At 42.8% G+C, this 72089-nt stretch overlaps 1 protein-coding gene across 1 annotated transcript; it reads right to left on the reverse strand.

The window, feature by feature from the left end:
• Window positions 1-24856: 24856 nt before the first annotated feature.
• Window positions 24857-57563, reverse strand: LOC126412853 (muscle-specific protein 20). Its single transcript, XM_050082712.1, has 4 exons — window positions 57383-57563; window positions 46990-47201; window positions 36439-36559; window positions 24857-26020 (listed from the first exon to the last, which is right to left on the reverse strand). The coding sequence occupies exons 1-4, from the start codon at window positions 57410-57412 to the stop codon at window positions 25829-25831; spliced, it is 555 nt and encodes a 184-aa protein (XP_049938669.1). The 5' UTR covers window positions 57413-57563; the 3' UTR covers window positions 24857-25828.
• Between the last annotated feature and the right edge of the window lie 14526 nt (window positions 57564-72089).

Genomic DNA, 72089 nt, shown 5'->3' on the forward strand with positions numbered 1-72089 from the left:
CACCACCACCACCACCACGAAGAAAAGGTTCCACTATGCGTGGAAGGGCAGAAGAATTTATCGTATTAAGCGGTAGAACTTTACCTTCCGAGTACTGCAGCCAACAATGCCATACGACTTTACTTCTTCTATAACTATAGCCTTATGCTCTTTTCGCCTTTTTCTTTAGAGAGTTTTTACAGACACCTTATTCCGTAAGGGGTTCCTGCCGTGGGTCCAGAAGCAGAAAAAGTGCCGCAGCGCTGCTGACAAATCTCAAATTTTGAGAAATGCTTGGTATTCATCAGTCGCCTTTCCTGTGGGTGGACCTGGGCCTTGGTTTTGGATGGGTGCTGCACTCCGTTTACTTCCTGACACTCTCATCTGCTTCTTCATCAAACTAAAAAGCGAACGCTAGCGTACCTTCTCCTGTGTCAAGGCATGTGCTACTTTCTCGTCTAGAAAAATCAGTAAGCTGCACTGCATTTTATTTTAATTGAGACTTTTGAACTTTAGGTATACACATGCATCTCAGATGAAAATCGGAAAACATTTGACTAATTTCGTCTTCTGCATGATAAGGCATAAATTGTCTCTGTTGACTTTACAGTTTTGTGTAGCAGTTGTTCCGTATACCAAGTTTATGAATTCCTTCTGGTTGACTTTTCGTTGATATTTGTACTTAACTCCAACGTTAATTAACCTCAGATTGTTAAGGCTAAGGGCAACACCAAATCAGTCATTATGAGTATAAGGAAAGTGACTGGTAAGTCAAAGAACGTCGTATGCAAATGAAACAGTGCATGACTTCCTCATAACCGTCATCAGAGTACGACAACGGTTACGAGGCATTCTGAAAACCATTCACCAAGGCAATCAGGTAGGTACAGTATCTCTACACTACCAAAACTCAGTTGATTCAGTACCACGTCAACGCTTACTAACGAAAAAGAGAGTGCATGGTCCATCTAAATATACAATAAATTAATAGATGTGTTGCAAGACGATGCATGAGTATGCTTGCAAGAGACTCTATTATTCCACTGTCTAACAACAGTCACAGAACAAGAAAAGAGAGAAACACGACTCCCGTGTTGAAAGTGGGAAACACAGACCGACAGCAGCGCCTCAAGTGGTATGGAGATGAACTAAAATATTAAAAACATTGCGGGTTGCATCCCCCCCCCTTAGGTTTTTAGTGCTCTTTTAATTCTATTACCTTATTTTTTTGGGCGTGCTATGTAATTATTTTGGCTGGCATCATAATAAAATAATTGAAACACAGCTATAGCACACTGCACTACAGCAGAGAAAAACCTATTCAGTATTATTTTCAGTCTATTTTTGACGTTTGCGTCTGACAGACAAGAAAACATGATAGGCGTAGCGACTGTCAGGCGCAAACGTCAAAAATAGACTTTTAAATTGACCTGTTTATATTGTTATCTATCAACATGTAAAAGCTCCAGCATGTTTTATGGTTCATAAGAACTAGATGCAACACTTGAAACTGAGAGTAAGTCAAAACAAGCTTGTAGTGTAAATAACTGAAGCAAATGAAAAATAACATTATAGCAGCTAAACTGGACTACAAATATTCCTGAATAATGTCATAATTTTTACGTCATACAAGCTGCTGGATGAATGGATAAAAAAAGTCTATTATTAAGAGAATAAGCAGCAGTTAAAGAGGTTCAATTAAGAAATATTTATCACAGTATTAATTAATGAAAAATTCGAAAATTAGTTACTACTATGTTTCAGGACTATAAATTCTGAGTAACTGCCCAGCAAACTTGCACTACTGACCATTAATTTCTTAAAAAAGGTTCCTACATCTTACTACTCTAAATACTTCAACACAAAAAAGAAAACATCAATATCAAGTGCCAAAAGCAGGAAAGTTGGATAAAAAGAGTGAAATGAAAACAGTGAATAGAAAACAAAACTTACTTTTTATTTCTCAAGCACACAAGACCAGTTTTCTTTTTACTGTTATAAAGCTTTAAACCGTTTACTGAATTTGTCTTTAAGAATATCAAGTCTTTTATTACTGATGGTGTGTTTCCAGTCTTTCACATACTTGTAAAGCAATAGAGGTACACATTGTCTTAAAATATACTGTTCAGAAAAATGGGCCTTGCAAAATGTTATTTCCTCTGGAAACTTAAACAATGAATAGAATGTATTCTCCAATTGTTCCTGGTGTCCACATTTATATAAGAATGCATACAACTGACTATGAACATTTGCTACAAAGGGCATTACACTGTCACTAGCATACAATAATTTTGGGTTTAAAGCATCATATTCTTTGAAACTTGTAAATAAATGATGATCTCTGGGTGTTGGTGAGAACAGAGTTGTTTTACAGTCACTACAGTTGGTTTCAGGTGTTACCCCCATCTTTTGTAGAATGTAACCAGCTACATATGCTAGTGCTTGTCTGTCATTTCTTACATCAGCCCCACCACTTCCAGTAGCAGCTTCATTATCAGCAAGGGCACAATATAAAGCACTTTGATCCATAGGGGAATGGTCTGTTGTGGAGTCAAGAAAGTTGTCATCACTAGCTCCCAAAAATTGCCTTAAATTGCTTAATGTCGTGCATCTATCATCCTCACAATTACCTAGTGAATTTGTAGGCAAGGACATGTTATTGACTATAACTGTTTTCAATGCTGCTTTGAACTGAAAGCAAATTGGGTTGATGTTTGCAACACCATGGTGCCTCACACAACAAAATAACAAAATACATTCTCCACTGGGTCGTGATTGAAAGCCCTCATGCTTAAAAAATTAAAGCCATTTTTTTAATCTGTTCCAAATGAACATCAGTGATCTTATTGTAGTTTGCCACACACTTATGAAACTGAATATATTTGTCTTATCTCTGCCTGTGCCTAGCTCCAACACTTTCAAATTTTCCATTTCCTTTAACAGACTGTACCACATTTCAGTATGCGGGGACTCTGCAGAGAGGGCACACTTATAAGACTTGCCATCTTGTGGATAACAATAGAGCTACCTTGACTTTCATTTTAGTAAAATAATCCTTTAACTCAAAATGATTCCTATGTAGTTTTGGCAATGTCTTAAACATCTTCTGCTGATCCAGAAGAAAAGCCCTGTGAATATATTCAGAACTGGCCTCTTTTTTTAAACCCAAACTGTGTTTTATTTCCCAGCAGAGTATTTCTAGTATTTTTTATAGATGTGGGACATCATAAATGACTGCAATAGGTTCACCTATGACTACAAAATGAAATGGACTGGACTCAGTAGATTTCTCACAGCAGAGTTCCTTCAGTGCTCTCTGGTTGGTTGCACCCTGGTCACAAACTGTACAAACTACCTTTAGCCCTGTTTCTTGCAATTGCCTTATGACACAGGTAAAAAGACTTTTTAAAGTGATACTTGAAACTGGGTTGTGAGTGAAATAATAAGCAACAACCTGCTTCCAGCTTTTATGTATGCCTCTAACCATGGAAACTAATGCGTGATTTACATGAACATTTGACCTCCCTAAATGCCCTAAATCTTGAAACCCTGAAATTTATTGTTTAATTGCATTATAATACAAACCTCTTTCTAAAGACATTCCATCAAACAACAAAGCACAATATTTGTGTTCATTGCTTCAACTTCTGCTTTCATTACATTCATGACCGAAGTATTCAATCCTGGTTCAAAAGGTATAGAAGACAACAGACAATTCAGATACCTCACAGAAGGAAGATAAAAATGAACTGACAAATATTTGTATAGGAGGGGACTTTGTATAAGGATAAAGCAAATACTTTGTCCTCGGGTGTCCATTGCCTTGCATTTGCTGATCGATGAGCATTTTGTAATTGGCTGTTTATGAAATCTTTGGCAACAGAGTTTAAATTACATTCTATGAAAGAGTGAGTATTGCTGTCATATAAATCTGTAAGTGCCTTCAGTTCTGATTTTTCATGGTGTAGCTTTGCTTCCAGTTTTGATAGCCTTGTTAGAGTATTCCTAAGAATCTTGTACATTTTTTATTTGTTGGAGTCAAGTCTGCTTTTGAAACCCCTGTACCTAAAACCCCACTTTCCTCATTACAAAATGTTTCAGATAAGAATATGTACTCACTATCTGCAGATTCATTTTGAGGGGAGATAAAAAGTTTAAGAGGTGCATCACTGAATGAATTACTCTGCTCAGCACAACTAGTGCTAGGTAATTCTGTAACACCAGTTTCACCTATGGTATTGGCACCTGTATAATAAAGATTTTCCATGGTTCCACTAGTACTTGGTAAGTCTAATTCACTATTAACACCAGTTTCACGTGATCCACTTCTGGCACAAACACCTACATGAGAGCTGCTTGCCACAGCACAACTAAGGCTTTGCAGTTCATTAACTCCAGCTTCACTTCTGGTATTAGCAGCTGTAAAATGAACAGTTGCCACAGCACCACTAGTGCTTGGTAGGCCCAATTCACTATTAACAACAGTGTCACGTGATTCACTACCGATTTTGGCAATTTCACAAGGAACACCTGTCACATGTTTTGGAAACACACCCCTGTTTAGCCTATGCCTACTTTTATTCATAAAATCTTCTTCGAAAAAATGATCTTCACAAACAAAACAAGAAGCACAGTTCACATCTGGTGACAGTTTACAAACACTCTTCCACTTTAGAAGCAACTCTTGAGGTTGTTTTGGAAACCTGTAGAAATGCTTGTCACAAATTTCCTCTGTTGAACCCACGTAATAGCCAGATGAACAGCCGGGGAACTTGCAGGAGTATTTCAACGTCAATCTGTTGTGTTGAATATTCTGAAAAAAAAAAAACAACGTAAAAGTCTTCATTAAATAAAACTACTACAGACATATCAAAATTATTTAAATAAACAAACGGAAACCACACTGCTTAATTCACGATAGAAGAGAATACATTTCATTTACAGGCTACGAGATTATTTAATGAAAAATTAAATGTCTTACCATACAATTAATTGTGGACATTTTTCAGCAGGAAATCTCTTCAGTTCCGCTCTGAACTTTATGAATTTAAAGTAAAAAATCTGTTTATAATGAAGATGAGTAGTATGTAAATATGAAACAAATACAAAGACGACTGTAACCGAGGACCACAGACTTCAGTGTAGAGCAAGACGATAGAATATTTCAAAACAACAACCACTGGAGTTTAGACAGCTCTCATTGGTCAATTCCAGCTTCGTTTGACCCCTAGCGCCTCTAGTGGTCTGGAATGGAACTACGTGGCTTGTTGCCTCTTCGCCCATATAGCTTTCACCCCCGTGACTACAGTGCCCCCTTTCTCAGTCCATAGCGCAAGCAACAAATTCAGTGCTGCCAACAGAGGCACAAGTAGAAATCCGCAGATGTGGGTCCCATTTGCACATGTGGTAAAGGGTGTGCTCCAATTTACAAGTCTCAGGTAAGTCATTGACATTCAACCTCATGTCATTCCTCAGCAGTTTCATCAACATTCGTTCAGTATTGATAAAAACTAATTGTAGAATACGTGAGTATTTATTTAGCCTCATCGTTTCCGTCATGTTCTTTTCTGTCGGGGCAACACAATCTAATGATCGTCAGATTTCCTTTTAACCATGTGGATTTTCTCTTTTTATGCACATTGATTCATCTGGTGATGGTCACAAATAATGCATAGGCCTATCACTGAAGTTATTCTTGTATTTACGCCTGTCTTACCTTAGAAAACTACACTACCGTTGTCTTTTACTGTTCCCATTTATTGTGAATAATTTATAGAGCTTATTTGTTTTTAAGTGAAAGGGGAAACTGCAAAAAGCAAGTAACCTGATGCAAGACGGTATTTATACGTCACAGTTCTTCACTGAAAACGTATTGACACTGCATACAATATCGTTGGTTGAGTGTCAATTGTTAGCTTATTATGATTTGTATTAGAAAATGTGTTGCAGAACAACGCAGGATTAGTGCTTCGTTAGAGATTATTAACAAGGCTGTGTTCTCATCTACAGGTAACATGAAAGTTATTGTAAGCGGTATTCTCCTTACGAATGATTATTAATATAGTTCCAAAGCTAGATTTGATGCGAGTTTAACTGACGAACATTCGCAAATTCTGTTATTATTGTTTCCAGTTTGGGCGTCTTCAACGTTTTGTGATGTGATCTGTAGCTCACGATGACTGTTTTTGAGCTGATAACTGAAGCATGAACGACGGCTGAAAATGTAACTCATTTACGCCCACGTTTATCGGGTTCAGTGGTTATCAACTATCACGGGCACTACACTGTTTTTTTTCGGTAAGTAACTATAGTCACATCTGTATTTGCTTTTCAGGTAGTAAATTACAGTTTGTTTAGTTACATATTCATTCACGCAAGCACGGATTTAGGTGATTTAATACTTATAATTCAATAGAACGTTTACAAATTCGTAAATATGTTACATAAGTCTGTGTAAGATATTCCAGTTCGCAGTCTCTGTGAAGAAAGCTAGCAGGTTTCCGTGGATGTATCGATCCTTTTTCCTGTGAAACTTTTCTAAGATCCTTGTTATTTTGTACATTGCTGTTCACATCGAAGGTTGTGTGTTCCGCTAGAATGCAGTTAGCAACTACTAGAGGCGCAAATTCCGTAATGCACACAGAAAGCTTTCCTTTGAAGAAACACATGCTGTACCCTTTCATTGATCTTCTGATCCCTGTAGTTCTTGTCAGCTTCAAGTTTCAGCCTAACAGTTCATTCATTTCGGTCGGTTTTGTAGGTTAAGTTTAAGGAAGCCCATAATCGTAGACATTTCAACAAGGCTAAATTCTAACAATGTTTTTAAGTAAATTTGACCCTTTTATACGATGCAGTATTTTATCGTATGATTAGAGACATTAACTTCACCCTCTCAAAAGTACAATATCAAATTCGTTTCGTAGTTGCTTCTACCCGTACTTTTCTACGTCTGCGTTTCCTGAGAAGTTTTGGAACATCAAGGATTTGTTTATGTAATCTGTTATTTTGAATTTTTTATCTATGATTAACAGCCGTGTGGATATTCCACATTTTCCTTTAAACGCTTTCCTGTACTCAGGAACATCTGACGCTGCTAGAAACACTAGTTGCATATCATGTTGTGCATTTCGTTGCATGTCTTTCAGTGAAATTTATAGCTTTCGTTACTGGGTCAAGGAACGACTTTTTTTCTTAGTATTCCATCTTTAATTTCGTTTTTGTAATTAAGAAGACTTTTTGATCCATGAAACATCCCGTTTTATTAAAGTAAATGTTCAAACGTTTGTTTTACCGTATGTGAACAAAAATTTCGAATTGGTAACCAAGATCTCTATAGGATCATATTCGGAGCTGAAAAACAGATCATGGTTCTTGATGAAGCTACTGAATTTTGTCCCGTTTTGCTGTTGTCATTTTGGCAGTAAGCAAGTCTGATTTCTCTTCAGCAGGATAGCAACTTAGGTGTCTAGTGTCACCTTAACTGGTGAAGGCATAGTGTATAATCAACAGGAGGTCTGAGGTACCGACATTTGCCGTAATAACAAATATTTGCTCAGCCATCACTAATTTTTCGTAGCGCAGTTTCTGGTTACTTTTTACACTATAGCCTCAAAGGTTCGAGAAATTGTTACCTCTCACAATGACCATCGGCGCAAAAAGAAAGACTCAAAGAGATTGCGAAGTTCAGAGGCTAAGAATTATGACATTATGTAACTTGTTCCTGTAGTGGACTCAAAGGCACGGTAAGGTTTTATTATTTCGGCAGTCCATTCTGTGTAGAGGAGATTAAGCAATCTGTTAATTTTTAATGACAATAGACTTTCCCGGTGTATTTTGCTAACGAAATGTTCCTGAGATTTTCTGACGCGTAAAACCACTGACATTCTGTGACGTTTCTGTTTCTCTTTATTTGTGATTTGACAACCACTTTGGTATTTTGTTTTGACTTTACATTTGAAAACACTGTCTCTGTAATTCTGACTTTCGTTCGCCAGTGTGTGCTCCATGTATACAAGTTGCAATTTTCTCATCGGTATACATTGTGGAGGAAAATCTCTTAATTGGCTAAAAGTTATATTTAAATTAAACCTACACATACGACGTGTGGAGTCACATATGTGTCCTATGTGCATCGTATGTGCCCTGCATGGCTGAATTTAAATCATATCTTAAACAGCGGAAAAGATTACCATGCTCAGATCCTAGATTTTATGAAACGTGCAAAGCTCCCGCACACTTTTTGATTAACTCTTGTATTAACTATTCTCTGATATTACGGAGAAAAAATGAGATTAATGTAAGTGGAGAAAGGAATAGTTTTCCCGTTGCGGATCAAAACAGTATTTCTGAAGCAACCCATAAAGCTAACTGTTCTCAATATGTATGTTTCTTGCGAGTAGACAGATCACCATACCTCGAGAAATGGCCCTGAACTACGATGTAGCATGTGTCTTTGAGTAACAGGTGACACTGGTAGCAATGGTGCGTGGTGACTGATAGCGAATAACAACAATACGAGCTGTAGAGCTACCAGATGCGTGGCTACAACGACTCTTGCGAACTTTAGCCATTATGAAATTCGAACCTAAAGGATGGCACTGCATCTAACGAGGAGAGATCCCCAGCCGTGGGATCATCATCTTGAAACCATGTGTACGGTTTTGTGGGTTTAGACATACTGCAGCCATTCATCCTGATGGGCCCTCGTTTTCGGGTAATTGACGAAAAAATTTTGAGATTTTGTATGGCACTCCATAGGGTTAATAAAAATTATATTATGTGATCTCGTTGCGTGGTGTTATGTATAGAATAGGCCTAATAGCTTCACGTGCTGTAGGTTCGAATGTTGTTGGATGCAGTAATTTTCTTTTCATCTTTAAATCTTTACCGAAATGACTTTGATCGTCATTTTTCAAAAATGTTCAAATATGTGGGAAATCTTATGGGACTTAACTGCTAAGGTCATCAGTCCCTAAGCTTACACACTACTTAACCTAAATTATCCTAAGGACAAACACACACACCCATGCCCGAGGGAGGACTCGAACCTCCGCCGGGACCAGCCGTACAGCGTCATTTTTATTCAGGTAACTGATTTTAATATAATTTTTTTATTTCCATTCGTTTGTCACATAATCTTAAACATTATATCAACTTCTTCGTTTGCTCTCATTTTTCTTCCCGTCATTCTTCTTCCAATTGAAATCTCTGTTCATGTGGTTTTAATTAATTTTATGTATCAAATTTCAAATGGCTCCAAGCACTGTGGGACTTAACATATGAGGTCATCAGTCCCTTAGACTTAGAACTACTTAAACCTAACTAACCTAAGGACATCACACACATCCATGCCCAAGGCAGGATTCGAACCTGCGACCGTAACAGCAGCGCGGTTCCGGACTGAAGCGCCTAGAACCGCTCGGCCATAAAGGCAGGCTTTATGTATCAATTTCGAATTAATTTATTTTGTATTATCATTCTGTTTTTTCCTCCACATTATTGCGTTATTTTATTACTTTCTCATTGTGGTGTCACCGCCAGACACCACACTTGCTAGGTGGTAGCCTTTAAATCGGCCGCGGTCCATTAGTATACGTCGGACCTGCGTGTCGCCACTGTCAGTGATAGCAGACCGAGCGCACCACACGGCAGGTCTAGAGACACGTACTAGCACTCGCCCCAGTTGTACAGCCGACTTTGCTAGCGATGCCACACTGACAAATACGCTCTCATTTGCCGAGACGATAGTTAGCATAGCCTTCAGCTAAGTCAATTGCTACGACCTAGCAAGGCGCCATCACCAAGTTATATTGAGATGATAATACTGTATCAACAACACCAATGTTCACCAATTGTGGATTAAAGTTAAGTATTCCAGCAGCTACGCACTTTTCTTTACAGCATTCATTACGTATCCTGTTTCAGACCTCACGCCAGCCTGCGTGAGTTTAAGCGCGTGCCTTTCAGCTTCCTCTCATTGTGCCTAGGCTGTCTTGTCTAGACACAACATTTTTGGCGACGAGTCTCAAAAGAGGATTTAGCGTTCGTATTGCCCTAATTTACTTGTGTCATGGCTTCGCCACAATCTCCAGATGTACTGTCCGAATTTTATCGCTTGCAGAATCAGCAGACGCAGGCCTTATTGGATGCCCTTGGACAGCTCGTCCAGGGTCAACATGCAATGCAAAACGATGCGGCCGCCGCCGCTCCACCGCTACCGCAGCCACAACACGCAGTTGCACCACCTTTTCGTCAATTTGATGCGGCAATGGAAAGCTGGACGGAGTGGTCACGCCAATTTGGATTCCATCTCGCCGCCTACAGAATTCAAGGTAATGAGCGGCAGCCTCACTTATTGTTATGTGTCGGCGTCCAGACGTACCGTGTGATAGTGAAATTGTTTCCCCGCCACGACTTAGCAACTCTGTCCTACGAAGAAATTTTGTCCGCATTGGATGCATATTTCAAGGAATCCGTCAATGTAGTTGCAAAAAGGTATACGTTCTTTCGTACAAAACGTACGGCCGGTCAAACTAATCGGGAGTGGGTTGCAACTTTGCAAGGCCTTACTAGTGATTGTGCTTTTGAGTGTGAATGTGGATTCCCTTATTCAGATACTATGGTGCATGATGCAATTGCACAGAACGTTTCTGATGTTCGTATACGGGAGCAACTTTTGAAACTAGTCAATCCCTCCCTTCAACAAGTGATAGACATATTGGATAGGCAAGACACACTTGACTTTGCTCAGGCATCGTTTGAACCTTCGCCAGCTGTGTGTCACATTAACTGGCCCACCGGACGAGCTGCACGGAACAGTAAACAGCCCTCGCGCCCGTCCGCGCAGCTGCGTGTGCCGCCCAAGCAGGCAAATGCAGTGCTAAAATCATGCCCGCGGTGTGCAACCAGACATTCGCGTGAGCATTGCCCATCACGCCAAGCTATTTGCTTTTTCTGTAATAAAAAAGGACATGTTCAGAGTGTTTAAAAGAAAAAGCTCAGAACGGACACTCCCAACCATTCCAGGACCTTCACTTCGCGCGGAATCGAACCAAGAATACTCAGGCTCGTGAACCTTCACCCATGGACATTCATGTAGTTCATTCCACTCCGCCCAGTGCCACTCTCTCTAAAAGTGACTGTGTGCGTCCCACAAAAAGTGTGCGTCGACGTCGCCGGAAATCACGTCAATTAGCAAGTGATTCTGTACCAGTGTCTGTTCAAATTGCACGAGACAGTCGCTCTTATCGTCAGCAGGACAATAAACTTTTTGTAGACTTGGACATTCATGGCAACGTGATCCCATTCCAGCTCGATACCGGAGCTGCACTTTCACTAATAAATCACGACACGTACAAACAACTGGGCACACCTCCGTTGCGTGCCGCAAATGTTAAGTTAAATAGTTATTCAGGTCAGAATATCCCTGTGTTAGGACAGTGCAGCCTTCTTGCAACATACAAGGGACAAACAAAACTTGTGTCATTTTACGTCCTTCGTTCTTCTGCTGCAGTGAACTTGTTTGGTTTAGATTTATTTCAGTTGTTTAACTTGTCTATAGTAAATCAGGTACTATCAGTGAATCAGACTGTGCCTTCAGCCAGTGTTTCTCGTCTATGTGAAGAGTTTGCAGACATTTTTGCTCCGGGCCTTGGTTGCGCTAAGAACTATGAAGCACATTTGGAACTGAAAGTAAACGCGCAACCGAAATTTTTCAGAGCGCGCAATGTTCCTCACGCATTGCGTGATGAGGTCGCAAGAACATTAAACGATTTAGAATCACAAGGTGTAATTGAACGTGTGCAGGTTTCTCTCTGGGCATCACCCTTAGTAATTTTGCCAAAACCTTCCGGTAAATTGAGACTTTGTGTGGACTTAAAGGCAACGGTGAACCCACAAGTAGTGATTGCAACTTTTCCTTTACCCCGCCCGGAAGACCTTTTTGACAAACTGTGCCCGGGTAAATATTTTTCGAAGTTGGACCTAGCAGATGCGTACTTGCAAATACCAGTAGATGACGAATCCCAACGCGTCTTGGTGGTTAACACGCATCTTGGTTCGTATCGATTCAAAAGACTGCCGTTCGGGTGTGCGTCCGCACCTGCATTGTTTCAGCAGTATCTACGAACTGTTTGTGCCTCGGTCCCTACTGCAGCGAACTATCTGGACGATATTGTGATCTCCTCAAAGACGGAAGAAGAACATTTAGCCAATCTCAGGACATTATTTCAGGTCTTGCGACAAAATGGTCTTCGCTTGCGGAAGGACAAATGTGTGTTTTTTGCTCGTGATTTACCATAACTGGGACATGTAATCAATGCCCAAGGCATACATCCTAGTCCAGAGCACATCCGTGCCATACAAGACTTGCCTTCGCCACAGAATTTGAAGCAGCTACAGAGTGTGCTGGGAAAAATTAATTATTATAAAAAATTTGTGCCGCACGCTTCTTCCATTTCAGCTCCACTTCATCGCTTACGCCGTAAAGGTGTTCCGTTCATCTGGACGACGGAATGCGAACGCGCCTTTCGCCAGTTGAAATCGGCGTTGCTTTCAAATACTTGCCTTACGCCATTCGATCCCCGGAAACCACTTTTGTTGATGGTAGATGCATCGGATTTCGAGATCGGTGCTGTGCCTGCGCACAAAGATGGATCGCATGATCGCCCTATTGCCTTTGCGTCCAAATTGCTCTCGTCTGCGCAAAGAAATTATTCACAGATAGAGAAAGGCTCCATGGCTCTCGTATTTGGTGTTACTAAGTTTCACGATTTCTTGTATGGTCGTCACTTTACCATCATCACAGACCACAAACGTTTGACATCGCTTTTTCATCCGAACAAGCCTGTACCTCCACGTACAGCGCAGAAATTCATTCGCTGGTCTATTTTCCTCTCGCAGTACCGCTACGATATCTTGTATCAGTCCACTGCTAAGCACGGAAACGCCGATGCGTTGTCCCGTTTGCCTGTTGCTGAGGATAGAGCATTCGATTCTTCCAAACTTGCTTGCATGTTCATTGATTCGGAAATCGATGACGTGGTCGAATCGTTTCCGATTGATTTTCGTCGTGTAGCTACAGCCACAGCTGCTGACCCTGTCCTTGCTACCGTTTTGCATTTTGTTGCTACACAATGGCCCTTTTCAAAGTCACGGATCGAGGATCCGTTGGTTCGCCGATTTTTTGCTTACAAGGAGAGACTTTTTGTACGACGTGGTGTATTTCTGTTGCGTTCTGATAATGATGTCTCGGGTCGTGGTCCCATGTTCGTTACAGTCCTCTGTCTTACGGCTTCTCCACCAAGGACATTGGGGTATAGTGCGAACGAAACAACTTGCTCGTCAGCACTGTACTTGGTTCGCAATCGATGCTGCGATTACGAATATGTGCTCTTCTTGCAAGGCGTGTGCCGAACAACAATCCGCACCGCCACGGAAATTCTTTGCATGGCCGAAAGCCACTTCCCCTTGGCAACGTTTACACGTCGATTTTGCTGGTCCATTCTGGAATGCTCGATGATTGATTCTGGTCGATTCATTCAGTAATTTTTCTTTTGTTGTACGGATGTCTTCCACGACATTATCTGCCACCATCCAAGCGTTATCCGCTATCTTTTGCATTGAAGGTCTTCCACAGACTATTGTTTCCGTTAATGGCCCACAATTCATGTCCGCAGAATTTCAGTCATTCTGCAAGGCCAATGGTATTCAACATCTGACATCTGCGCCGTTTTCGCCTCAGTCAAACGGTGCCGCTGAACGATTGGTCCGGACTTTCAAGTCACAGATGTTGAAGTTGAAAGAGTCGCATTCTCGGGAGGACGCGTTATTGCTCTTCTTGTCCTCGAATCGCTCTCAGCCCCGAGATGGTCGCTCGCCGGCTGAGTTGCTCCACGGTCGTCCTCATCGAACCTTTATGTCTTTGCTGCATCCGCCGCATCAGGTTCCTGTGCAGCGGCAGACGCCTGCTTTTGATCCAGGCGACGTTGTATACTATCGCAACTATCGAGGTTCACGGCGTTGGCTCGCAGGGCGCATTCGTCGCTGCCTCGGCCGCGCTATGTATCTGGTTTCGGGGGCCTCTGGTGTGGTGCGTCGGCATCTCAATCAGCTGCGCCTCTGTCGTCGCACGGGTTCTGCCGCTCCCCGTCTGCTTTCAGCGACGGTGCCGTCCGGTCAGCGCCCTGGGGACCCATCTACTGGCTCGCCTCATCCCCAGGTGTTACCGACGCTGCCTTCCATTTTGCCCCATGGCGACGCGGCGCCGCCGCCGCCTGTTCTTCCGCCGGCGCCGCCCGCAGTGGCCGCGTCGCTGCAGCCGCCTGGCGCCTCCCTGAGACACGCGCCGGCGATAGCTTCCCGTGACCAGCTGTCCTCCGACATGGACCTCTTGCCCGCTCCGGACCAGATGTCGTCTTCGCCCGTCGGGTGCCCCGACGCGATGGAGGTCGAATCTTCGGCCCCTCCTGTCTCTTTAAGGGCGCATACACCGCATGCTGGCGTGCACCCTGGACTAGGTTTTCAGGCGTTTCCTAGCTCCCCTCGGACCGAATGGCAGGGTGCGGGTGGCACAGCCTCGCCTGTTGTTAGGCTCCCCACCTCGTCGCATACGTCAACATGGGGTCCTCCCCACGGCGGGCGGAAGCCTTATCACACAACCGTACGCCGATTTGCGGGGGAGGAATGTGGTGCCACCGCCAGACACCACTCTTGCTAGGTGGTAGCCTTTAAATCGGCCGCGGTCCATTAGTATACGTCGGACCCGTGTGTCGCCACTGTCAGTGATAGCAGACCGAGCGCCACCACACGGCAGGTCTAGAGACATGTACTAGCACTCGCCCCAGTTGTACAGCCGACTTTGCTAGCGATGCCACACTGACAAATACGCTCTCATTTGCCGAGACGATAGTTAGCATAGCCTTCAGCTAAGTAAATTGCTACGACCTAGCAAGGCGCCATCACCAAGTTATATTGAGATGATAATACTGTATCAACAAGACCAATGTTCACCAATTGTGGATTAAAGTTAAGTATTCCGGCAGCTACGCACTTTTCTTTACAGCATTCATTACGTATCCTGTTTCAGACCTCACGCCAGCCTGCGTGAGTTTAAGCGCGTGCCTTTCGGCTTCCTCTCATTGTGTCTAGGCTGTCTTGTCTAGACACAACACTCATATTGCTGGAATTTTGTTTTACTTGTAAACCCTTCTTTCATTTAAATCTTCATCTGCGTTATTTTGTCCATAGTGCCGTAGGTATTTGGGTTACGTTTTAAATGTTACTGTGGTGATTACTGCGCAAAAAAATTGCACATCTGGTAACGAAAAATACATTTTTCGCACCATTGCGCAGTCAGTATAAATAGATTATTTCTTCTTTTATTTTTTAACTAACAGATCAGAATTTTCAAAAAACTGAATATAATAACAGATAAATATATTAAATTCATATTAAAAAAAAATCTGATTCGAAAAATAATGAAATAAAGAAAAAAATGAAATAAATGTAAACGTTCATACAGTGATTAAATGATGTGATGGAGGAATAGAAATAAAAAATTACATATAAACCAATTAACTGCATAAAAATGCTGACCAAAGTCATTTCGATAAAGATTTAGAAAGAAAAAAAATTACCACACCTGAAAAAATGCGAACACGCAACCTACTGCGCATGTAGCTGCTATGGCGTCCACTACCCCACGCAGCCAGCTTACGTATTTGACCTGAATTAATGTTATTCAGCGTCACGGAAATTCCGAATTTTTTTAAAGTTAATTACTCGCAAACGAGGGCCCACCAGGGTGAATGGCTGCAGGGTAAGATATCTGGGATCTCAACCTACTGTATGTCCCCGTATATTTGATTTCAAAAACTCGATACCACCGCTGGGAACTTCTGCTTGTAAGCCGACAAGATGCAGTGGCTGGAATGTTGTCCATATAGATAATAGGATCGGGAATAGATGCTGAGAATCGATTGTTGGGGAGCATTCTCTACAGAGTCCCATGTCTTCTCGTACGAATGTGTTGAACCGTGGTTTAGCAGACGATAGGCTGCATAGTAGAGAACAAGTACTACAGTCTTTTCTGGAGTGATACCGAAGCCGGCTGCAGCTTAACGTCATAACAAATATTTTGTTTCCATGACGTATGATCTTTCGCCCATATTGCGCAAAGCTAAGTAGCGCAGCAGCTAAAACAGCGGATAAGTATTCTTGAGAAGTAGGGATCATATGCGTAATCAGCCAACCAGTTTCTTTGACGATCATTTCCCAGCTCCATCCCTACCCTTCAGAACTTCTCAGTAACAGCTTCGGTGTTGCTGTCAACGTTAAAGCTCTGTTTAATGCTGTCGTGTGAAAGCCATGAGCGGCAGGTTCAGTGATTGCGCAGTACTTACCCAGCAAATCGACCTGAGCGCCTAGCTAGTGTGGCAGCCGCGCCGTCTTTCCAGGGAGGGGAGGCAGTTAACGGCATACACTCCAGTGTAGCGCTGTCGCACACTACACTTGCAGACGTAATATCCGGCACAGCACAACAATTAAACATTGATCGGCACATTTCTTTCAAAATATTCCTCGCACGCTATCAGCGTGACAGCATTTATTCATAATATAATGTGTGCGACCACACATTTTGCTTGAATAAACCGTAGGCAAGTTGAACTCTGATGCTCATTATTTCGTAAAAATCTAATGTAGTATACCTATTTTGAAACAATGTCGACTTGCTCATGACGACTTGTTTATTCTACCACCTTTCAAAAATCAAATCCCATAGACACAACAAATTTTTCTGGGAGTTTCTTTGTTAGCCATGAAGTGCAGTGCTGCGCAGTAAAATTTGTTTTCGCAAAGTTGATATTTCATTGCATTGTTCATAACATTGCAGTAGCTGCTGCACAGTGACACATTTATGTGTATTGTCAATGAGATACTTATTTTTGTGTACTCTTCTCAGCATCGTATGCCTCTTGGGGTACAGTCTGCGCAGAATACTGTGACCGGTGGGTAGTTGCCCCGAAGGCAGAGCACGCGTGGAGCGAGCTGTAGTGGTGGAGGTTACGGGCAGACGCTGGAGGGGAAGCGCCATTCTAAACTGAACCCTACACTCACATTTTTTATTTTCATGCCCACGCTTGTATGGTGACCATTTAAAAGCACCTGTCACCTCTGCTTTCGTTAGTGTCTAAAAATAATTCCGCAGAAAATGCAGCGATTTATTTTCTCCTGGCTTTGAACCATTTGCAACTTTCAGAAAAGTGTCACAAGTGGCGAATTCCGAGTAAAACCTACATATTTCTCTTGTTACTAAGTTACAGTTTGCTTCTTTTCCCAAAACACAGCAGAATTTACAGGGTCCCACGTCACTAACATGTTGTACAGACACAGTTGTCAGAGAATCAGAAACAGTGGTTTATTAAGTTTATTAAGTGAGGAACTAAGGAAAAGTAAAGTCAATATTTTATACAAAAGCACATTCAAGGTACAAAATAAGCATGTAATGTCTGCACTTACGTTGTTCCAAAATCCATTTCTCGTTTCACTAGCTATCGTTGGCCCCTAAAAATTACATTCTTTCGTTGAAAAAGTCTATAGTTAGCGAAATAACACGGTGAAAGTAAAGTTTTGCGTAGTAACCATGCGGCAAAATACCCTCGTCTTTGCATGCTATCATTTGTCAAAATCTCATTTCGATGTCTCACACTGTTTATGAAATATGAGGAATGTTGTGGATATTTCATCCTGGTTTTATCGCTTGCGCGACGCAATCGCCGTCCAGACTGTCAGTAGCCGCGCTTAGGTCTGAAATATACTTTGTTGACTAGTAGCTGCTCTTGATCCTCCATCAGGCAGTCGGGATGCTGTGAAAAGCAGTCGCTTTACGGCAAACAGCAACGATGTATGACAGTGTTTCGAGGGGTAAAGAACTGGCCGTTGACATTCCATTAATGTCTCTCCAGCATGGAAAGAGACGATGGCTCTTTGATAAGAGAAAGACCTGCGGATAATACGAAAGCTCCCCCGTTGCGCCTACTCGTTACCGGCCTAGCGCTGCGGGGCTTTCCTACGACGCAGAATCCCAACGGCCCTGCCGACGCCCACGCCTCCTCGCTTGCCCCCTTTCCCCTCCCCCGCTCCCTCCCCCCCTCCTCCCTTTCGCGCCCCGCGCGCTATTTCAGAACGCCACGTGAAACGCGATGCGGCACCGGTCCTTATTAGACCTTTTATGAGCGTCCTTGCCCCTCCCCGAATAGCTGCGCATGCGTCGTCTTCGGGGCCCGCGCAGGGAGCGAACCCGGAGCCACATGCTGCAGGGCTGGGCCCGTCTGCCTTTTTGCTGTTCGCCAACCGTACCTCGAGGGCGGAGAAAACATGGCGAACGATCTACGAAACACGCATTCCGTCAACGTCACTCCTCCATTATTAGATTTTAAAAAATCTTACCCATATCCTTAAAAATTCACGGTAGAGAGCGTTGTTGCGCACCCGATCAACTAGGCACGCCGTAGCGCTTCTGTAGATCAGTGATAAAGAGAGAGGGGCATTAAGGATACGAGCGTTGCGAATACACCCAACGACCCTAGCGCTATGGTCGCAGGGCCCAGGGGAAATTCTGTTAACGGCAATCGGTTTTTTCCATGACGGATCTCTTGGAGTTCATTGGCTGCTATTCAATTAAGGATTGCTGGAATACTCCTCAGCAACCAGGAATGTCTTGGAGAAATATTTATCTCCTCAGCTTAACACATAATGTGTTACGAACTATCTACAACAGTGACATTAATTGCACTAATATAATACACTCATGTTCAGAAAAAAACAGAACACATTGAACGACTAGAGATAGGACGTTCATATTCGTATGACACGTACATTAGAATGTTCTGCAGAAATGATTACCCTTTGAATCATGACGGACCGCCCGTTCGAGGTCCACATTGATATCGCGGCGCAATATCGCCTGCCTATAAAATATGTCTGCGCCTCTCGTTGTCGCTACAAACAGAAGGTAATGGATCAGTGTGACTTGATCAGACGTGCAGGATGTCTCGCAGACGTATGCGCGAACCGTACCGTCAAATCAGTAAGTTTGAAAGAGGGCTCAGTATTGGCATGAGAGAATGTAATTCATCTGTGCGGGAAATTGATGTTCGGGTGGGACGAAGTGTTTCGGCAGTCCAACGGGTGTGAGCAGAATGGTTCATGGTAGGACATAAAACATGAGGAGTTGCGTCAGATCGCACCACCCAGACCATCCCCTCGTCCGAATCTCACTGCAGGTCAGATCTGCGTCCTCCTCGGCTTTGGCGCAACATTGGAACAGTGTAAGACATCGCACACTATCAGAAGTGACAGTTCGTCGCCGTTTATTCGGCATGGGTGAAGTGCACGTCGTCCACTTCTCTGTCTACCTTTGACGAATGTGCAGAAACATGTTAGACGGCAATGGTGTATGGAGCGACGTCACTGAGGACAGGAATGGCATCTCCACCGTGTTTTCGGACGAATCCAGGTTCTGTTTATTTGAAAATTATGGTCGCATTTTGTTCGCCACAGACAGGGAGAGCAGCATCACAGTAACTGCATTCGCACAAGATATACAGCGCCAACTCCAGGCCTTATGGTGTGGGGTGCTATTTGGTACAACCAGAAATAACGGTTGGTGCGTGTCCAGGGCACTGTGAGCAGTGTGACCTATGTGAATGACATCCTGCTACCCGTGGCCACGCCCTATTTGCACAACACCCCAGAGCCCATTTTTCAGCAAGACAATGCACAACCACATGTTAATACACAAACATGTGCTTTCTTGGTATCACACGATGTCAGCCTTTTGCCCTTGTCCGCCATATCACCAGACTTTTCGCCAATCGAAAATGTGTGGAATATGGTGAAACGATGGGTGCAGCGCTGTGACCAAATGCCAAATACTACAAATGAACTTCGGAACCAGCTGAATGCAGAATGGATGGCTGTACCACAGGACGCCATTCGCACCTTACACACATCGATGCCATCACGCATGGAGCAAGTTATCAGGGCCCATGGCGGACTCTGTGCTGCTAGGCAATAGGGCACATACTGAACCAAGGTGACCGAAATGCTAATCATTTCTGCAGAACATACTAATGTATATGTCCTCTGAATATGAGCGTCCTATCTCTAGTCGTTCAAGGTCTTCTGTTTTTTCTGAATGTGAGTGTAGATTAGTGAGGTGTAAAATGAACGCTAATTCAGTGCGCCTTGTGATTTCTAAATTTGTGTAAAGGTTTACAGATGGCTCCCTTCAGGAAGTACTGAACTATGCGTTTCCACATTGAATGCTGTGTTTTCTACGTGTTACCCTTGTACTTACGACTAACCGATATAAGTATTGTAATTCTTTGATGTTCATTTTGCCATGAAATAATAGAAACGAGAGTCTTCGCCTTATTGGCGAGCTATTGGCCTTGGCTTCCTAGTGCACGGCTGTGGCGCTCATCGATATCGATCACCTCAGAGACATGTCCCATACAACGTCTTCCATAACAAATATAGACTAATGATACGTGTGTGTACTTACCAAATACGTGCTGCTAATGGAGGAATCGTTCCAAGTAGCACTAATTTCAATTCACAACTATCCACGTTCACTCCTTCCAATAGTCAAGATATTTCTGTGAGGCTGTTTCGTCTTCCAGTGAAGTTTATGGTTCAAATGGCTCTGAGCACTACGGGACTTAACATCAATGGTCATCAGTCCCCTAGAACCTAGAACTACTTAAACCTAACTAACCTAAGGACATCACACAACACCCAGCCATCACGAGGCAGAGAAAATCCCTGACCCCGCCGGGAATCGAACCCGGGAACCCGGGCGTGGGAAGCGAGAACGCTACCGCACGACCACGAGATGCGGGCAGTGAAGTTTATGAACAAGTCTGAGCTGAACAGCTTTTTCACTATCACTGACGAGATGGATTTGACGAAACTTGTCACTGCCAAAGGAGACAGTCCATAATTGACAATCACACACGGGTTAATACTTTCGTTGGTAATGCGAGCGAGTTCGTTTTCTTTGTCAGCATACAGTTGCAGCCATAAAGTGCTTATGTAAATACACGTCCGAGCACAGGGTGTCCGACTCTCGCTCGATACTAGATATTAAGCAACAACAGAAAAAATCCCGAAGAATTCGTGGCTGGTTCTGATTTTGTTCTGCTATTTTTCTCCAAAAAAATAATTATCCGTTACATAAGTTAAGAACTCATTCGCCAGCTCTGCTCTGGACGTTCAATCCTTAAATAGTTAAAATACGTAATTGCTTAGGACGCAGTTCACATAGGCGTGATTTCGCAAATGGGTATTGTTGAATGGTCGTGGCGGTAGAGAATCTAAACCCAGATACACATGTAGGAAATCAATAACGTGCAAATGCATTTTGCATACAGATCTGTGAAAGCAGCAACTAACTCAGAGTAGTAAATGGAAAGTTGCTGACAAAAAGAAAAAGCGGAATAAGGATTAGTCGATTCAATGAAATAAATAAAATGTGTAGAAGTCCTTCACAGAAATAAATAAAATGAGTAGAAGTTCTGAAGAGGACATTCTGATCGTAGCATGCTTTACAGCATGATTGTTTGAAAAAATAGTTTAGCGTCTGGTTTCACTAGGTAGACCATGCTACCCAGTATCTGTCGTGATGCTCATAATAACGCACAGTTTGTACGGGTAGACACTCAAAGTGGACCTCTCCGTTTCTAACGACGTCTACATTACTAACTTTTTTTGTTTAAACTGTCTCAATCATTAGCTAACCTGATTCCCGGCAAGGAATGGAGGAAAACGTGTATTCCTAAAGAGATGAGATCCCCACCCGATGAACACTTACGGTCTTCGGCAACAAGTAAGCCATACTTTTCTCTTGGACGTTAGTGGCAGAAGAGAGAAAGATGTGACCAATTTGTGAGCGGCAGAGATGCTTATGTCTACCAGCTTTCCTTTTTCTTTGGGGGGGGGGGGGGGGCGGGGACCAAATTGCTGAGGTCATCGGTCCCTAAGCTTACACACTACTTAATCTAACTTCAACTTACGCTAAGGACAACACGCACACCCCATGCCCGAGGGAGGACTCGAACCTCCGACGGGGGGAGCCGCGCGGACCGTGACAAGACACCTAAGACTGCTCGCTTACTGATATGCGCGAAAATAGCTGTATATAAGCATGCATCATTTGATATTTTACACACCAGCTGCACAGATTAACTAAATCAATGCCCAGAACGTACTACATGTTGGCTTCTAAGGTAGTGTGTGATGGGAACGAGCCACTGAACCGCTAAGCCAACTTCCCGTTTGACGTCCGCGTAGACAGGTCGCGAGATCCATGTCGTATGATCGGGCCAACTTGAATCTGCTCCTTTGTTCGTTTTCGTGTTAAAGATGGACTAATTTTCAAAACGCTGGCGTACGCTCATTTTCCACATGTGGAAATCTTGCTCCAAAAAATGTTATGGAGCAATTTTTCATAGAATAATACCACAATGCTGAAGAACACGGTGGAGACTTTAGTGACGCTGTTATTATTATAAAGACAAGTGGGCTATTCGACTTTACTTCAAATCCTGAGCCGTGCTTGATGATACCGCCTGGCGAGCAAGTTTCTACCGTTGCTTTACTCATAGTGCCAACGGTCTACTGTTAAACGAAGCTTGAGGTACTGCCGCAGTTTCTATTTATTTACAGATGTGTCTGTATTTGTTTTCTCGCAGCTCCTAGGGTAGACAATATGGTGAAATCCTAGGCATTTTGAATAATACAACACATTTAAACTCTAGATGATTGTTAAAGATGGAGACATCAGTGTAACTCTTATTTAGTGGATGGTATAAATGCCACATTAATATGTAATTTCGATTCAGTGCAATTAAACTCCTACACGCAGCCGCCTAAACCCTGAAGTGCGGAATCCGACAGAGGGAACATTATGCATGTAGCATCAATGATGAAAAAAACGTATCGTGATTACTGCAGCACGATATGAACATAAATATAATTTGATATGAACAAAAATATAATTTACACGTATCGGTCGATGGCGATTGTATCGGTTGCTGGTGGTCGTGAAAGATTCTTTATCTAATGAAAAGCCTTATTTTAAACTTGACGGATATAGGTAAAACCAGATTCCAAGCTACGAGCGGAACAGTCAAAGACAATCTGAAACGAAAGGCGGGAAGAGAAACACCTCAATTTCTATAAAGTAACGATTGTACCACCACTTTTTTATGCAAGCGAGGCATGGTAATGTCTAAAAATGACGAAAGCCATATAGAGGCAGTACACATTAAATGCCTTAGATCAGTCAAAGGATATACAAGGGCTGTCCTGAATGTAAGGAATGATCGTTCGCAAAATGGAACCACAGTGAGAATGAAAACTTATTTGTGACAGTTTTATTTCCCAGCAACTTCTCTACTTAGCCTCCGCCCCGACTTAGACACTTGTCGTAGCGTTGTACCAACTTTCCACTACCTACGTCATGGAAGGCAGCCGTTTTTGATTTCCGCTAATTATCTACGCTGACCTGCAGCTCGTTGTCGATGCCAAAATGTTGTCTTAAAAATGTTGTCTTCATAGCCAGCGGTTCATTTGAGCAGAGGTGAATATGAGAGGGAACCAAGTCCAGGCTCTACGGTGGGTAATAAAACACTTCCCATCGAAAATGTAGGGTTGCACGAAATCAGGAGAAATCTCCCAGCAGGCACCCATACTTGGTGGGAGTCATTATTTTGTAGGCATCTTTACGCGCTCGCTGTGCACACAGAATTGAGAAGAGGAACGAGACGCTGTCTACGGACATACTAGAGACACTGCCCAACACATCTGCGCAAACCTTACATCTGCGCAAACCTTCATCGGATTTTCACTGTGATTTACATTTCATAACCAAAGGTTCCTTACTTTCCGAATAGCCCTCGTACTGCAATGGATAAGATATCAAAAGGATGTAGTCAGACAAGAAACTTAACGTTTTAAGAAACAATAATAAATTATAGCAGAAAGAATGAAAGGGACATTTAAAGAGGACGTGAGATGGCAGAATACCGGAAACAGTTTACAACCACAAGCATGTGGGTCGAAGGAGAAAAAGATGGAAATGGTGGAAGTTGGAACGGATCATATGGCTTAAAATTCACTGAAAAGTGAGTGGAAGGAAAGGCGTATATACTAGTGTCGGGCGCAACTTTTCTACGCCTCCATGTGATGAAAGCGACACATGTGTCTTAAGGGACAAGTGTTTCCTATTAGCATGCTGAACATGAAAGGTAATCGCAACAGTCTTCCAGTAGGGTCCCTTCGTTGGAATACTGAATGTGTCATTTGTATTATACCTTACCATGGTATTATTACCAGACACTGGCAGCCCTTTTTAGTCGAAGGTGTTAATGTAAGTATTGAGGCTAATATCAGAAGAACTTTTGTTACCCATTTAGATCAACATTACAAGAGTCCGTTGGTTAATCATTGGCGGATTTTCCACATTCTGTATTTACACTTAAAAAGAGCACCGTAAACATTTAAAACAGTCAGATATGAGAACTGAATCTTATTTAGAGGTGTAGCGTCGTCGTCTTTCATATACAGAAATAATTTGTCGTTTGTTGCAGCCTTATGCAGGAATCACTTACCTGTACACTGTGTGCTGGAACATTCTGAATTATAGTTCAGTGGCTGAGTTTTAATATTTTTTCGGTGAAATTGCAATCGTAGAAAATGTAGACATATGTATGTGACTAATGGCTGTTATGTTATCGTCTTCAGATGTTTAGATCTGGATGTGGATACTGTTAGTGCGGAAATTATTACTAAAAGAAATATTTACACAGTTGACTATGAGTGATGCAAGAAAAGTTTTAATTGAATCGAAATAGATACAATACAAAGAATGATTCCATAATGGATAGACACAGGTCTCAACAATGTTTCAAACACAATTCATGCACACACATACACTCTGCTTAATTTTGCTTACTTCCCTATTGATATCCCTATCGGCACGGTATCTGATTTGTTTCGGTGACGAACTCACAACTCTGTATAGTTTTCATGTCAAATTGTCAGATATCACGATTACGTGCATTTTAAATAATCGCGCCATTAAGTCTAAGTGCAAAAATAAAATTGATAATATTAATTCAACGATATAACTTTGAAAACAAAAGAAGAAGTAACATCTAGGTTTAATCATTACGTTATTACTTATTGTTACTGTTATGTTTAAGGCAAACAAGAAAAACATTAATATTAATGATTATTTAATCTAATTACGATCTTACAAAAGAAAGAATAAAAGGAGTGATAGTAATGGTACCACACATTTAAAATAATTACATAACCTAAAGGTGATAATTTCTACAAATTAATACACCGAAGTTTGGTCTGTACGAATGTTATGCAATCTACGATCTTTCTTTATTTTCCTGTTTCAGAGACGATGTTGCGATTTTTCAGGGCATTTATCGTACGTTTCTTTTCCAAGGGAGCAATCATTATCAGTGTATTCATCATCCCCTGCGGTCGGCGGCTGCCGAGGAGCGGGACTGGTACCGACTGTGCGGGAGCCCCGGCTGTCTCCGGGTGCGGGTGTCGTCGCCGGCAGCCGGCTAGGCGGCGCAGGGGGTCGAGCGGCGTGCGTGCGAACGTGCGTGTGTGAGCGGGTGAGTGTGGTGCGTGTGCATGCTGTGAGGAGGCAATGTGCGTGAGGCGGCGGGCGCGTGCGCGGGCGCGCGCGCTAGTGGTGGCGGTGGAGGGATGACGATGACGGTGACGGTGACGGTGGCGTTGTCGGCGTCGGCGTCGGCGCTCACTTGCCGAGCAGGATCTTGCGCGGGGCGCCGATGTTCTGCCCCGCCTGCGACGCGCCCTTGTTGGTGCCCGCCTGCAGGCCGATGATGGCTTCGCCGGCGCGCAGCTGCTCCTCCGTGAACTCGCGCTTGTGCTCCTCGGCCGGCTTTGGCCCCAGGTAGGGTCCCTTCCACTCTGGGTGGCGGTAGGTCTGCGGGCAAACACGGCACAATGACACTGGGCCATCGGGAGTCTGGCACGTGCTCTGAGCAGAGCGAAAACGAGACTCCCACAAAATTAAACTGTGGCTTTTTTCATAGCGAAATGAGAGTGGGAACAGACAAATGAGGTATCAAACTGACCAGCGCGAGGTCTACTTTTGAAAAAGAAACTGCTTGGAAGTAATCAGAGTAATTAAGCAAAGTTTACTTAATGATTTGAGAAAATACTGAAATATAGTGTCCTAATTTTCATCTCTTCAGGCATAGCTATTTTGTGCATAAAAAGTGACATTGGTGTAGAAACTGTGGAATTGTTTCTTTCGTGCTCAAAAAGTAGAAGAGGTTTCAAATTGTATCATAAATTGAAACTTGTCTACTTTCTTTTGATGTATACAGGATGAGTCGGCTGCCCCTACCGACGTCGTTTTATGCAACCCGCAATGTTGTATCTGGCCTTGAAAAAGCACGAGCGAGATTCTCGTATTCTCTCGCTCGCTACGCGCAAAATATTAGTCCTACAGTAAAAAAAAAAAAAAAAAAAAAAAAAAAAAAAAAGGACGTATTTTATAGGAAATTGAAGGTAGTTAAATTTTATACTGGGATACGTTTTCGCTAGAAGCCGTACTTTTCGAATTATTCGAGAGAAACGTACAAAAGTGACCTCTAAACGTAGCCCGTCGCTCACACTCAGCCCTCACCGGTCAGGATTTCTAGTACATTGTTCATGGCACTTCCTCCTATCATTAGCAACTGCAAGAATTATTTCCCACATTCGATCTTTGTTGGTCTCCATTCACTGACCTTATTGCGCCACCGGCTTAGACGAACACTTACAAACTGTGAAATTGGCGTTTGTGTAAATTTAACCTAACAATGTTGTGAATTTTAACAGTATAAAGTAAGCAGTTATAGGGCTTTATTCGTCAGGCCTTCTGACTAAAAAACTACTCTCCTTGTAAGGGTTAAATTTCGATCGAAACGTCGACGCAATTACTTTTAGCGTAACGTTTACTAAAGTCGTTTTTCTTTCGTTACCCTCACGGGCACGTTTATATTAATGGCCGAATGCGCTGGTTGCGTAACAGCCCAATCAGTAGAGGCTAAAAAACGTCGAATATCGGAAATAGCGTAGTCGGCAAATTTTTTACAGTGAAGGCCAAACATAACATTGCGGGTTCCATAAAACGATTTCAGTAGGGACAGCTCAATCACCCTGTATGCTGTTGATAATAATGGAATACCGATCGATATGTAAGTATATCATATTTCATATTTTCCTGAAGAAAATTTGAAAATAAAATATTGAAAAAACGGTCAAATCTTTTGTGAAATGATTTGTTTAAAAGTAAAAACTAAATGGATTAGAAAATATTTGACACCCTGCATTTGCTGTACATGGTATCGAGCTGTTTCTCTACTATATTTCGTTTCTTGCTTTTCGGCAAATGAGTCCACGAAACATTTGACCATTTTTCTCAGTTTCTTTCTTTCTCTTCTTCGATTCATTAACCTGAACAGTACACATTATGACCACACATTATACACGGCGTTTCACGAACGATACTGTCTCTGGCACTGTGCGGGAACCACCACCCCTGTAGCTAGTCCTCGATCGCTTCATAAAGCGTGGCAGGTGGCCTATCGCTTTTAACCGAGGAAAGAAACTAGACACATTACGAGCGGTCTGCGAAAGAAGTCCCAGGTAGTTAATTGCTGTGTTCGCAGAGCTGTGCACTAGCCCAGACTGAAACCGCAGAGGGACGGCAGCGCAGCGCCCGACCAGCTTACATACTCTTCCTCAGCGACGGTTTAGCAACTGGCTATTGCAGTCATAACATGATGGAGAGATTGATCCTCTAATGCTCTTTTTTTATGATGCATTGCTGCAGTTATGGGAGTACGTGAATTCACAGAACAGTCAATGTTCAAGTTTTGAAAATCCTATTCGAAAGCCTCTGCGAGATGTGAAAATTGTGGGTGGCACAAAAATGTTCAACAATGATGTGGTTGGCCAGAAGAAGAATATCAGCCACCCTATTGAATGCGTGGCCATGCCAAGGCACATCGCTCTGGAAGACGACCCTAAAAATTCTGTAGTTGGTAATGAGCAATTTATAAATTTATTCGAATAACCGTGCTCCAAAGGTATTTTGCTTCTACAAATAAATATTTATGGCTAATCTCCTTAAATTCTTCCTGCTGGTTCTCCTCATCGTTTATATTGAATATGCTAATGCCACAGGGAAGTGCAGACTTAAAAGTTCGACCACGACAAGGTCTGATGCAGTTTTTTGAGTATTAATGAGAATACGGTAGTTTTCATTATTCTAGTTTTAAGCAAAGAGTTCAGGGAAACATGATCTATCGAGTCGCTAAATGTTTGTATAGGCAGGAAGGTCGATTTAGGCATCTGTTCTGTAGACTATTTTGTTTTGAGAATGATATTCTGTCATTGTGTTCTTAAAATACCACAACTGATCGTTCTTACTGAATACAGTAGTATGTTTAACATGTCAATAACGGAACACGTATGAGTTTTATTATACCGTTCTTCGTGAATTATACGCAAGAGTAAGTAATGCCCATCTGAGGATAGCTGACTTTCAGCGAATCAAGGTTAAGTCGCTGAGGATCAACAGGCGGAAGGGTCTGACGGTGAAATCTAATCCACGTGCTCTCATTAATAAGAAACTGACATCCTTGTATCGCCTGCTTCGCCACCACATTCGTCGTCGTCGCTCTCTTATTACCTCCATCACTACGCACGATGACCGTCAATTGATTGCTCGAGACGAGGTGACTCAAGCTTTACGTCAGTACTGCGCACAGATGTATGCGGAGGACGACGTTGTCGACCCCCCTGCAGATGCTAGTTTTGGGATCCTCTCTGAGATGATTGCGTCTGAGTCGAATGTTTTTAGCGCATTTTCCAAGAAGGTGAAGTGTTTGGTTTTATTGCTAATTCTTTCTCCCATAAATTCCCTGATCTGGACGACCTTCCGAAAGAATTTTATTTACGTTTTTGGCATCTCTTGGATTCTACTTTTACTTCCATTTTAAACGAGATTTCGCGGGGGAGAGCAGTGCCTGCGAGATTCAAGATGGGGAAAATTATTCTCATTCCACAGCACCATGGCCTTTTACAGGGGCTGATTTTCGTCTTCCCATGCTACTCAGTTTGGCTACAAACCTGTTGCATGGGCTATGAGCAGCAGACTATTCTTATTGCTTGGTTGTGTAGTTGTTCAACATCAGTGTTGCCTCCTTGGCCGTACAATTTTAACTCCGGCGCAGAATATAGGGGCGTGTTTTCGGTGTCGGCTGCTACATCTACTTATTGTGCACCTGGCTTCTTCGATGTTTCTAAGGCATTCTATCTCGTTAGTCACGCGTATGTCGCTCGCCTGTTGGAGACAGCTTCACCGTAACTGCACGTGTCGTCCTTCCTAGCGTGTACGAGGACATTCCAGCGTCAGTGGTGCTCAGTAGAAGCCTGACGCTACCGGTTGTTCTCTGTTGGAGAATGCCTTTGGACCGTCCTCTCTCTCTGTGCCTTGTTTACCCTGTCTCTTGAATCGTTGTTGCCGCAAGTTGCTGATCGGCTGTCACATTTAATACTCTTGTGGGGGAAACTCAAAACTAGGGAGTGTGCCGATGACGTGTGGTCCTCCTTCGTCGAAGGGAGGAAGTCTCCTTGTTAAAAGTGATACTCGATGATTTTGTGGTACTTTAGATGGGCGCTTAAATGAAGACAAATGCGAATTCCTCGAGCTACGCGGCTTCGAGGAGGCCGTTCTTTCTTGAGCAAGTACTTTGGTTCGGCATACATCTTTGGAGGTTGTCATTAATCGTTGCCCATTGAAGATGCCGGCTTTGAATTGGAAATATGAAACTGGCAGTATTCAGGGTGCTGCAGTGAAAGATGGACGACGCTCGCTTATCACTGAGTAGAAAGTACGAATATTGAATACCTATGTTTTGTGTAAGGAATATTATATAGTGCAGATCTTCCCCCTTCCCAAAATGGTAGCGATGAAATGCTGCAACTGTCTTGCCGATTTATAAGGAAAAGCCATATGTTTAAACTACGTTACGAGATTCTGATGAAGCCGCGCACGGAAGGAGGTTAGATCTTAGCTAACACACTCAAGGCGTCTGCATTCTACATCGGACGCATTAACCGTGAATTGCATACTGTCACGCCTCGCCTCTTCACTCTCCTACATCCAGTGAGTTTTGATTCGCCTGTTGATGTAGGTCGCTTTCATTTGAAACTGGATCAATTTCAAGAATTTTAGGTTGTGGTGAGCTATCTGAAGGATGACATTTTGAGGCGGCAAGTGGTGACGACTCAAATCCTGCTTGCTCACGGGGGCGGGGTGGTCTGCCCAACCCCGTTGAACTGTTATCACTGCGTGTTCGTTGGAAGGTTGTATGCAGCGGCATCAGTCTCCCGATTTACACGATGGAAGTGGCTTGCTCTTGGTACAAAGTCATTAATAACTTATTACCTACTAATGAACGTCTACACCGAATTGGACTTAGGAACACGGCTACATGTTGTCGCTGTGGTTCCTTGGACACGCTTCCGCTTAGATTAACCTGCAGTGATCACCTGGCGAACTGGCTCAGGCTACGCAATCAGCTTGCCTTCCTTCTGTCACTGCTTACACCACCGATAGTACCCTGCGGCCGGATTCCTCCTCCTTTCCGAAGTCGAAGACTAATTCCGTCATGTTATTAATTGCTCATTTTAAAGATTTTGTTGTTGCTAATGCATGTGTGGGAGGGGAGAGGATTATTTTTTGACATTTCAGCAGGAGATGCTTACTGCATTATAGGACGACTAGCAGTTGTCCCGATATCAGAACAATATTGCTTACAAGCTAAAGCCCACGTTTAGTAGACAGGATGTTGGTTCATGTGGACAGCGGGTGTGGCCTTTACCCGATACGGATGTCGTGACGCCCTGTCCACGTATAGGATCCTTATCATATCACGTTTCTATCTTTGGAAAGCTATTTCAACTGTTGTATTCTGCTATATTTAGAAAAAAGTAAAAAGCGGTCAAGACCACCAAACTGCTGGTCCGTGTTCGATTCTTCGTCGTGATTTTTTATTCGATATTTTAAAAAATGTGTTCAGCCGTGATGACCGCCATGCGGAGGTCCCACGTTCGAATCCGTGTTGGCCCGTCTAGGAACACAATGTGGAACTTTACCGTTTTACCTTCACCTGTATGTAGCGGTAGCGAAAAGCTGATGTCACACCTAGGTTCATTGACCTGCCAGTGTGGTTGCTTTCAAATCCCTCGTTGTTGTGCGTTAATCTGGAATGCTTATCAGGCTAATCTGGGATGCTTATCAAGCTAATCTGGGATGCTTATCAAGCTGAACTAACGAAATATGTAGGGGAGATTCAAAGACGGGAAGCGCGAATCGTCTCTGCTTCGTTTAGAATGGCGCTGTTGTCCGTGGAGAACCACACTCACAACCTTTCGAAAACAGTAGGAGCCAAGTAAAATGTTACTCCGTACAGCGTACATCTTACGTAATACTCACGGGTGCAAAATCAAAGAAAAAATAGGCTTAAACGGAGGGGTACGGATATCGCTCCTTTCACATTTGAACAGAGACGGAAAAAGAGGGGGGGGGGGGGGGGGACGATGTGAGTTATTCTGATCCAGCGTGTACCCTCCGACAATCATTTCACAGAGACTTTGGGGTATGACAGTAGATTTAAATTCAGTTACGTGGCAGCTCTCCAGTTAAAAATCTGCTATAATATTTGTAACAAGTACAGGAGGTAGAATGCTCGTTGTATGGTTTACAACGTTATAAAAGCATAATTTAACATGGAACGAGAGCGCTATGTAAATTTGAAAACCGCAGTCGGAATCAAATTGAGATCCTGGTGTCTTTCGTACCAACTGTTGGCAGCTTTTTCTGCAACAGTGGTTTATCATATTGCTGTGCTTTATAGTTCTTCCTGAACCCAGGCTATCTCAGCAATATATCAGTGGAGTACTGCACGTAATCACTACGACAGATGGTGGGAAGAGTGATACAACATTTACCTTGGTCTCAGTAAATAACGGAATACAATTGCTGCTGCTTTCAAACATATATATTAAATTCACGTATATCATTGGGTCGGAATCACGCTGGAGCTGTCAGTACTGCTGAGTGCCCGTGAACTAGTTGCAAACACGTCTGCCTATAATTATAACGTTAAAAATGAGTAGTCGTTACCCTCGGAAGAAGTTGTGGGTGTGACAGAAAGTACCGAAGCAGTGGTGCAGATCGCTCGCTCCAAGAATAGCCGTCGGCCTTTTGCAAAGTTGTTTGTCTAACCCTGGCACGGGCGCAGCTTTCTTTCCCAGGATCTGTTTATCTGAGACTGACTCTTGTTGCCCCTTTCTAACGCGAGCTGCCGGCTGACAGAAATAAACGGTCGCAACGACACGGCGTGAAATACAGCAACAAACTGACGGAACTCTCCTAAAAGCACGTCCACGAATACTGAGCTGCGCAGTTTCTGGGTCGGTAAGAAGACTTTACTCGCATGCTGTAGCTGTGTTCGAGCTCTACCGGTAGCTCAACAATGCTATTTTACTTTACTTACACAGTTGCCGCGAAGCGTAAAGTTTCTACCTAAAACCATCCCGTGTAATAACGAGAAGTACGGCAGAACATTGGTCCACCATTGTAACGGGATACGGCAGAGATTCTGCGTGGCATGCATTGAACAGGTCCGCGGCAAGTTCCCGTCGGTATACGGCATCAGAAGACACGTTGAGGGTGTGGAGCTGGCGCCAAAGCGTTCCACACGTATTCCATCAGGTTCAAATACGACGATTTTGCGGCCAGGACGTTAATGTTGGTTTACTATCACGATCCTCAAACCACTAAAGCACGATTATGGCCTTGTGAGACTGACAGTTAAACCTCTGGAAGTTGCCATCGCCGTCGGGGAAGACTTCAAGCATTAACAGTTGCAGGTGTTCCGCAGTGAAGTTCATGCAGTCGACAGATAGGGCCTCGGATTACTACCGCAGGCTCCACGGAGCTGAGGTGACAGCCCCCATACTGGCGCTACCGACCTGGTCCGTGGCGCTGTGCGTGTCTCGAGACTAGCCGTTCGCCTGGATGGCGGTGTGTCTGGACACGATCGCTGTCATGCTGTAAGAAGAAACCTTATTTATCTGACCAGGGACACACTTCCATTGATCCGGGGTCCAATTTCGATGATCCTGTCCCGCTGCAGTCTTAAGTGACGATATCATTGGGTCAACACCCGAACACATAGGAGACGTTTGCGTTTGTTGCGAAGCCCAGTGTTATAAAATGTGCGCCGAATGGTGTATCCCTGAAACACGTGTGCTGTACCAGCATTGTCCTCTGTCATCAGATCTGCCACACATCGCCGCGTGCCCTGCTCGCTCCCGACCTCCACGTTCTGCGACGAGTCGTCGAAGTCCAGAACCGTGTCGCCTACTCGTGACTGTAGCGCACTTCAACCGCTTTCCATATGTGCTGACGACAGCAGCACGCGAACTGCTGGCCATCTCCACGGTTTCCGATATGTTCGTTCCCAGGCGCCAGGCCATAACAATCTGGCCTCTGTCAAAACCGCCTGTGCCACTGGATTTCCTCTTTTGCGGCTTGTTTAGTTGCCAGAAAGATTCCCCGCTTGTATCCTTTCCTTTCCACAACAGCAGTAGGCGGAATTATGTGTCGCGGTGGGCAGTAGTCGTAATGTTCTGGCTCACTAGTGAACGTTCTCTGCGACAGAGGCGGGGGGAATAAACAAGTGGATGTCAGTATCCGACAAGCTGCCGTAAGAAAAGAAGATTAACATGTAAAGCACGCCTGCGATCACCTCATTATGGAGCGAGCACAAGCACTGGCAGGTCGAGAGTGGAGGAAGGAACCATTCTGGCGTTTGCATTATTACGCGGAAATGAGGAAATGAATCCGCTCCTGTTGAACGCAAATTCTGTGCCTCAGCCACTGCGTCACCTGGCTCGGCGCCACAGTGTGGTGTGTGGCGGAGGATAATTTCCCTACGTCCTTTTCCACTCTTCCGTTTGTAGTCAATTATTGGTACTGATGATTGTATGTCTCCCTGTCATCTTATAGTTTCATAATTTTATTGCCACGGTTATTTAATGATATATATGTGGAGACAAGTGTTCTAAAATGCACCTTACAGTCTGTGTCGAGCCTGATTTCCACTGCAGTGACTCGAAGCGAGCACAAGCCGACGAACTTCCTCAGACAATTTGCCAGTGTTCACTGGCATTCACTTGTACCTGTGGACAAGCATTTACGCTAGATGGAACACAAGATAACGAGCATACCTTATGAACGCTGCGTTATTGTTCTATGGCGCTAAAACATGATACAACACTATATAAAACCACCGTGTACTCTTTACAACCACGATGCAAAACTTTGATATTCAGAGGTGATTATTTTCCATGGCGAGCGCACTGGCTCTTACGAAGTAAGCAAAATGGTGTACGACAGGAAGAATTTATGTGTCTCAGTTTGTGCGTAAGCGTGAAATGCATGGAGGTAGTGCACTTAATAACAGTGATTTGCAGTTTTCCGTAGCATTATTCCATACCTTGCACATATGACGCTGGACGCTTTTCGTAGGGTTCCATCACAGACATTTCAGCTCTTCTAAATCCATTGCCGCTAATATGATTGTGAAGCGGAAACGCGAAGCAGCTAAAGGAAGAGCAGGTAGAGCTCATGTACTGACGAGTGGGCAACATCGAGAATTACGGAGGCTGGTTGTAGACACTCACTTGAAATCAGCGGAAAGAAACACTCGTGAGTTCTAAAGTGCTACCAGCAGTACATCATAACTGGCGCATAGGGAATTAAGAACAACAGGTTACAGTGGTCGAGCAGCTCTTCATATGCCACGCATTTCTGGAAGAGTGACCTGGACTGATGAATCACACTGTAATCTATGGTAATTCGATAGAAAGGTTTGGGTTTGGCGAATACCTGGAGAACATTACATGCCATCGTGTGTAGTCGCAACGGTGAAGTACAGAGGAAGCTGTGTTACAGTTTCTGGATGTTTTTCGTTGGCTCCTCATAGCGCTTAAGAAAACGCTAGATGGAGGAGGATATTGACACAATGAACTATTTCGATAGGATTCCAACACGATTTACAGCATTAAGTACTGCGTAGAATAGAGGAACAGTTCGGAGATGATCACTGTTTATATCAGCACAACAATGCAACCTGTCATAAAGCAGCCGTGAGGCAACGGCTGCCCACAGTCCACATCGCAATGAAACACCTCTGGGCAGTGTTAGAAAGTGAATTTCGCTCCAGCATCCCTTCCTTGTGACATCACCACCTTTTGTGGTTTCGGCACTTAAGGAGTAATGAGCTACAATTTCTCCATAGAGATTCAGACAATTTAACTACTCCCATGATATTTCAAGTCTTAGTAAAAACTAATGAATATTAATGTCCACTAATGTGTGTCAGGCTCCTTCTCATCGGATTCGTATATCCAGGGACAGTTTAATGCACAGAGTATGTGATTCTTGTCCAACGATTCGAGGCTGAAATGGCATTGTACTTATTACACGTTACTCTCTGTTACATCCGCCATCTAACAGACCGTATCTAAGAGTTACATGCATCTGTGTTTATTACATTTAAGATATACCACCTCTGTAAGTAAAATTTGTTGAATGTGTAGTAATAACAAAATCAACCTAAAGTAAAGAACAAAGAATGAAGTGAAATTATACCAATTGGAAGAATCACCACCAAAGTATTATTCTTCTGCCTTAGTTAAAAATTTAGATATCAGGCTGTAACAGTGCACTACATCTATAGTTAAAAAATATTCAGCATGTAAATGTGGGATATATATGTTACTACTGTAACTACAATTCTACAACAACTCGATCGGTTTCGTATTTTTACTTAAAATGAATGAAAATGGCGAACTATGTTAGACAGCTACATCTGTTCAGGAACTTTTCTATAGCAAATGCAGGACGCTTAAAGAGTATTTTAAGCTTTCGATCAGTTTAACCAACGCAAGTTCCTTCGTTAGAATTTGGCCGGAATGGTAACAGAGAAATGTCACCTTTCATCTGACCCTCTTTCCATTTGTATCTTCCCTCAGCCCAAGGAATTTAGTAGCATGGTGTTGCGTCAGCAGCGTTTTACGCTGTAGGCCGTCCAGTACCGGCAGAAGGTAGAGGGCACTTATGATTCCAGATAGCAGCTCTTTCCCAAAGTTCTCTGAAGCGCCTAACTACATTTTATGGTCTTACGAAACCCTTAGCATAGGTGTGCTTCATTTCCTGAAGATGGGTCCAAAGTCAGAGTTTGTTTCGGAATGTTGGGTTCTAGAGCTTACCGTCCTGCCCAGAGCGAAGAGGGTGGTGGTGACCTGCGCGATGTCTTTCTTCTCCCACAGGTCGACAGTCTGGAACACGTCGACGTCAGGTACTCCGTAGTCCTTCAGTGCTTGCTGGAACCTGGAATTGACAAGAGAAACAGTCAGTCATTGCGGCTTTAAGTAAATAACTGGAAGGACGATATTCCGAGGACCTGCTGTCTGACTTTGCGTATTAATAAGCAGAATGTAACAGCAGACTGCCATTGGCATCTCCAACAATGGGTAAACATTTATCCACCAACTCCAAACCAAAATAGCAGCGAGCCACAAGGTTTTGTTGCCAGAGATGTACAGTGTGATTTCTCGATGACACACAATAATATATAAAGAGAAAACAATATAGCCCGTTAAGAGAAAACCATATAGACCGTTATGAGACTAACACATCATGTGATAGCTCGTTTCCCAATAGTTCACGAGCTACATCTGTTTAAAACTGACAGGTATGGTAATAGTAAACTAAAGAGGCTATCATTTTAATGGATTCTCCCATCATTTACTTGTAGTAGAATTTTATATTTAAGATTAATCAATTAATATTTGTTTGCTACGAAACGAATTTCGGATTATTAGGCCATCGTCAGAGTAATCCCTAATAAGGCGGAAACTAGTTCGTAATAAACAATTATTAGCACGTAGTTTTCGTGGCAACATTCTTGAAGAAATGCTTCACTAAATTTTTGCCACTTCTGATCTGTTATTGTTATTGCCAAGAGATATTTCAATAGACCGCTACGTACTTTAGTTGGTCTATTTACTTCTTGGAGACGTCACGAACTCATGAAAAATCCATATGCTCCCAGAGATTATATAACCTACAGACGGATGTTGTGTGACTTCTTGAAATACACAGTAACGTTTAAAAAGCGAGTAATCTGTTCATCAGTTGTTTACACATTTCTATTGAGGACTTTGGCCTTTAACACTCCCCACAGATAAGTATGGGGGGAAAACTGTGTGCATAGCTTGACGGTGACAACACAACTGCGACTGATTTGGACGAAAATATGGGAACACCCAGAGAAATGGATGCTTGAACATAAATGCACATCAGTCTCTATTCATCTCGCTGTCGACAGGGAGTTAAACTCTAAACGTACTTCCTTTATGTGAATACAGATGGTAGCCAAGCCGGCAGATTGCGCTCTCGTATTTCGCCACGAACGGCACTTGTGCACTGTTCTCAGTATGTTGGAGTCCTGTAAGAACAGTGTCCTTTATGGTTGCGAGTGCATTATACCAACGTAGGCGAAAACATCGTCCGCTAAGTCACTACGCGGGCGAAATTGTATTGAGTGATCGTGACAGACGGTCAGAGAAGAGGACTGTGGCGAAATATAAGAGGACCACAGCTGCAAATGTCATAGCAGAACTCAATGTCGCACTCGCGATCCCTGTCAACACCAAATCAACACAAAGGCAGTTCCATCAGCTCTAAATTGTGGGCGACCTGGAATTTCAAAACCACTCATCAGTGATACCCGTAAGAGAAAAATGTGATAACGAATCCTGAAAACCTTGACTAATGAACGATGTAAGTGCGTTATTTGATCAAAAAAATGGTTCAAATGGCTCTGAGCACTATGGGACTTAACTGCTAAGGTCATCAGTCCCCTAGAACTTAGAACTACTTAAACCTAACTAATCTAAGAACTTCACACACATCCATGCCCGAGGCAGGATTCGAACCTGCAACCGTAGCGGTCGCGCGGTTCCAGACTGAAGCGCCTAGAACCGCTCGCCCACTCCGGCCGGCGTTATTTGATCGGTTGAGTTGTTTCGCACTGATTCAATCTTCTGACCGAGTTTACGTCCAACAAGTGAGAAGCGGCAGGAGTTAGACCTAGATTTGGGCAGCCATGTCGTAGTATTCCATGTGCCCCATGGGTACCCTGCAAGATCGAATTACTGCAAAGGATTTGCGATCCTTCTAGCCGATCAGGTCCATTCCATGCTATAAATTTTGTTTCCTGATGATGATGCTGTGTTCCAAGAGGACAGGACTCCTGTCCACACTGCTCGTATCGGCCAGAGCTGGTGTTTCGAGCACGAGGATGAATTTTCACATCTCCCATGGGACTACAGTTACCAAATGTCTATATTATTGAGCCTTTGTGGACTACATTTGGAGAAGGGTGTATGATAGCTATCCAACTCCATCATCGTTACCGTAGTTTGTGCCTGTTTTGCATCAAGAATGGTATAAGAATCATTCAAAGACCATGGGGAATCTATATTTATCCTTTCCTAGACGTCTGGAAGCTGATTCGAATGTCATTCCGCTCCCCACACGATAATAGGCCTAGTAATGTGTTCTATTTTTCATGTTTCCATATTTTCGTCCTACCCCTGTAGCACTTTTACTGAGACACTTGCTATAATACTGGCCGTGATAAAAATTCACGATTAATCTATTGTGCATAGTCACTAGTATGATTTTAATTAAACATCTAACATCACAGACATCGATCAGAAATGTAGTCATCGTATCCTGATTGTGGCCACTGTATGCAGTAAATCCATCGTCATCTTTCTTTCTTACTGATCATTAAGTGTTGCTGTAGTCAGTTTTCCACTCTATACACTTTGTTCTGTGTAACAGCAATAATCGGTATATTCGCTTTATAAGTCAAATTCCCGTCAATTTGAAGGTTTTTTTTTTATATAGATGTACTGCTGCAGTAGAATCGATAGAATCGTACACAATGCCCACACAAAAATCTTGCATACAGCATCAGGAACGTTAGGCTCCTCTGCTCTAGAAATACAGATTATTTGAGGCTCATCTAGATGAAATTTTTCTAATAATTTGGGTTCATTTCGAGGATCACTGGAGCAAATGTTGTTTGCTAAGAACACAGATTCGTAAGTGCTACTTTTCTGCAAAACAGAAATTTATTTTAGACCCGAGCACCAGTATTCATAACCGGGTTGTATAGTATTGTAAAGCGATTTTTCAAGGAACGGCTTGGGTGGAAAAAGGAGTGGATATTGGTGGAAAGAGAACAGAATGTAAACGATTTGCCGATGACATGGTACTAGCGGCAGAAAGTGAACGAACTGTAAATAAATTGTTAAAATATCTGAATAAAGCTCATATGGAATATGGGATGAGAATCAATACAGCAAAAAGAGAGAGTATGGTGATCGGCAAAGGAAGGAGACTGGCACATCTTAACGAAGGACAAGTTGTTATTAGCCAAGTAACAGCATTTAAATATCTTGGAAGTACGATTACTGCAGACTTAAGATCCCATTAGGAGATAAAAACTCACATTTCTACAGTAAAGGTGGCATTGAATAGAAAGAGATTTTAATGTGGCACACTAGATGAGAGTCTGAGGAAAAGACTTGGCAAGTGTTTTTCTGTGGTTTGGCATGCTACGGGGCAAAACATGGAAAATGCGACGAGAGCATCAGAAAGGGCAAGAATCATTTTAGATGTGGAGGAGAATGTACAGGATAAGCTGGATGGAAAGACTAAGGTACGAAAGAGTGTCGGAAAATATTGGTGAGAGAAGACTGCTGCAGATTATAAGAGAAATCAAGTAAAACTGGATGGGACTTTCGATGAGATGGTATCCCTCCTAACAGACTCTATCGATGCGGAACAAAGTTTTAATACGCCAGAAATTTTCATATCTGCGCACACTCTGCTGGAGAGTGAAAATTTCATTCACTGCACTGTGAAAACAGTTGGAGTGACTGTCTACAGACATTAAGGTGTTTGTTTGTAGTTCTGTCCCCGCTATCTTAGGTCACAGTTCCTGATGGACTTATGTATGATGCGAGAGAGGAAGATGTACGCATCTTGTGCCCAGATCCGGCTAACCTACGTGATCTGTGGACATTGGCATCTTGGTCCAATGTTATAGACAGCCTGAACACCATAATGTGTAATTTTACTCACTTGATGCGACCATTGTCTTCATGGCGAAAATGTATCCTATACACTACTAGGCAGGTGTGACGAATTCAATGTCTATTATTATACACGGTGTGCTAAAGAGTCACTGGAGACCTACATCAGCTCGCTCCTAATACGCCATCGTTGGAAATAGAGGCGCCTAAGTTTCGAGAAATTGACCGAGGAACAAGGATCCTCCACTAAGTACCGCTACAACGAAGTACTGTGGGAAGTTGCGAGTTTCTGGCAAATTGATCTGGCACGCACTCTGCTGCAATTGAAAAGGGTTCAGTGAGAATAAGATTGGGACACTGAATAGAGCAGTCTGACAAATTCGCCTGATTTTCTCCGAACCACGGTATAATGGACCTTGCTTTGTCCACAGGATCGCTGATGATGATGATGATGAGCGTTTGGCGCCTTTGGCCGGGAGGCCCCTCGCGGGGCAGGTCCGGCCGCCATATCGCAGGTCTTATTACATTCGGCGCCACATTGGGCGACCTGCACGCCGGATGGGGATGAAATGATGATGAACACAACACAACACCCAGTCCCTGAGCGGAGAAAATCTCCGACCCAGCCGGGAATCGAACCCGGGCCCAGAGGACGGCAATCCGTCACGCTAACCACTCAGCTACTGGGGCGGACCACAGGATCGCTGTCATGTTGCTAGAGGGAAGATGCGATTGCAAATAAAATAATATACTAAGCGACTGCTTTTTTCACAAAGAAGTTATCTGCATTGGATGTAGCACCTTTTTATTGTAATTACAGATGCGAAACAGAGAAAAATGGTCTTTTACTTTGATGGTTGAAATCATGACTAAATTTTCAGGGAACTCAAATAAAATTGTAGGGAAATTATGAATACTTCTGCGTGTTGTTCATTATAAAATGGTCCTGAATCTGTCATCTGATAGACTGTTTATTATTTTCTACTCGACTTTTTTGTTTGAGGCCTTGTATGGCCGCCCACACGCACGACTCGCCACGTGGTTGTCCTGATAAGTTCATTGTTTTACAATCAGGGTAACTATACGTCCTCCACACACGTATCTGATTGTCCCCTCGTAAAACCTTCCACTTGTTGAATGTCCATGATTATACACGATGTGCCGAAGAGTCACTGGACACCTACATCAGTTTACTCTTAAGACGCCATCGTTGGAAATAATTGCGTCTAATTCACGAGCAATTCACCCTTGGAGCAACTGACCCTTGGGACATGGTTCTTTTATTAAGTAACGCTACAACAAAGTACTGCGAGAAGTTGTGAGTTTCTGGCAAACTGATCTGGCACACATTCTGGTGCATTTCAGATGTGTACAATGGGAATAGAGGAGTCCGACAAATTCACCTAATTTTTCCGAACCACGATATAATGGGCCTTGCTTTGTCTAAAGGATCGTTGCCATGTCGGTACAGGGAAGGTGCGATTGCAAATAAAGTAAGGTATTAAGAGACCTATACTGTGTAATTCACAAAAAGTTATCACCATTAAGACGTAGCACCATTTTAGCGTAATAACGCCTTAGCATAAAATGAGCTGCGAAACAGAAAAAAATGGGCTGCACTTCAATAACTTACAAACATATATGTGTCTTTGTTGGTAAAGGTAGTAATTCTAAAACTGGAAAACAGGCCAATTTCGGATAGGCGTATATGAAGAAAAAAAGCTGAAAATCAAGTTGTTATTTCTGCAGTGATGCTGTAAGGCGTCTCTTGTTTTGTAAACACTCTGGTGCCACAGAGAGCCGTAGTGTTTTTAATGTTTTTTTTTCTCTCTTTGTGTTTCGTCTGAATAGACTCTCCTCCGCTGCTCTTCGAAAGCCAGACGTTATCTTAAGATGTTTCGCCTGCACGTGGGCCGCCTGCTCAGCTGTACTGCGGTCTGGGCTGTCTGCGCACAAGGCGCACCTCACTCTCTCACAACGATTTGTGCGGTTAGGCGTTCACATCCTGCTATCACGTGGCTACCTCACTTCGCTGTCCTCCACAGCTCTTGCAATGCCAAACGACGAAAACGAAAGAGCTTGCTCTATTTTGTCGGCGCGGTAAATGTTAACAGATCGCTGGAATTTCAGATTGATTACCTACTTAGTATTAGACCGTCGGCAACGTTCCTACTTGCAGCGGCTCTCTGATTTTTTAGATACGGAGAAAGCTGGGAGGATATCACTGTTCTTGTCAGAAAGAAGTAAAGAATAAAAGAATATTGATGTATCGTGAAATTAGATCTATGGAAAACAATATTTAGCAGAGGATAGCATACACTGACGTTACGCAATGGTAGACGACGGAGAGCACATGTGCTGAAGCCACAGCTAGGTACGTAGAACTATGATCAAGCAGAAGAGAGAGTACTGAACCAAGAGAGCAGATCAGGCTGACAAAAGAGCAGGTTCTGGTGAATCTTACCACATGGCTTGGTTAGTGATCGTAGCGCGGGGCACTCGTGTTCGCCGAAAATGACATGCATTCGTGATCGACATTGCTCTGCTCTGTTCAACGTGATAAACAGCCAAACTGCTACTAACTGTAAGGTCGTAAATGCCTTTAGCAGAACGCGGCCGGGGTGGTGACAAAGCTGCAGCTGCTTCTCTGTTTCGAAGCTCAAACTGAAAATGGGCTGGACGTTGCGACGGCCAGACCTTTTATAGTTTAGCTGACGCAAAAACTGCTGTAAATTTCCGACTTAAAAAAAAAAGGCCGTTGTCAAGTATGTAGGAGGGCTTCCCTACTAAGACATGGGAGTTGACCACGCCTTTTTGGCGACAGAGGTTCCCTGTTCTGCCTCAGTTCAAACAGTCGGAAATGTAGTTCTCAATGTATCTCCACGCCTCTGAGAGGAAGAGGAACGACTGTATAAAACTTGACTAGTTTCTGACGGTCGACGCCATTCTGTGGAAATTATCAGCTTCTCCCAAAATGATGGTTTCCAGATTTTGATACCTCAGTCTGTCAGCAAGCAATATCTGAAGTTTCTTTCCAGTAGGAAATTTCTTTGACAGTTTAAATCACGAGTAATCTTCAGGAAACTCGAATAAAACTGATAGCGAAGTTATGGTTGCGTCGGTGGGCTATTTATAATCAAGGAGTCCTGAATCTGATTCATTGCTTGTTACTTTCTACTTGACTCTTTCTTTTCCTGGGAAGGTGCCTTTGTATTACAGTTAAGGTCGGAGAAGTAGCTTGGCTTCGACAAGAGGTGATGACCATCATTAACTGTGATGTATAGACTGGGGTTAGAATTGGTGTTATTGTCACCATTAGTTCGCCACTCAAATGGGACACACCCTAACAAGTTTTGATCAGAGTCACTTGGTGTCCTCACAAGTGGAAGGTTTTACGAGGGACAATCAGATAATGTGTGGAGGACGTATAGCTAACGCTCGCTACTTGGGCGAACCTGATTGTAACACAATGAACTTATCAGGACAACCACGTGGCGAGTCGCGCATGTGGGCGGCCGTACAAGGCCCCAGACAAAAAAAGTTGAGTAGGAGGTAATAAGCAGTCTATCAGATGATAGATTCAGGACCCTTTTATAATGAACAACACGCCGAAGTTTTCATGATTTCCCTATCAATTTTATTTGAGTTACCTGAAAATTTAGTCATGATATAAACCATCAAAATAAAAGACCACTTTTCTCTGTTTCGCATCTCATTTTATATTAAGGTGTAATTATAATAAAAAGGTGCTACATCCAATACAGACAACTTCTTTGTGAAAAAAGCAGTCCCTTAATACAATATTTAATTTGCAATCGTGTCTTCCCTGTAGCAACATGACAGCGATCGTGTGGACAAAGGAAGGTCCATTGTATCATGGTTCGGAAAAAATCAGGTGTATTTATCAGATTGCTCTATTCAATGTCCCAATCTTATTCCCACTGAACACTTTTCAAATGCAGCAGAGTGTGTGCCAGGTCAATTTGCCAGAAACTCACAATTTCCCACAGTACTTCGTTGTAGCGGTACTTAGTAGAGGATCCTTGTTCCACGGTCAATTGCTCGAGACAGATGCCATTATTTCCAACGATGGCGCCTTAGGAGCGAACTGATGTAGGTCTCCAGTGACTATTTAGCAGACCGTGTATAATCATAGACATTCAATTCGACACACCTGCCTAGTAATGTATAGGATACGTTTTCGCCCTGAAGACAATGGCCGCGTCAAGTGACTAAAATTACACATTATGGTCTCCACGCTGTCTATAACATTGGACCAGGATTCCACTGTTCACAGCTCACGTAGGTTGGACGGATCTGGGTACAAAATGCTTACATCTTGCCCTCTTGCATCACACATCCGTGCGTCAGTCACTGAGACCTAAGAGGGGCACATGTGATCGTCCCATTTCATGTGGTCTTAGTATTACCACAATGTACATTGAGACCTGATGTAATGGGACCCTAGCGAGTTCTTTCTTTTTTGTATTCGTTATCTTGCGTTAGTCAACATTTCAGGAGAGCAGCCATTCATTTCACGAAGTAAAAATTTTATCCAAGTCTTTCTGTATTTCCTTACGATCGGCCAACGACGACGCTCTCCTGTAGACATCAGCACTATATGTGAATTAGATTATTCTCTCTGATAAATCCTTTACTTATATTGAGTACATTAGAAGTTATGTTGTGGTTCCTTAGTGCACTCCCTGTGTAATTTTTGTTTCTGTCGAACATTCTTCATCTAGTATAACGTACTAGGCTCTATTAATGTAATATCATTGAGCCAATCATAGGTATTCGAACCTATGCTGTATGATCGTACTTTGTTTTACAGGACAGTTTAGCTAATACCGTTCTGTATCCTTACTGATAAACAAGTGTTCAGATGAGGATAGCCAATCAATTTAAATTATTAATGCTACATCAAAGTACGCACACAATTAAATATAACAACAATGATTGCAAATTTAAGCGGTACTGTTTCCTTTATTTCTGTGTGGCACAGGTCCTTGCAGTGCTGTTCCATAACTTGAGATGACTCGCTGGCTGTGACAAAGCACAAGAGCGATGCGCAGATCATAGCACACAGGCCAAAAAAAAATGTTTCTGCAGGAGGCCAGGATTCAGAAAGATACATGACGGGAACCGAGTGCTGTTTGTCGACAGAGGCAATACCCTGACATCTTTGGAGTTAAGAGAAAAACGCAATGCATTTAGCATGGGACTTAGCAGTTGGGGGCTGCAGGAGGACACAGGTGTAAATGTTTGAATTTTGTAAGGAGGCACACGGTTGGCTGACAACAGTGTTGCTGTGGTTTTGCAGACTCGTGACCGCGGAAATGAAACCAGTTCTATTGGATGTAACGCTAAAACACAGATATAGTGGAAGAGAATTTCTGTGTGCTGCCCCACACTAAGACAGAACTGAGCAGTATTGGTTAACCACGGCTGTTTCGTTAGCAGATGGGAAGTATGTTGCAATTGTAATAAACTTTCCATTGGTGAGAAATTGGAAAGTATGCTGCTAGTGGCTACCGACAATCCAACTCTGGCAGAACCAGCTAGGTTTTGTGGATGAGAGGAGAAAGATAATCTCAGGGCATGCTACAGTACGCCTCTTCATCCTAGACCTTAAAGAGGTGATGACTGCACTGTAGTGTTGCAGAGGAAGATGTCTTCACTTTAGAGCTGACCACAGATGTTGGGGCTGAACTTAAAATTCTCAGTCACTATCGCACCCATCCTCTGTACCTGAGTATCAGGAGAGTGATAAACATGGGCTGCATTTGTGTACGTCGTGATGAGGGGGGCCACGAATTATTTGTTTCACATCAAAGTTTCGTTTTTATGAATTAACTCATACAGCCAGCAAGCTGCACTCAAGATGAGCTTGGGCAAGAGAACTGTACGTATTTTTATGGATTTTTTCTTTAGGCTGTGAACTTATTCGGCAATCACCGGCGTTTTTTGTGGCCACAGTGTTTGTATCATTTCTATCTCAAATCCACCAACCTGTACCCAAGTCTTCTGTACATACTTATGCAGTCTTGTAACCATTTCTTAATTTCATTTAGTAGCTTGATGGACGCTTTTATCGTTATATCTGTGTGAGTTTTGGTACTCATATTTTATGTTTAATTGGGCCACCCCTGTTTCAATCAAGGTATTTAATTAGTTATTCGTTGCATGATTTTCTTTCAGACAGTACAGAAGCATCCTGGCATTTGTCTGGAGGTATTGAGGGAAATCACGGAAAACCTAAGTCAGGATGGCCGGACGCGGGATTGAACCGTCGTCCTCCCGAATGCGAGTCCAGTGTCTAGCCACTGCGCCACCTCGGTCGTTAGTTGACAATGTGGTACAGCTCCTTTATACTATAAATATTTCCTTTCCTGAAAATAAACTAGAGTAATGATCTGTGACAAGATACAAATACTGACCTGAAAAATATCACACACCTTAAATAGGCAAACTAACTTACATATCTGCCCCAAGAGTGGATGATGTAAGCAGGGATGTCTATCTTAAGCTACAGAAAATATTTCCTGCGCCAGTTTTATTTTGTTCGCCCAATATATATGTTGATGAAATCCTGCAGACAACTAGATAGGAAGGAGACAGGGTAAAGAGTTTTTGCAGTAAACTTACTTGTTGATGTTCTCCATCATCTTGAACTGCCCGCCAGAGGTGTTGATCTTGGGGATGGCCCCGGGCTTCAGCTTGTTCATGACCTCACACAGGACGACGCCGTCCCGGATGACGTCCTCGTAGGCCTCTCCTGGCGGGAACTTCTTCCCCAGTACGGCTTCAATCCATGCCTGAGCCTCCTTCTCCTGCTGGGGGTCTCTCTTCCCAGCGAGCTGTCAACAGATACGGTCGCCGTTAGCCGCGCTGCCGACCTCGCAACACGACATACCTCACAGCAATTCGTGACACGTTTGCGTTTAAAAAAGTGGATATTGGCCTTTGGAAAGTACTGTCTGCGCAGTCATGTAGACCGGAATTGGAGTGGGATACAGGGAGTAGAGGATTTCATCCCGTATTTTGCCTGGTGTTGGGAGAGATACAATGCACAATGAGTAAGCCATGTGCCCCTAGCGTATAAGGGGGAGTCAAGTAAAAAGGAGGCAGATGGAAGAAAATAAGTAAACTGTTTATTATTTCAAAACTACTCTCGATAACTTTTAACCACTTTTCCCACTGAGAGACGAGATGGTCAGTACCTTCACGGAAAAATGTCTGTGCCGGCCGCGGTGGTCTAGCGGTTCTAGGCGCTCAGTCCGGAACCGCGCGACTGCTACGGTCGCAGGTTCGAATCCTGCCTCGGACATGGATGTGTGTGATGTCCTTAGGTTAGTTAGGGTTAAGTACTTCTAAGTTCTAGGGGACTGATGACCACAGATGTTAAGTCCCATAGTGCTCAGAGCCATTTTTTTAAAAATGTCTATGGCTGCCTGCGGATCCATCATAGTCCTAAGGCGTGCACCTCTTCGCCCGAAGCAAATCGACAGCCACGAATGTCCTTCAGGGCTCCAAAAATGTGGAAATCGCATGGGGAGGGATCAGGACAGTATGGTGGATGTGTAAGGGCTCCCCAGCGACACTTCTGCAGCATAGTTGAAACAACCTCGTCAGCTTGTGGGCCCGCTGTTAGACTGCTAACATTGGTTGTTGGTGACGCTGGATAGCTGTTTACTTCTGGGCCTGAGGATTGTTGTTATCCCGAGGAGACTAGAAAAGTGTGAATAATGCACACAAGAACTTGAATAACACAAATTTATATCGTTTATATGCATCTGCACAGTTAGCGCGAATCATTATACATTTCAAAACTTGATGTTACAATTTAACTTTACATCTACGTAAAAACGTAGTAACACCTGTTTTGTACTTGCATCTTTGTCTTCAATTTTCTTTTATAGTGACAATTGTCTTCGCCTGCTATATCTATAATCAAGACAAACAAACAATTTAAGTACTGTGTATTCTTGAGAGTAACAGGAGTATTTAGATGCGTTATATATGTAGACCCTAGAATAATTTTTTCACGAAATCTGCGTTATTCGCCCTTGTTGAAAACGGTTAAAAGATAAATAGTAACTGTTTGAAGACATAGTAGTTGTAAATCTTTTCGAAGAAGAACCTCAAGATGACTTTAGAAAACCCAATTCAAACCAAAACGAACATTCTTAATTCTCATCCCAGCCTGAGTGTGACATCTCTTCACAATAGTTAACAATATTTTCTAGGTGATAGAGATTTAAGTTAAAAATGTATCATTCATTAAAAAGAAAGTTTCTGTACTCTCTGGAAGAAATGTAATTGCGGAACTCATCACGTAAGGGTCCCGTCGCCCACACTGTTAGAGAAACTGTAAACCACTGACTCTTCGATTCAGCATCACACGCTCTACGGCGTGGAAATTGTCGGACACAAAATTGAAAACCTGAGAACACAGTTCCTCTAAATACGGTCAGTTGTAGGAATAATACGTATCTTGAACGGCCAGAAAGTGAATACGAACTGGATAGGACGAACGTGAACGCATCTTAAACAACAAACTGGCGTTCTTGATAACTGACGACATTAAAAATAGACTTTTTTAATGGCGAAAGCAGATGGGTAATATCTTCCGAAACCCAGCGAGTCTCGGTTGCTCACCTGATTCCTAGGACAAGGTGTGAAAAATGTGACGATGCTTGAAGTGATAAGCTCAACAGACAACATATTAGGCACCTTATTAAAAGAGCACACTGGTCGCTTTTAGATAGTGTAGAACTAGTACCAGGCGGGCATCTGCGCCTCCATCACCGACGTTAAGTCGTGTCAGTGAAGTTGTGTGTCTGTGCCAGTCGGTTGAACGGAGTCAGCGAAGTAACGTGAGTCGACATAGAGACGTGACTGGGCAGCAGAAAGCAGCTGTCGTACTTAGACCTTCCCTTGATGACACCGTGAATGAAGCTGCCCGGTTTGTTGTTGTATCAACACGGACTGCCCAATGTGGCGACAGACAATGGTGTACCACTCGCAGCCGAGTAACACGGCGTGAGAACAGCACTCGTGAAACCATCCTAACCTACAGGGACCGTTGATAAATGTCAAGCCTTGTGAGTGACAGTTGGTTTGAAAACTGACAGGTATTGCTGCTTTCTGTGAGTGGACGTCCGCTTCAAGCAGTTTCAGAGTGAACATTGCGAAGGAAACTGCATGCAATGGAGTTTAGAGCATTAATTGGCCCAAACAACACCGGAATTGGCCAGTCGCTGCCTGGAGGCATTTAGCGTGGTCCGACGTGTCCCAGTTTTGCTTGTTTCCAAATGGCGCTAGGCGTCAAAGGGCGGATGACGGGCTTAACCCGCAATGTGTAGCAAAAATGGTTCAAATGGCTCTGAGCACTATGGGACTCAACTGCTGAGGTCATTAGTCCCCTAGAACTTAGAACTAGTTAAACCTAACTAACCTAAGGACATCACAAACATCCATGCCCGAGGCAGGATTCGAACCTGCGACCGTAGCGGTCTTGCGGTTCCAGACTGCAGCGCCTTTAACCGCACGGCCACTTCGGCCGGCCCAATGTGTAGCAGAGGCGTAGTTTAGGCTGGAGGTGGTTCAAAGATTTTTCAGAGTGCGTTTCGTACCACGACTTGAGCGCGCTCATTCATGTTACCACGAACATTAACCAAGATGTATATTTCAACATTCTTGCTGACCGAGTGTTTCCCTTTCTTCTGCATCTCCATGATGTAGGCCTGCCTTCTTCCAGGAAGATGGCAAGACTCGCGTTCAGAGGGTGTGTGCGTACTTCTCCTAACTGACGAACACTGAGGCACAGCATCGTACCTCGACCGGTCCGCTATATCATCTGCTCTCAATACGACAGGAAATATCTGGGACTATACGAATCACCGAGCGGGAAGTATTCCCCGCAATTTGTTAGCTCTGTGGCATGCAGTCATCACTGTGAAGCTATAGCTGGGTGTGGCACATCTGAAAAATCTTGTGGGTTCTCTTCTTCGCTGAAATGAAGCCACTGCCAAGGCTGGAATCGGTCTCACACGGTATCAGTGTGGCGTCCCTGACTGATTTTCCCACTCTGCTTATGTCAGCTGAAGTCAGATATCGCATTAATTGCGTGTGGGCCAGTGGCCTGTGCAAGTATTTGAGGCGCTGAAAACCGTAAGGACCTAAAGCACACTGTCGTCGATTTTGCATGTATGCACGCTCCTGACATCTGTTGATCTTAAAGTGAACAAGCTTTATGAATGTTGTACTCTTACACTCTACACACGAAAATTTGCGAAAAGCTGTTTCACAGATTTCCCTGATATTCACATCCATAAGAGACCAAAGCACAAATTTCCATAATTGTAGAAACGCTCGCAGTCTACCCCGATTCCCATTTATTCACAAAAGCCGGAAGCTGTTGAAGGGATACCCCATCGTAGGCTCAGTTTCCATGGTTTCAGAACCTTCAGGAGTGTTACCATCGTCACCTTCAACCCAAAAGTTGATGTTCACGATAATAATACGAGTACAGATTTCAGAAATTTTACAAAGATGAAGTTTTCAACTGGTTGCGATGAACTGTTGTTTAATGTAGCATAGTCTTCACTGTAGCCGTGGGAGGTCACCATTTTCTTCAAGTGACAGTTTTCCTCACACTTTGTAGATGCCTTGGAAAACCTAATGCAACAAATACTTGGGTGGAAGGCAAATACCAAGCTCGAAACACAAATACTTGACAATATGACTGGATCAAACTCCACAGAACTAATAGATTTCAAGCCTAAAGTGAAGAGCTTTATCATAATCTCAAATCAGAGAATGTGCTTCATGAAAATGGTGGTAACGAGGGTCATGAAATGTTGGTATACATCGTAATTGTGTGAGTTCTACATTTAGTATCTATTCTTTATGTTCTGATTCTATCTTCACATTAATTACAAACCACAGAGCAGACAAAGGACATTATCGCAACTAGCCAGTGTATGAACATTTTGTGGATTAATATTAATAATAATTCTAAATATTAATTGAAATTTCATAATATGAATTTGTTACATGAGTTTTCATAGGAAACAAAGCATGTTGAGACTCGTTTAAAAACAAGTCAAACCTAAAAGACTGGCAGTTTGCCTACAAAATTGATTTTCACAAACAACTATTTTTCTCAAAACTTTGTTTCTGTGTTTTGGGCCCTTATGGTTCTCAGCGCCTCATTTCAATTGGATGCCACTTCGGTGGTTTGCATGCCCCTAATGTATAATTGGGGAAAAAGGGCCTACAGTTTAAGGTGGAATGCAAATCACGTGTCGTTTGTGGTGACTCCTCACATCGTTGAGAGATGAGGGGTAGATTAAAGGCAGGCTGAAAATTTCCTATTGGGACTCGGTCCTGCAACCTCACGGTTTCCAGCCACACACTTTACATTAGACCACCAGGCCCGACGAACTAAATATAGGGTGGTCGAAACGAAACTGTACCGAAAAATATTTCAAGCACTTTAAAGAGTGGTAACCCATCCTACATCAGTTACCCCGCAAGCAGATGATGTAAGTTGGGTTGACTACCTCAAAGTGCACGAAATATTTTACGGGCCAGTTTTATCTTTGCCCACCACGCACAACAACAACGTTACCAATTTGGGTGCCGGCCGAAGTGGCCGTGCGGTTAAAGGCGCTGCAGTCTGGAACCGCAAGACCGCTACGGTCGCAGGTTCGAATCCTGCCTCGGGCATGGATGTTTGTGATGTCCTTAGGTTAGTTAGGTTTAACTAGTTCTAAGTTCTAGGGGACTAATGACCTCAGCAGTTGAGTCCCATAGTGCTCAGAGCCATTTCAACCAATTTGGGTAACACCATGAATCGTCGGAAAGACAGTGTACGTTGTTGTCTTGGGTAAGAGCACATGGAGCAGCTTCAGAGGAAGGGGTCGGCAGAGCAGTGGTCGTGCCCGTGAGGTGGGGCTTGCCGGCGCAGTCCATTGTGTTTTGGCGGCTGGCGTGAATTCCTGACAAGGACGGGGCAGGCGCGCCTGCCAACGCCGCTGGCTGTTTTTGGAGCAACTGCTGCGCACAACCTCACACCGACCCGCGTTGCGACACCTCAACCGTCTCCACAGCGTGAACCTTCGCACCTGTCATCCACAGCGGAGCGCCCTTTTATTGACGAAACTGTTCGTCCACAGTGGATTCCAGACGATAGTCGGATTGGGTAGTGGTGAAAAGTATCAAAAATAAACGGGAGGGCAGATGACGACATTCCGAGAAACGGGGTGAAGTGCTTCTGGCAGCTTCCACCTGTACCGAGTTGGCTGGGTTTGACTCGTCGCTGCCGGCGCGGAATCCGGTCAGATTGCCTCAAGCACTCCGCGACCTGCTTTTCTCTTCCAACTTCAGCTCCTCATCGACAGCAGTATTGTTCGAGTAACAGTCCCCACATTCCTAACTGAGTAGCACAAAGCAGAAAACGAACGAATATCGTTATATACAATTCGTTTACACTTCAGTAGGCAAACTGTGAATGCTGTAAGTAAACTTCAAGTATGTTGTCCAGCAGTAGCAGCTTACTCAATCGGCCTTTCATATTTCCTTTTCCACTACTCACTGTCTACATCGTGGCAGAGAATAACTTATAACGACCTAAATATGCGCCCATTCCTATTTTTATACAGAGCACCGGTGATGTATTGGATCGACTGACGGGGTCACGCTCTCGATGCTGATCTATGGAGACTCATTTACGATACAGTAAAATGTTCGCAAAGATAAAGAGAGTAATTGTTTTGTCCTTACAGATAATTAAAACTGAAAATATAAATTCGACAAACGAAGTTGTGAGTTCAATTTAAAAGAAAATAACTACTAAATTGGTGATGATTTCAGTTATAAACCGCTGTCACAAAGTAATGAAAGTATACTGGCAGCCACTGAAATTACTTCAAAAGTAAGTTGAAGTATTTGTATAAGCTGTTCCGTTTAGGCTAGTATGTGCAACATTCGAGTGAATTCTTCGTTCCTTTTGTTATTTGACAGATGTCCTTAAAAAAACTGGAGATTAATGCACAGTAGGTGTTCTCGAGGCTGTGTTCCATTCAAGAACGGATCTGGCTGAGATAGCAAATGCCGCTTCCATTTAATAGTGTAGGACCTTTTGGTTCTAATATTATTACACGCCACAAAAACTGTACAGAGACTTACTCCATCTGATTTGCTGATGTCGGGAGGAAATAGGTTTTGCCGTCGTAACGGTTTTTATGCGTGAAGACTCTAGAAGTCGCACTGCGTTTCTAAAATGAACTGTAGATCCGCTATTCCTAGTTGCATGATCCGGTTCTCGGTCCAGAAGAAGCGAAAGACATAGTGGCGCCACTATCAGGTCTGAGTCTAGTAAATATCGGATAAATGAGCGCTGTTGATGCAAAAGGCTCGTTTCACATTTTTTCATGAGAATGACCAGTGTTTACTGCCGGCCGCGGTGGCCGTGCGGTTCTGCCGCTGCAGTCCGGAACCGCGGGACTGCTACGGTCGCAGGTTCGAATCCTGCCTCGGGCATGGGTGTGTGTGATGTCCTTAGGTTAGTTAGGTTTAAGTAGTTCTAAGTTCTAGGGGACTTATGACCTAAGATGTTGAATCCCATAGTGCTCAGAGCCATTTGAACCATTTTGAACCAGTGCTTACTTAACAAACCACCCATTGCTAACAGATGTTTGTAGGCATCCGTGGCGCGTAATGAAACTTCGCAGTTCTCTTTTTGTCTTATATTGTTCAGAAAGTCCTTAAGCAGCGTTAATTGTCCGAATATAGCGTTTTAGAATACAGTTTTTCCTGTTTTATATCAAATACTATGAACCACCAGTATGTGTGGGTGTACCGTTACAAAGCGATATGAAATTTAGCGAGCATGAACTGTAGAAGGGAGGCGAATTGTCGACTTCGGTCTACTGGGAGAATTTTACGAAATACGAACTATTTGTACAGGAGGCCGCGTGTAGAACGCTACTGTGACCCATTCTTGAGTACTGTTGGGGTCTTTGGGGCCCCTTCCAGTAGCATTAAAGGAATACATCGAAGCAGTTGAGAGGCGGGCAGATAGATTTGTTACCAGTAGATCCGATTAACATGAAAGTACTGCGGAGATGCATTGGGAACCAAACGGGAAGCCCGGGATGGAAGCCGACGTCCTTTTCGGGGAACACTATTGAGTAAATTTAGATAACTGGCATTTGAAGCTGACTGAAAAACTATTCTAGTGCCACCAACGTACATTTAGAATAATGATCGCACAGATAACTGAAATTAGGGCTCGTACGGAGGCATATAGACAGTTTTCTTTCCCCTGGCTCTGTTTGCAAGTGGCACAGGAAAGAAAACGAGTAGTTGTGGTATAAGGTGCCCTCCGCCACGTACCGTGCGGCGACTTGCGGAGTATGTGTGCAGATGTAGAGTACGATGGGGTCTCAGTAAGTGGTAGCGGCTGGTGAGGTTTGCTGTGGCGCCACGTTTGCCTGTGGCGACAACGGGCCCCGAGAGCAGAAATAGACGCCGTCTCTGTCGCGCTGACAGCAAACACGGCCGGCGCGGGACCAGGCTGGGGCGTCGCCCGCCTGCAGGAGCAGCACGCGTCTGGCAAACCCCTGCTTGCGCCCCAAACACGGACACAGACTGGCTAGTCAAGGAGACATAAATGTGTGGGCTGTCGCATTTTGGCTACCTTCCACATGCGAAGGCAAGTACATTCGTGGTAGCGTTAACCGTGTTAAGGCCACATCGCTCAGCTGTCAGCCATTGTCACCGACTTTCGACATAGTAGCCACACACAATTAACCTATGGACTAATCTGCATGATTGTATCTCTCATTCTCAAGCATACGCCTACTACTGGCACATTTGCAACAACGTACCACGCCCACGAATGGACTAAAACTCGCTTTAGAAGGCACCAACGCCTTCCGAAGACCACGCATGTCGCACAAGTTGAGTCCGCGTATGGTCGTACTTCCTTGTTTCTACTGAGATTTTGAGTAGACATATCAGAAGATCGGAGTAGTTGCATTACCAGATCCCTTCGAACTCGATTTTACATTTCTGCACAGTTACACATTTTCTCGCGCGTATCTGCGAACTAGATATCCACAATATGGTGCATAGTTTCTTGCAACCTTTCCGAACGTTTTCAATCTTAGTGTCTCACATACAAATGAAATTTTTAGCAATTACACTTGTTTACGTTTAGTCCGTATTTAGTGAAATGTAATTATTAATCTAGTATTAAAGGTGAGAACTGGCTACTCGGTCACGTATCAACTAACAGACTTACTGAAATCACAACCATACTTTCATAATCGCGCTACACACATTATTTTCCATCTGTGTTCTCTATATTCTCACCACACACAGATGGTAATGCCACGTATAAACCAGAGGCACAGGCAGGAAATAAATGTGCAATGTTAACTGTCCGGCATAGCAACGCTACCCAAAAATCGCAGAAGCCCACATCAAATTAATTTTAATATGGTCCAACACAATTTCTTTAGTATATGATAGGTAATCTCCCATATAATTACCTCTAGAGTGCATTTAATTTTGCTTTTCAACAATGCTCTACTAGCATTGCTCTACGAGTACTATCACAGGCAGTTTGCCTAATACGTGAAGTGAAGAAGAAGAAGAAGAAGAAGAGAAGAAGAAGGAGAAGAATGCTCTATCTAATTTTGAGGAAGAGTAAGATTTAACGAGCTTTCATTCATTTTCCCAAAAACCACATTTGACTCCAGTTTTCTGTAGTTGAATGAAGATATGGGGATTTCACGTCTCAGAAATTCCGTGGTTGAATTCCGCCGTCCCGGTAGGATAACTTTTATCTTGCGTCTCGTGGGGCCATTCACCTGACATTTACTGAAAAATGATATTTTATTGCTGAGATGTTTCGCCGCACCTTATCACACTTTGGTACTCCCTAAAGCCAGTCAGGATGGATTCTCGCTGTCAGGGTGTATTTTCTCCTGACATAACTGGACCTAACGTAATTTATTCTTCCGCTTTTCTTTCCTCCACAGTATTTTGTAACACAAAGGGAATGAGTTCAAACGATTATTCCAAAATATTATAAACATGATTATGAAACCATTTTTTTTTTATATGTAACTATCGTGGGCATAGTTTGCCGAAAGATGCTTTGATTAGTCGATGGGGTCGCGTTCTCTGGACAAAGTTATAAAACAATGCAGTCGAGGAGCTAGTAAAAGTTGTTAGCACAGAGGAGCAGCAGAACCAGAGACACTCTTGTAAGCGGAATTTTAAATTTTCCTTGGAACAACAACGACTGAAAGAATTTTTATAAAGAAAATATTGTTATTTTATTCTATAACAGAATTAGACTTTTGATATGTAAATATTGTAGAAAAATTACTGACAAAATGTGAAATGAGAACAGAAAGAATACGGGGTAATGTGTTGTGAAAATGTGGAAATTGTTTTCTATATTTATTTATTTACTTAAATTTTTGAAAGCTGTATTCATTGTTAGTAATAAATATTAAATGATATGTATTCGTTCTGGTTTTAATACAGATCCATCTCGTCATTAATGTATCAAGTATACTAAAATTTTATACTTTTTTATTAGATATGGAAACTCTGAGACAGTTATAACATACTGATTTTGTGTTACATGTATAACGGTAAATGTGGCCTAAGAAAAGTCCCACTACATGCGCCGTCACCTCGACGTAATACAGAAGGGCTACGAATAAATAGCGATCACACTGTACTCTCGTGATCGAAAATTTGAAGGAGGTTAAAGTGTGGTAATAATTTCAGAAGTCGGATGAGCAAACAGAGACAGTGCTAATTGCGAGAGGACAGAGTACATAGAAACACGGCAGGAGTATCGCCCAGTTATTGTAGAACTGTTTGGCCTAGCTGAGGTTGACGCACACACTAAGTGACAGCTAGAACTGTTACAACTTCATCACGATTTCGGCAGAGACGTGGTGTCGCCAGCAAGCATCCTGCAGCGGACGGCGGCAGGGGGCCTTACCTTGGCCTGAACCTGGCGTTGCAGCGACATGTCGTTTGTGCGGTGGATGCGGTTTGGGTTGGCGACGGGTCTGGGGTTCACACACTGCGCGGGCCGCCGCCAGCGCGCCTTTATATAGCACCCCCGCCGCTCGCCCCACCACGGGCCGAGCCGCTCGGATTTTCCTCCCGAAAATAACCGAATTATTCAGAAACGGCCGGCGCTTCCAGCTGGACACCTGCGCGCGCCGCCCCGCCCCCGCACCGTGACGTGTTCTCGGGTGACGGGGGGCGACCTGGTGCAACGCGGCTGCCCAGAGCCTGCCGCTGGAGAAAAATAAAACGAGCCCGAGAAGTAGAGCCGAGCTGACGGACTCGTCAGCAAAGCGGAAACCGCTTTCGCCACCTACATTCTGTCTTACTCTTGTGGCAAATTTGTCGCTGACTAATCTGTTTACACAGGATGGTAGGAATATTGGACAACATATTAGTCACCAGGTGCGTAGAAGCTGTTTGCGTATGGCGTAGAACAAGTTGGTGCCTAAGTGGATCTCAACAGTTTCGGAAATGTAGAATAGTGTTCCGAGTGTGACACGGTGCAAGAACTTATTCTTCCCCGTTTATAACAAGCAATGTAATTTCTATGTGGACAAAAAGTAAAAAGTAAGCCATTTATACTCGTGCTATTTTAAACAAGGGAGATTTTTCTCTTCATGTCACTGCAATATAATCTTTCATATCTAAAGTAAAGTTGTCCTCATTTCGAAGTTTGGTTTGAACGTAGAAGTGCTACAAGGCACGATTCTGCTGAAGGTGATACTCTTTTTTGTCTTCCTCCAACCTGTGAAGCGACGCACACCGTTACAGAGGGCCCTCCAGTTTAACGTGCACTCTGAATTACGCTGCAGCTTGCGATACTTCGTATTTTTGACACAAATGTATGCCAGAGATGGAACAGTCGCCAAGTGACAGAAAAAATCATAAGGCCACGCGGACACTGTGCTCCATATCTGCGGATATGTAGTTCAGCTCTTACCTACGGATACAGCCAGCCAGTCATATTTCGTAATATACGAGGTTCGAAAAAAAATGGTTCAAATGGCTCTGAGCACTATGGGACTTAACAGCTGTGGTCATAAGTCCCCTAGAACTTAGAACTACTTAAACCTAACTAACCTAAGGACATTACACACAACCATGCCCGAAGCAGGATTCGAACCTGCGACCGTAGCGGTCGCGCGGTTCCAGACTGTAGCGCCTAGAACCGCTCGGCCACCCCGGCCGACCGCAGGTTCGAAATCTGCCTTGGGCATGGTTGTGTGTAATGTCCTTAGGTTAGTTAGGTTTAAGTAGTTCTAAGTCTAGGGTACTGATGAGCTCAGATGTTAAGTCCCATTGTGCTTAGAGCCATGTAAACCATTTTTGAACTAAATGGAGCTGTAGGGGATGAATTCTGTAGGGGAACAAATTAATTGGAATAAAACAAGTAGGTGGCTCTAATTCATTCGCTTATGAGCGTTCTGAGTCTAGGGAATGGCTAACAATGAGAGATTTACCCATCAAAGTGTGCTAAAGGAAATATTACTCTCAGAACTCGAAGATTATAACAACTGCCTGCGAATGGACAATGAAACTTTTTAAAAATTGTTAAGGCCACCCTAAAAGAAAAAAACTTGCCTGTCAAGTTCGCTCTCACGTAGTTACGGATGTGTCAAACATGACACACGCACAAAGAAAGCTTTTCAGTTTAACCTTATTTGAAGCAGACGCTTTTAGTGTATGCTGGGGGAATGACTACAAATGGAGATAAAGCATTCCTAATACTGACTCTGGCACTGTGTTTAAAGGAGAAGAAAATAATATGCTGGTCCAGGGAATGGTTTAAAATGAGCAAAACCCATTAATGGAAACGTTGCACTGCGATTCTGATGTTTACGTCAACTTTGTACGGAGGGACAGTGAAACGTTTAATAACTTCTTTAGCGTTACTTCGCCCTTACATTGAAAAATAAGACAAAAGTACGCCGAAATTTACTCTCGTATACTTCGTGCTCTAATTACAGTTCATTGAAATACCACAACATGGGAACGTACAGCCCACATCATCCGCGGAAGAACCGGAGAACTTCCATTTCTTTTGTTTCATTCCACTCCGCTTGTATGTTACTGTATGCATAAAATATTGATTTTGTTGATAACCTCTTGATGCGTAACATATGCCTGGGAATGATGTGATATCTCTACCATTTTAGAGATTTCAGTGCTATTTTGCTGTTTTTATACTTGACTGCACTTTTCATAGTTGTGGAAACTCACGATAAACTTTTTCACTTATACAGGGCGTTTCAAAAAGAAAGAGCAGATTTCAAACATTTATTTCTCAAAAACTACAAATGATAGAAACACAATTCCAACGGTCCTTCACTCAATATGAGTACCAAATGTTACACAACAAATATCAAAACTGTACCTCAATATGAGCACCATTTGTTACACGACAAATATCAAACCGGTATCTCATTTCTTGCCACACACGACGCAACTGGTCTTTAGTTACCGAATTCACGGCCGCAACAATTCGATGTCGTACCTCTTGAAGAGTAGCGGGCATAGGTGGGACATAAACACAGTCCTTTATGTACCCCCACAAATAAAAATCGCAGGGAGTAAGGTCTGGTGACCTGGGAGGCCACAGACGATGACATTGATCTTGTGCTCCTGCTCTTCCAATCCACCGTCCTGGAATGGTGTTATTTAGGTACCGTCGTACAGGTTCAGAGAAGTGTGGTGGGGCGCCATCTTGCATGAAGATGAAGTGATTTGAATCTTCCTGAAGTTGAGGAAATAGCCAGTTTTCTAACATGTCCAGGTAAATGGTTCCTGTGATAGTTTTCTCCATGAAAAAGAAAGGTCCATAAACTTTGTTTACCGAAATTGCACAAAAGACGTTAACCTTTGGTGAGTCTCTTTCATGTTGAATAACGTCCCTCGGAGTTTCACTCGCCCAAATTCGTACGTTATGCCGATTAACTTTACCAGAAATGTGAAACGTTGATTCATCTGCAAAAATTAATCGTTCGGCAAAATTGTCCTCTTCCATGTCCTGTAGAATTGCAGTTGAAAATTCGAACCTTTTGTTGTGGTCGTCAGGACGCAATGCTTGCAATAACTGCAGTTTGTACGGCTTCATGTGCAGACGGTTACTCAGAACGCGCCATACCGTTGTTTTAGACATGTTTAGTTCGTGACTTGCCCGTGTCGTGGATTTTCTAGGGCTCCTTTCGTAAGCTGCACGGACACGCTCGACATTTTCATCCGATGTGCGTGGACGACCCGTGCTTTTTCGCTTGCAGATGCAACCATCTTCTACGAATCTGTGATGCCACTCATAAATTTGCTTATGACGAGGCGGCTGTTTGTTGAATTGACGGCGGAATGCACACCAACAATGGACTCTAACTTTGCAAATTGCAGCACACAAAATGATCGTTCCTGTGGTGTCGTCGCCATTTTCCTACAAACAAACGCCAGCGCCACTGCGGATTTGCATGGAACTTCTGCGCGGACCATTGAAAAACTTTGAACCTTTCTCTGACAAGAAACGTTTGAATTGTGTTTCTATCATTTGTAGTTTTTGAGAAATAAATGTTTGAAATCTGCTCTTTCTTTTTGAAACGCCCTGTATATGTGGCGACACATTGACACAAACAATGTCCGCCATCTTGTCAAACTTTCCCTCAACCAAAATTTCTCGTAAACACGTCAAACAAGATCTATGCTTGACAAACACGTGAAACAGCACCGTACCCGGTCAGATGTTTGACAAGCATAGTTACGTTTGACAAAATGTTTGATCGTTTACGTGGGCCGTAACTATGTGGTACCGCACTGGACGCTGCGTAGCGTGTGGCGCCCTCTGCGGTCACGGCTGTGTACCCCGTGTGTGACCGTGGACATGCCGACTACGCACCGTATTCGTTGTTTTATGAAAATATTTCATTGTGAAACCATATTTAAAGCTAAATCTATGAAAATTGGTATATGACTTCTCAGTTACAAAGTAAAGATATACGCGTTTGACAAGATTTGGAAATTCAACCACAAACGGGGTGAAATAGGGCCAGACTGATCCAATCATACTTCATTGCCCAGCCGACGCCGCTAAGGACAGAAACTTGAAATTTGTAGAGGATGTGGATCTCATACTATAGGTATCGCTTAAGAAGGTATTGTTCGAAATTCCCCTCGTAAATGGGGTTGAAATAGGGGATGAAAAGCTTCTTGATTATATGTCACTATAAAGGCAATTGAAGATAGAACTACGAGAATTGGTATTTGGCAACTCAGTCAGAAATAAAAAAAATCATGTCTCAGCATTTTTGGATATCCAACCGTTCAGGGGATAAAATAGTGAGTGAAAGATTTTTGGAAATAATTCGTTATTAATGCATTTTAAAGCTAAATCTATGAAAACTGATATTTGACTTCTCGGTTAGAAATAAGAAAATACTTGTTTCAGTCTTTTTGGATGTTCAGGTCCCCAATGGAGTGAAATAGGGGATGAAAAGTTTTATGAAATTATTTCAGTATGAAAATATTTTGAAAGCTAAATCTATAAAAATTTGCTCTTGGTTTCCTTCTTTGAAATTTAAAAAAACGTATCTCACTGTTCTTGGAAATTCAACCCTTAGGTGGCGTGATAGTGGGTGAAATATAAAAAGAAAACATTTCGTTGTATTAAAAAAATTAAAAAGGTAAATCTGTGAAAACTGGTATTTCACTTCTCGGTTAGATATAAAGAAATATGTGTTAGCGGATGAAAGTTTCTATGGAAATATCACCACAAGAGCGCAAAAGGCATGATTAACATTGTTGGAAGTACTTCTGAAGAAGACCGTGCTTCTATGACTGTAATAGTGTGAAAAGCTTAGATGGTATTGCAATTTGTGAACAGTGTAAAAGTTCGATTGAAGAAAAACAAAACCTGTTTGGCTATTAATTACGCTAACGTTATTATTCTGAAGCACTCAGTGGAGTTTAGAGTGTCTTTCTATGCAGAAACAGATAATTCAGTATTTTCACTAAAACACAGTGTCTCAATATTTACAACTGACTAACGAACCAATGAAACTCACATTGAATGTTTTCCTTCTGAAAGTAAATAATACTGTCTATTGAAATTAGTCTCCATTCCTGAAGGGAATAACTCTGAGAAAAGTACTTTTAATTTAACTTGTAATCGTTAGTGAAATTTGCCTTGAAAGAATGAAGTTTCGCTTTTACTATCAGAACGAAATTTGCATGACATTTAACTCCAGTCAGTCTAGAAATAAAATTAACGAATCTTTTCAAATACAAATGAAGTTACACGTTTTGTTCTGTTAAATTTACTTCTGGTTTGAGAAACTAAGTAAGTCGAATTAATCAAAGAAGATTGCAGTGTCGCTTTTCACAGCTGTACTTCACTACATTTTTTTAAAAATTTCTAAACAAAACTTTATTCTAACAGAGGTACCTCTTTTCCTATTAAACTGCATCTTAAAAGGATTTACAAAAATGGGCGTAAGGTACTTGTTGAAGGTGGTAACGCAAGTTACTATTGTGGTGTCACCGCCAGACACCACACTTGCTAGGTGGTAGCTTAAATCGGCCGCGGTCCATTTAGTACATGTCGGACCCGCGTGTCGCCACTGTGTGATCGCAGACCGAGCGCCACCACAAGGCAGGTCTCGAGATACGGACGAGCACTCGCCCCAGTTGTACGACGACTTTGCTAGCGACTACACTGACGAAGCCCTTCTCTCATTTGCCGAGAGACAGTTAGAATAGCCTTCAGCTAAGTCCATGGCTACGACCTAACAAGGCGCCATTAACCGTATCTGAAGATAGTCTTATTTGTATTATCAAGAGCGATGTACCACAAGGATCGAATAAAGTTAAGTATTCGAGGAGCTGCATACTTTTCTTATTAGCTTTCACTACTTATCCTGTTCCAGAATTCACGCCCGTCTGCGTTAGATAGCGTGTATTTCGGCCTCCTCTATCTACAAGGTGTTGGCACATTTGCCAACACATCAACTATAATAAACCAATGCTGCATTATCACCAAACACACATCACACTCTTCCCTAACATGACTGTCTCTCGATTCCAGTTATAAAACTGAAAGTCAAAAGACTGCCTTTAAGCCGCAGCGCAGTTGCGGGTATTGTGCAGTGTCTTCCCGTCTCGTTTTGTGTGTGTGTGTGTGTGTGTGTGTGTGTGTGTGTGTGTGTGTGTGTGTGTGTGTGTGTGTGTGTGCGTGCGTTCGCGCGTGCACGTGGCGATGCGCGTGTGCGTGTGTGAATGTTTGTGTGTTTGGAGCTTACGGGAGCTCAACGCCGAGGTTACCAGCGCCCCCATACACAGATTAAAAGAAACGCACGTGGATAAGATTACGAAAATGTTATCAAACAGTGAGGAGGAAACCGATAAAATGGTAGTCAAGCGCTGGCGCTCACTTTATTTACGTTGACCAGAGAATCACTCTATCTCACAAGCCCTAAGACAACGGAGAAAGGATAAAAGGTCTCCAGAATGAGATTTTTCACTCTGCAGCGGAGTGTGCGCTGATATGAAACTTCTTGGCAGAGTAAAACTGTGTGCCCGACCGAGACTCGAACTCGGGACCTTTGCCTTTCGCGAGCAAGTGCTCTACCGTGCGTGAGTCGTGCTTCGGTAGCTCAGATGGTAGAGCACTTGCCCGCGAAAGGCAAAGATCCCGAGTTCGAGTCGCGGTCGGACACACAGTTTTAATCTGCCAGGAAGTTTCAGGGTAAAAGGTGCTATACATGGAATTGAACATCTCATGTTACATAGATAGATAGAGCACGCCACATTGTGTACCTCCTCGAACAAGTCTTGATGTAATTGTAGTGCAATCCTTGCACCGAAGAATTTTGTATCCTAGGCTACAGTTTACATAAGACGACTTTAGTTTTCTTTACACGGGGCAAGGGCCTCACCAACCATACGCCTGCTGTGCGAGTCTCTTCCATTTCTTTCCGTCGAGTGCGCGTTTTGTCCGTTTGTTGTTGATGTTCATCGTACCTGTGTTCTCCTGGAAGTTATCTTGCCATATATTTCTGGATCTTTCCTATTCTATTACCTTCCAGTATGCTTCTATCGATAGCCTATTCTCTGTCATTCTTACTATATGACCAGCCCAGCTTAACCTTCTCCTCACCAGCATTTCGACGATGTTACCGTGTGTGTACAGCTCTCGTAATTCTTCATTACTTCTTATTCTCCAGTCCATGTTATTTTCATCACATACAGGTACGAAAATTTACCTTAGAATTTTTCTTTCGAATGTTAAAGACTTTCTTCACCTTTATTACTAAATATTAATGTTTCACATCCGTTTAATGTGATTGGCATAACAGTCGATCGATACAAGCGAATTTAGAAGTTAGTACTAAGTGATATTTTGCTTAAGATATTGCTAAAACTAAAAGTGTTTTGTTCGCTGTTCCTAGACGGGCATCTCTTCCTAAATCCGTTCTATTGTTATTAAAAAGACTTCCTAAGTACTTTAAATTACCAGCTGTCTTGAATGGAATCATCTAGAGCTAAAATTATGTTACTTCGGATTTTCTTACTTTATGACTAGACACCCTTTTTCTTCTTCATTAACAAATAAAGGTATTCTCTCAACGATTTTGTAATAATTTGGTATCTATGATTAATTTGGTTTTGGAATCACTTATTAATTCCACATCATCTACGTCAGGGCTTCCCAACCTTTTCAGCTAGCGGACCCCTTCTTCAGTCGAAAATCCATGGCGGACCCCTAGTCAGTCAAGAGCACAGTAACTTTAAATTTCAGAGCGAAACCCAGGGAACTGAAAGCTTCTTAATGCAAGTGCCATGTTCCCAATGACCCCCGCCCCCCCCGAAGTATCAATAGTCTTTGGTTTAGAGAAGAATGAAAACAACTTGAAATTAATGATCCAATTTGAATTCCCACTGTATCCAGACACTTGCTAGTGGATTTACTCCCTTTGTTCAACATACTATAGCCTGATTAAAATTACTTGGTAATTGAAATTTCACACGATGGAGCCGTCTTCCTCCAAGATCAATCAACGTCACGTCCACACTGTTCGCTATTGACAAGCTGCCGCTTATGTTCTGTTCACTTCCACTGTTTGGCTACTGCTGTGTAAGGAGCATGCATATTTCGTAACAGTCGTGTGTGTGTGTGTGTGTGTGTGTGTGTGTGTGTGTGTGTGTGTGTGTGTGTGTGTGTGTGTGGTTTTTCGTGAAATCCGAAGAAAAATGTTCAAATGTATGTAAAGTCTTCCTTTGGTCGTCCTCCCTCCTCATTCATTTCAACTGAAAACTTCCCTTGTTGTGAAGGTGATGGAGAAACTGCGCCCTTCATCGATGATCCTGACTTCAGCCACCGATCCATGTTAGAAGTAATAAACTCGTAAAAAATCGACTTATGAAATAGGTAGTGCACCGACAAAGCAAGTTTAACATTTAATGATGCCTGGGGCCGCATACATGCCAACGAGCGCTGTGATTGGTCGACAAAGCTCGATCCGCGCATGCGTAAAACATTTCAGCGCATCTAGCGCCGTGAGCCGGCGCACAAACGACCCCCGTATTGTTGCGAAACAGTCGATCAGAGAAGCCGCATCCTCCGGCACTAAACTGTGTATACGTTCTCACTTAGGAACCGCAAAGGCTGCTTGGGAATACGACCTGAACTAAAAGTACACATTTTTCACACACACACACACACACACAAATAGTGATGAATTTGATTTTCACATTTTTATTAAATAATTTTACTCATTATTTTACACGATTTGGTGAAAGGTGGCCGCGGACCCCCTAGAAAGAGCCGGCGGACGCTTGAGGGCTCCGCGGACCACACGTTGGGAAGCCCTGATCTACGTAATCCAGTGTAGTAATGTGTAACACTGCAGTTGTATCCCTTGTGGATTAATTTTAGTAAGTTCTTTATCTATCTCATCTAAGATAACTTTAAATTTAAACTTCTCCTACAGGAGTTGTCTTCATACGACATAAAGTTCAGTCTACACATGTTTTAACTAATCTGACTGATTCTGAGAGCATCTAAGATTTTCTCATTATATTTAGGAGTGTCTGTCGGTGTATGTTATAATGGAAATTTTTTGAAATCTAGAAATAATATGTGGACATTCACACTGAATCCCCATTCCTTCTCAGTTATTGATCTCACAGTGAATCAATACTCTAATGTGTATCTGTTTCCACGTAAACGACATTAATAATCCCCAATAAGTTTTTCAGTTATCGTAATCAGCCTGTTTAATAAACAAATCGATGGGATTATATAAGTAACATGCAATAAAGCAGTTCCTCTGTATTTATCTGACACAAGGTGACCATTCTGCTTAGATATGGGGCATATAATTTCAAGTATGGTTTTTCCATTCTAAGTTACTTCTTTTAGGGACTGTAGTTCTAATTCCAATTATGGTCCCATACTTTTAATAACTCGGCGTATTTCAGGTCTTCACCACAAGTCTTGTGATTCTTCAATTTCCTTATTACTTGCTGTCTTCTTTTTAGTGATGGGTTCGTGACTTGTACGTCAGCTGTATCAAGTTCTTCAGATTTGAAGTAAGGCTTTGGATCACTGCAGGAAGCTGTCTTAAATGATTAATTATGCTCCTAACATGTTTTTCCCCTTGAATTTCAGTATTCTTTCATAAAATCGGAAATGAAATTCAAATAATTTGAAAGCCCGCTAAATCGTTCCATTCGCGTTATGTGATGCCTGAGACGTCACAGGCTAGCTCGCTGCCAGTACATCTTGTGACATCATGTTTTGAAATTTACGTTTCGGAAAATGGGTTACAAATTGTGTGTAGTCTCACACTGTACTAAAAACTCCTGAAAGTTCTTTTCGACTGTTTCAAAGATTGTGAAGATGCGTAAAATGTAGTTGCACTGCACCGGCAACTTGCCACCACGTCGACGCACAACTTAGTTAAAAATGTTTCGCACTGTGAAGTTGACATTAATTTGCGTCTCCAATATGCTTTCCCTCTGTTTCAAGGGAGGATAGCGTCATTCAGCGAAATTAAACTCTCAGTGAAAATTGTCGCATTACCCGTCTTTATTTATTTGGTAGCTCAGTTGTTAGTGCGGTAGACTGTCGAATTTTAAAAGATGATGGCCATAGGTCGCTGATTCGAATTTACAACGAAATAATATTTTAACGTAATTGTAAAACGACTCGACAGTCCTTTCATATGAAAACCAAATCATAATTACAAAACTTCAGGACACCGATCAGAAAGAGTATTATTGTGTTTTCCTTGCTGTTTACATGCGTTTACATTTGCAATCACCCTTCACACACGTCACATTCAAGAAGATGTTTTCTAGCTTACGTGACCACACACTTTTTACTTTATTAAAAACAATTTTTTTGTAATGCAATTCTTAGTGTCTCTTATTTGAAGATTCATCATCTTACATAAAGACGAAGTAAGTCTGTTTCAGACACTGACGTTAGTTTACACTCACAAATATCACAAGCCTTTTGTTTGTGTTACCTGCATGTTGTACATGCTTTATATCCCTCTGTGCAGGAAACCTCATCGTCCTACAACTCGTTGTACTGTGGGCGTATGGTGATATCTTCACAACTAGCATTTCTTTCCAGAAAACTGAACTGTTTTCTTCGAAAAGTAAGTGCATTTATCCTCTGTTGTTCATTTCTCAGACTAAGAGTAATGTGAAGCTATATATAATACATTTCACCATCGAAACAACTGCTACAATTAGTTTTTGCCAACTCTGTTTTCATACTCCGTGAAAACTTTTAAAAATATACAACTCTTTCAGGATTCGAAGATGTGACCTCTTTGTCCACATTCATGCGCTATCCATTGCGCCACGGAGCGCCTGCTTGGTGCATTGTGTGAGTGTCTTCTATAGAGGAAATTAGCAGAAAGATTTGTCAAAGATAATCATCTTGGGGTTGAAGTTCTTTTTTCCCGTGTTTGCTTCAACAATACATATGTTTTAGGACAGAGTCCGCCTTTAGCAAAACACAATTTTGTTTTTTAACCCAAACATGTTTCACTGCAGTTGCAAAATCTTCAGTGGGCTTTTATTTTATGGCTGTTGAAGATAAAGAATGTTCTATACTGTCTGTATACATGCAAATATTAGATTTTAAATCGTAATTACAGATATTTAAAAAAACACATAACATTATGTATTCATACATTTTTAACACGTGGTGTAGTGTTCCTGATGTATTATGTTTCTACAGTGACTGTTTTGTTTCACAGTTTGTCATCTGCAACTACTTATAGCTTAAAGCAGACAAATTATTTAAGCCAAAATTACGATTTGAAAATTATGATTTGAAAATATATATATCACACAGCTATAATGAAACAAACGGTTAAGTACAAAATAACCACATCCTAAGAATCTCACCACATCGATTTTACAAAACCGAAATATCGATAGTAGGTACCACTGTAGATAAGTTGTTGATACAACCCATTAGATCCAATCAACTAAAGAAAAAATAGCTTTGCAGCCACGTACTGCTCCAAGTTTTCAGAAAGTTTTCTTTTGCGATTACTAGTCCGATCACAAAAAAATCTTGTAATTAAGAAATATTCACTTTTAACTTGGAATTCAGGTAACGTTTTATCCGGCAAATCGGATTTTCCGATATTTTGCGTAAGAAATTGTACTAAAAACGACGCGGTTTGGAGAGCTATTCGACATGATGCATCTGTTGAATTGTATATTTTGCAGTGATCAAATATAAACACGAAAATCACCAAATGCGACAATTCAGCTACACTGACACGCAGCAGCGGGGGGTAGCCGCGCGATCTGAGCGCGACTTGCCTCGGTTCGGTGGCTCCCCCCGTCGGAGGTTCAAGTTCTCCCTCGGGCATGGGTGTGTGTTGTCCTTGGCGTAAGTTAAAGTTAGATTAAGTAGAGTGTAAGAATAGGGACCGATGACCTCAACAGTTTGGTCCTATAGAAACTTACCATCAAGTTACAAGTCACGGATACGCAAATCAACATCGCATCCACTCGGTTTCCCTCCATCAGCCAATAACAGCAAGGGGCACGTGACGTCACGCAAACGGTAAAAAATAACATTGAGAATACTTTTTCAATATTATTTTTAGTATTTTGTGAATGAAGCTTGCGGCGAGACTAGATTGTTTGCAAAACACAAGCACCGTATCATACACTTGTGTATTACGAAAATATATAGTATTATTGACGCATCGCGTTAAAGATTTCTCAAAAAAATGCGACTTTCTTTTTTGTACAACAGGTAGTCCAAAATTGTCGGGAAAATTCACGTCATCGACCGAAACTGTTGCGCAAACCCCTTCGTTTGACGGGATGTCGAGTGCTTTATTTCTTCATGCCAGGTATCAATAAGTATTTTGAGATTATCGATATTTCTCAATGTTGAGAAAAAAGTCAAAATCGAATTTCAGCATTGAGTAATTATTAGTTCCCTGCCCTCAGATTTACAATATTATTTACTCGGAGACGAAAAACTTCCAAATTTTTGCCACGAATAGTGAAAACCGCGATTTCGCGTTATGTTACTAAAAATCTCTGATTTCGCTTTACTTTTCGCTTTATCACTTAAGCGAAATTTTTCTGTCCCTGTTTATAAGGCAGCGACGTAGGAGACACATAGTGTTTGTCTGAATCAACTAAGAATGTGATGTAACTCTTCAGGCTTTCCCGGCGATCTAATGACATCTTGGGTTGTCGGGTGTTCTGCCGGATATAAGCGTCGTACTTGCACGATATTTCGGTCACGTAGCTCGTAACCTTCATCAGGTGCGACCTGAGACTGCTCCTCGAGTTTTTTTTTTTTTTTTTTTTTTTATAGAGATTGGGCCCCTCCACGCCCGCACCAACGTGGTGACCAAACCAAAAGTTCTACTGTCACCTCCGTAAACATGTTAGTTGTCTAGTAAGTGGATCACAGGATGATGGGCTGTGATGTTGTCCGTGCGTCTGGGTAAGGCTACGCATTAACACGATCCATCAGGTGATAGATAGTGGACGAAACGCGAGTGAGGGTAGCGATTTGAAGAGCAGAGGGAAAAAAGTGCCATGGCTCGTGCCGTGGGAAAAAAAACCTCTGCGACAGTGGGATGGGTAGTAAGAGCAGTAGTGGCCTACTAGCTGCGATAGCTGATGCAAGGTTGGATTTGTTAGTATAGGTATCATGCATCATTACCGTGACAAGCGATGGCGATGTGTCCCAGTTGCTGCAGCTGCTACACTCCTGGAACAATCAAGATCGTTATACAGTAGTGGGAGATCGGCCATAGATCATCTCACTGTGTGGGGGATGTGTGGAGCTTGTTTGCATGCAGTGTACGGTACGGCTTCCCTGTGTGGTGCCAGTTATTCGACAGTGTATTTCAGCTGGATATCCAGTAATGGCGTCTGATTAACAGGGGCTCGCCTGTGCCGTTATGTTTGCGTATGCTTGGCCATAGATGTTATGTCCTTACAAGTATGTCTTTTGGTCTTCCATCTATGGTTGTGGTCGTAGTTCCCCAGATTCAGAATAAACGGGTTCTGCGAATGTCTGGAATTTTTGTATAGTCTTGTGGTGAGTTTGTGGATTACCGAGTGGACCTGGTCCAGTATTTATGCCTATGGCCTTCCCCCTCCACCAACGGCTGCAGGCGCTTCCTCTGTGGTCCGCGCCCATTCCCTGCGACCTGCTGGAGCGTTGCTGCTCCGTTTTCCGTCCGCTGCGGTTCTAGGTGTTCCCTCTGCGGTCCGCGCCTGCAGCCGTTGGTGGAGGGGGAAGGCCATAGGCATAAATACTGGACCAGGTCCACTCGAGGAGCAGTCTCAGGTCGCACCTGATGAAGGTTACGAGCTACGTGACCGAAATATCGTGCAAGTACGACGCTGATATCCGGCAGAACACCCGACAACCCAAGATGTCAACTAAGAATGTGCCTCATACTGAAATTGTGCATAACAGTTAAAAATCTTGACAGTGGAGGAAGAGACTGTGGTGAATCTTGGAAAGCAAGTATTTACTATATTTAGTATTTAAGTATCCTGAAGCGTAGTGGAAACTGAGGTTCATGTGTTTTAAGTTAAATATAACAATCATTTTTAAACGCACATAAAAATGCAGTGCAATGGTTTACTTCTAAACATAAAAGAGGGTGAATTAATCACATGTAAACAATAAAAAGTTTATGTTAAAAGTAGTAGCAGTACTATAAAATTGGCCTGATAGTGCTAAGGATAATAGCTAAAGTATATGTACATGGAATATACATTGATAAACCAAAACGTTATGACCGCTACCGACCAAGACGTAGGATGACGCCGGGTGGCGTTGCGGTAACAAAAGTGTGTAAACAGAGCAGATACGGACGGGGAATCACCGAAGATTTGAGCTGCAAATGGGGAATGACTTTGACAAAGGGTAGATTATCATTACACTGAGCCTGTGACGGAGTGTCCCGAAAACGGCGAGGACGAGGAGATTGGTGTTCCATTAGAGACGGAGCACAAGCTCGGATTAGGAAAGGATGGGGAAGGAAAGCGGCCATGCCGTTTTTCAAAGGAACCATCCCGGCATTTGCCTGACGCAATTTAGGAAAATCACGTAAAACCTAAATCAGGAGTCCAGTGTGCTA

Source organism: Schistocerca serialis, chromosome 7 (genome assembly GCF_023864345.2).
Source record: "Schistocerca serialis cubense isolate TAMUIC-IGC-003099 chromosome 7, iqSchSeri2.2, whole genome shotgun sequence".
NCBI lineage: Eukaryota > Metazoa > Arthropoda > Insecta > Orthoptera > Acrididae > Schistocerca > Schistocerca serialis.

Bases quoted from the DNA above. Each gene is read 5' to 3' on its own strand.
- LOC126412853 (XM_050082712.1), bottom strand. From the start codon at position 57,412: ATGTCGCTGCAACGCCAGGTTCAGGCCAAG. The intron at 36,560-46,989 runs GTAAGTTTACTG...TGTCAATTCCAG, and splicing joins ATGATGGAGAACATCAACAA to GTTCCAGCAAGCACTGAAGG. The intron at 26,021-36,438 runs GTAAGCTCTAGA...GTTTGCCCGCAG, and splicing joins TCTTCGCTCTGGGCAGGACG to ACCTACCGCCACCCAGAGTG.